This window comes from Jaculus jaculus, chromosome 12, assembly GCF_020740685.1.
Source record: "Jaculus jaculus isolate mJacJac1 chromosome 12, mJacJac1.mat.Y.cur, whole genome shotgun sequence".
In the NCBI taxonomy this organism is placed as follows: domain Eukaryota; kingdom Metazoa; phylum Chordata; class Mammalia; order Rodentia; family Dipodidae; genus Jaculus; species Jaculus jaculus.
Genome location: NC_059113.1, coordinates 18669473 through 18739782, shown reverse-complemented (window position 1 = coordinate 18739782; position 70310 = coordinate 18669473). Strand labels below are relative to the sequence as shown.

At 47.7% G+C, this 70310-nt stretch overlaps 2 protein-coding genes across 5 annotated transcripts in view; one reads left to right on the top strand and one right to left on the bottom strand.

Annotated features, from left to right (window-relative positions):
- The window catches only part of Znf395 (zinc finger protein 395), a 55360-nt gene extending 35982 nt beyond the window's left edge, over positions 1-19378 (top strand). The window contains exons 2-10 of one of the 2 annotated variants that reach the window (XM_045131377.1): positions 74-338; positions 1840-2072; positions 6686-6795; positions 11908-12146; positions 13159-13259; positions 13687-13987; positions 16096-16188; positions 17569-17675; positions 19048-19378. In XM_045131377.1, the coding sequence (XP_044987312.1) occupies positions 87-338; positions 1840-2072; positions 6686-6795; positions 11908-12146; positions 13159-13259; positions 13687-13987; positions 16096-16188; positions 17569-17675; positions 19048-19159 (1548 nt within the window). In that variant the 5' untranslated portion in view covers positions 74-86 and the 3' untranslated portion in view covers positions 19160-19378. Of the gene's footprint in view, positions 1-73; positions 339-1839; positions 2073-6685; positions 6796-11865; positions 12147-13158; positions 13260-13686; positions 13988-16095; positions 16189-17568; positions 17676-19047 lie in introns of both variants that reach the window. The other variant, XM_045131376.1, reaches the window with a different exon arrangement.
- A 10541-nt stretch (positions 19379-29919) lies between these two features.
- Positions 29920-60560, bottom strand: Pnoc (prepronociceptin). 3 transcript variants are annotated; one of them, XM_045131792.1, is made up of 4 exons: positions 60299-60560; positions 42944-43090; positions 34056-34449; positions 29920-30288 (listed from the first exon to the last, which is right to left on the bottom strand). In XM_045131792.1, the coding sequence occupies exons 2-4, from the start codon at positions 43067-43069 to the stop codon at positions 30203-30205; spliced, it is 606 nt and encodes a 201-aa protein (XP_044987727.1). In that variant the 5' UTR covers positions 43070-43090; positions 60299-60560; the 3' UTR covers positions 29920-30202. The 3 variants fall into 3 exon arrangements, with proteins under 3 accessions (XP_044987727.1, XP_044987728.1, XP_044987725.1); XM_045131793.1 differs by lacking the exon at positions 60299-60560 and adding an exon at positions 60040-60125 and having other exon boundaries at positions 34000-34449; XM_045131790.1 differs by lacking the exon at positions 60299-60560 and adding an exon at positions 60040-60125.
- Positions 60561-70310: the final 9750 nt, after the last annotated feature.

The window sequence follows — 70310 nt, the reverse complement described above, 5'->3', positions numbered from 1 at the left end:
TGGGATTCGTAATAAGCTTGTGATTTTTTTCATGTGATGGATAAAGGACTCACTGTCACCTTTGCCTCCCCAGCAAACACAGCAGCATGGCCAGCGTGCTATCCCGTCGCCTAGGCAAGCGGTCCCTCTTGGGAGCCCGAGTGTTGGGACCCAGTGCTTCTGAGGTGCCATCAGGGGCCAGCGTGCCCTTGGAGCCACAGGCCGAATTGCTGGAGGGGGCCACTGCCCAGCCCTTCCTTGCCTTTAAGGACAGTGTGTGCCAGGAGCAGCCCAAGGAAGTCCTTAAGGCTCTGGCCACATCAGGCCTCCCGAAAGTGGCCTTCCAGCCTGGACAGAAGGTAGGTGGGTCCCAACATGGACAGGTGTCCTGTCTCCCAAGGGTTGGGGCTAGCAGACCAGGTATGCCCTGAGTGACAGACTGGAACCTGCCACACCAGGGCACTTAGTTAGAAAACGTGCCCTCATTTCAGACCAGGGCTCCTCTATGACTATCACCAGAAGAGGGTAACTTTGGTTTGAAGCAGGACTTTAAGTCAGGGGCTTTTCATCTGCCTCCATTTACAATCTTTGGCTAAGGAGGGAAGGGACCTCAGGTTGTGAGAATCCAGAAGATGTTTGCAGGAGCTGGTGATGTGGGTACCCTCCCATTCCAATGCAGATTTCTTCTGCTGGTGCTCCTCCCTTGGGGCAGGGCCCATAGTCACCTAAGCCCGGTGTTGTCAGTAGATCTAGATTGTGCCACTGTCTCATTGTCTTCTGGAGAGTCTGTACCTAGAGACTTGGCCTTCTGTCTCCCTGTGAGGGTTGTACCCAGTGCCCTCTGGCTTCTCCAGCCTGCTCTCCTCTCCCAGCACATGCTCGGAGAGACTCAGGATTCTCCAGGGGGAAAGTGCTGGGCAAGAGGTGCCCAAGACCAAACAGGGGGATGGGCAGGGACTTCAGATTCTCAGAAACCCTAGCTGCTGAACTCCGGTTTCTTGATCCCACGCGGCTGGTCTGGGTGCGAAGGGGCCAGCCGGTGCCTGAGGACATCTGCTCTCTCCTAGTCTTTTTATTTTTAAAAATTATTTATTGATTTATTTTGAGAGACAGAAAGACACAGGGAGAGAGAGAGAGAGAGAGAGAATGCACGAGTGAGCACCAGGGCCTTCAGCCACTGCAAATGAACTCCAGATGCATGCGCCATCTTGTGCATCTGGCTTACATGCGTCCTGGGGAATCGAACTGAGGTCCTTTGGCTTTGCAGGCAGGCGCCTTAATCACTAAGCCATCTCTCCAGCCCTATTTTTTTATATTTATTTTTTACTTTTTCAAGGTATGGTCTCACTCAAATCCAGTCTGACCTGGAACTCACTATGTAGTCCCACGCTGGCCTCAAACTCACAACGACCCTCCTACCTCTTCCGAGTGCTGGGATTAAAGGTGTATGCCACCGCACCCAGCTTCCTAGTCTGTTTTTGGCTTTTATAACAGAATACCAGGGACAGGGTAATTTATAAACAATAATTTTCTATGGCTCAAGGTCTGGAAGCTGAGAGACCGAGAAAGAGGGAGGCTAGATAGCAGAGCACTCTGTCACGGTGTACAGTCTGGACTTCACTCTCTCCTGGGATGACGCTACCCTTTCTTGAGGGTTAGCACTCTTTTTCAGCTGCACCTCCCACCGCTGCCTTGCTGATTAAGTGTCTACCATGTGGACTTTGGGCACACACTGAATCGAGCTCGCTCATGAGTGAATAAGGACTGCCATTGGCACATCCTGGCACCAAGAGTTTAGGTCTACCAGGGCTTTGGGTTTGGAATGACGGAGTGCTGACCACTGGCAACTGTCCCCTGCAGGTTTACGTGTGGTACAGGGGTCACGCGTGCATGGGCCTGGTGGAACAGCACGGCTGGGCAGAAGACAAGGTGACAGTCTGGCTGTTGGACCAGAAGTTACAGATATGCTGTAAGGCTGAGGAAGTGTGGCTGGCAGAGCTGCAGGGTGCCATGGCCCGGGTACCACCTCTGGAGCACGGAGCCCAGGTGCCAGCCTACAGACCTGTCTCTAGGAACATTGACGTCCCAAAGAGGTTTGTGAGGGTGGCGAGGGCTGTGGGCGTGGGCTCCCCTGGGGTAGGAGGAATATGGGGCCCTGGGGCCTGGTTGTCGGGAGAGCAGAGAAGCGAGATACTGAAAAGAGGCATCTTTTCAAGGAAACGTGAAGTCATTTTTGTGTATCACATATTGAACACCAGTATTTTGATTCTTTTTTTTTTAAAATGTTTTATTTATTTATTTATTTGAAAGAGAAAGAGAGAGAAAGAGCAACACAGAGAGGCAGAGTGAGAATGGGCGCTCCAGGGCCTCCAGCCACTGCAAACGAACTCCAGATGCACGTGCCCCCTTGTGCATCTGGCTTACGTGGGTCCTGGAGAATTGAACCTGGGTCCTTAGGTTTCGCAGGCAAGTGCCTTAACTGCTAAGCCATCTCTCCAGCCCCAGTATTTTGATTCTTAAATAGCTTAAAATAAAGTGCTGAACACTGGCTTGGATGTGCAGCGAAGAGTAGAGATTTTGCTTCAGAATATTATGATAAGACTTTTTCTCTGGGACTCTGGACCCTAATGACTATGCTGTGTGGTACACATCCATCTTTTTTTGTTTTTTGAGGCAGGGTCTTTAGCCCAGGCTGACCTGGAATTCACTATGGAGTCTCAGGGTGGCCTCGAACTCATGGCGATCCTCCTACCTCTGCCTCCCGAGTGCTGAGATTATAGGCGTGTGCCACCACATCCAATGGACATCCACCTTTTAAGATTTAAAAAGAAGACTGTGGCTAGGCATGGTGGCGCACACCTTTAATCCCAGCACTCAGGAGGCAGAGGTAGGAGGATTGCCGTGAGTTTGAGGCCACCCTGAGACTCCATACTGAATTCCAGGTTAGCCTGGACTAGAATGAGACCCTACCTGGAGAAACCAAAAAAAAAAAAAAAAAAAGAAGACTGTGAGCTGACATGGTTTGACATACAAGATGTGCAGATGGGTACATGCCACCCCCTCCTCTTTCTGTTGGTGTGGTTTCTCTTGGAAGACCCAGTGTTTTGAGGCCAGATTAGAATCACTTGGGATGGTGTACACAGTGGGATGCCACCGAAGATTTTGAGTTTCTGTTCTGTGGAAGGGATGTCTCACAGTTAGAATATTGGTGGTCTTGGTTTAGCTGTTTCAAACTCATTTGTGGGGTTCAGTAGATTTGATTGCAAAGGATGGATCAGTATGTCCTTTGAAATAGATAAGCCACCTGCAAATTTATTTCACTGTGTAACTCTCCTTAATACTTCAGATTACAGATAGTGCTAACTTTACTTCCAAATAATGAAACTGTATAGATGTTTTAAAAATCATATGCTTAGGGCTAGAGAGATGGCTTAGTGGTTAAGGTGCTTGCCTGTGAAGCCTAAGAACTCATGTTCAAATCTCCAGGTCCCATGTAAGCCAGACGCACAGTGACACAAATGTGCAATATTGCACATGGCCACAAGGGGCGCATGCATCACAGCAGGCTGAAGGCTCTGGCACCCTCCTTCTCTTTCTCTCTCTCAAAATAAAAAAATGAAAATAAATCCCAGGCTGGAGGAATGGCTTAGTGGTTAAGGCATTTGCCTACAAAGGCAAAGGATACAGGTTCACTTCCCCAGGACCCATCTTAGCCAGATGTACAAGGAGGCACACGTGGCTGGTGTTTACAGTGGCTGGAGGCCCTTGTGTGCTCATTCTCTCTCTCTTTCTCTCACCCTCTTTCTCTGTCAAATAAACAAATAAAATATTTAAAAAATAAATCCCATGTTTAGTTGGGTGTGGTGGTGCACACCTTTAATCCCAGCACTTAGGAGGCAGAGATAGGAGGATCACTGTGAGTTCCAGGCCAGCCTGAGACTACATAGTGAATTCCAGGTCAGCTTGGGCTAGAATGAGACCCTACCTCGGACCCTGTCACCCCCCAAAAGTTTAACATTTAATTTCATAGAACCATGCTCTGTAAAATCCTTGAGGTCTGCACCAGGAGAGTTATTTCATCTGGTTATTTATTCTGGTTTATTTGCTCACTGGCTTATATAATGGGTTCTGTTGACATAAGCTAACAGAATGTCTTATTTATTTTGGCAGAGAGGAGAGGGGAATTGAGTAGAGTGTTCCTTCTTGAATTTAAATATAAGACAGAGAAAGGAACATTAAGGGCTGGAGAGATGGCTCAGAGGCTAAGGAACTTGCCTGTAAAAACTAATGATCCAGGTTCGATTCCCCAGTGCCAGGTGCACAAGGTGGCACACGCATCTGAAGTTCGGTTGCAGTGGCTAGAGGCCCTGGCATACACATTCTCTCTGTCTCTCTTTCTCTCACTGCCTGCAAATAAATAAATAAAATATTTTAAAAAAGGAAAAAAGCATTTTGATTTCACTGGGCATCTTTTTTTTTTAATGTTTTTTGTTCATTATTTATTTATTTATTTGAGAGTGACAGACACAGACAGAAAGACAGATAGAGGGAGAGAGAGAGAATGGGCACGCCAGGGCTTCCAGCCTCTGCCAACGACCTCCAGACGCGTGCGCCCCCTTGTGCATCTGGCTAACGTGGGACCTGGGGAACCGAGCCTCGAACCGGGGTCCTTAGGCTTCACAGGCAAGCGCTTAACCGCTAAGCCATCTCTCCAGCCCTCACTGGGCATCTTTTATTCCTATGTTCTATTTGACTGTTCTCACTCTTCTCTCTTTCAAGTAAAATGCTCCATTTTTTAAACTTTTTATTTATTTATTTGACAGAGCAAGGGGTGGGGGAGAGAGAGTGGGCGCACCAGGGCCTCCAGCCACTGCAAATGAACTCCAGATGTGTGCGCCCCCTTGTGCATCTGGCTAATGTGGGTCCTGGGGAATCGAACCTGGGTCTCTTGGTTTGCAGGCAAATGCCTTAACTGCTAAGCCATCCTTCCAGCCCAAATGCTGGAAAAAAAAAAAACTTTTTTAATTGACAGCTTCCATAATTATAGACGATAAACCACGATAATTCCTGCCGTATGCCTACTTTCTCCCTCACAAATCTCCTCTCCATTATATCCCCTCCCCCTCTCAGTCAGTCTCTCTTTTATTTTGATGTCATCCTCTTTTCCTCCTGTTGTAAAGGTCTTGTGTAGGTAGTGCCAGGTACTTCAAGGTCATGGATGTTCGGGCCATTTTGTGTCTAGAAGATTGAAAATGCTCCATTTTTAAAAACTTGGTTGACAACCTCCACACATATATACAGTGGACCCTGATCACAATCCCCTTATGTTGTCCTCTCTCCAGTGAACCCCTTCTTTGTAACTAACTGGTGTCCTTCTATTTTGATGTTTGTTTGTTTTTTTTCCTTCGAGGTAGGGTCTCGCTCTAGCCCAGGCTAACCTGGAATTCACTATGTAGTCTCAGGGAGGCCTTGAACTCATGGCAATCCTCCTACCTCTGCCTCCTGAGTGCTGCTGGGATTAATGATATGTGCCACCACGCCCAGCTCCCTGATGTCATCATTTAAAAAAAATATTTTATTTACTTAGAGAGAGAGAGAGAGAGAGAGAGAGAGAGAGAGAGAGAGAGAGAGAGGGAGGGAGGGAGAATGGACACACCAGGGCCTCTAGCCACTGCAAACAAACTCCAGATGCACACACAACATTTTCTGTCTGGCTTTATGTGGGTACTGAGGAATCAAACCTGGGTACTTTGGCTTTGCCGGCAAGCGCCTTAACCACTAAGCCACCTCTCCAGCCCCGTTTTCTTCCCCCTCATATTATGCAGGTCTTGGGTAGGAAGCATCAGCCACTGTGAGGTTTATGAACGCAATGGCCACCTCTTCCACAGTGGTCCCTGAGCCGTGGAGGATGTGATAGAGAAATCTTTCTTAATGCTGAATATCTTGCTGTCACTTCTCAGCACTTTGAGGAGTTTGAGTCTCCCAGTGGTCACCACCACCTGAAAAGAGAAGCTTCTCTAACCAAAAGTGAAAGGAGCATAAACTGCTTCGTTGTTTTGTTTTCAAAGAAGGGTCTCACTGTAGCCCAGGCTGACCTGGAATTCACTATGGAGTCTCAGGGTGGCCTTGAACTCACAGCAGTCCTCCTATCTCTGCCTCCCGAGTGCTGGGATTAAAGGCGTGCACCACCACTCTGGGTGAAACTGCTCCATTTTATTTTTATTTATTTAGTTATTTTTTCCTGCTGCAGTCAATGTATGGGGACTTTATTAGGGCCCCAAGGCTATGGCTGTACTTGACCTTCTTCTTGGGGTGAAGGTTGTTGGTGTGGCCACACAGTACTTACGACAAGTCACAGAAGAGAGCTAGTCCCAAAGAAAAACTGCTCCGTTTTAAACTGCAGAGGCAGCAGGAAAGTCAGCGGAGGATGAGGCGTCGCCCCAGGTCGCTGCTCCCTTTAAGTTCATCAGGGGATCCACCTGCTCGTACTGGTGGACAGCATTCTGCATGAAGAGTGAGGAGAGACCTCCATGCTTTATACGGGCAGGTTGATGGGGACTCTGGGGGACGGTAGAGCAGTGTCAGATGACCCCATGGAAACAACCAGAAGTGGGGGCTCAGTCTCTGGGCCCTGTGTACCGGCTAACCCAGGGCGCAAGCTTACTTACTTACCCCCTCCCCTCCCCCCACCTCCATTTGCATTCAGGAAGTCAGATGCGGTGGAAATGGACGAGATGATGGCTGCAATGGTGCTGACGTCACTGTCCTGCAGCCCCGTCGTGCAGAGTCCCCCGGGGGCCGAAGCCAACTTCTCTGGTAAGCATGAGGGACTGGGCAGATTCTGGGCATGACTGAGGCCCATGACAGGTGCCCTCCGACTAGGGCATCACCAAGCTCAGTTTCCTTCCCTGGGAGAAGCTTCCTGGCGTGTTGTGACAATGACTCACTCAGCCCTGAGCCTGACTGGCCACTCGAGCAGACTCTTCCATGTTTGAATAAAGCATAGAGTCGTATCTAGTTCACAAAGATAGAAATATGTCAAGTCTCCTGTTGGCCCCGGGAGGTTTATGTCCCCTTCCAGCTACCTAATCTGGCTTCGTAAGTTTGTGTGTGTTCAGAGGCTAAGGACCTGAAATCATCGAGCAGAAGTTTCAAAGAAATCGAGTTGTTCAACACAAAACAATATTGGGGCTTGGGAGACAGCCCTGCAGGTAAGAGTGTTTGCTGTGTGACCATGAGGACCCGAATTAGATCCTCAGCACCCATATTAAAAAACCAAAAACAAAGCTGGGTGTGGTGGCGCACGCCTTTAATCCCAGCACTAGGGAGGCAGAGGTAGAAGGATTGCTGTGAGTTCGAGGCCACCCTGAGACTCCTTAGTGAATTCCAGGTCAGCCTGGGCTACACTGAGACCCTACCTCAAAAAACCAACCAACCAACCAACAAACTAACCAACCAACCAACCAGCCAACCAACCAAACAAACAAAAAAACCCAAAAACAGGGCTGGAGAGGTGGCTCAGCAGTAAAGACCCTTGCCTCCAAAGCCTAATAACCAGGGTTTGGTTCCCCGGTACCCACGTAAGCCTGATGCACAAAGTGGCACATGCTTCTGGAGTTTGTTTACAGTGGCTAGAGCCACTGGTGTCCTCATTCTCTTTGTGTGTCTCTGTCTGTATCTCTCCGCTTGCAAATAAATAAATAAAATATTTATAAAAAAACACCAAAACAAGCAAAAAAGGGGGGGGGGAGCTGGAGAGATGCCTCAGTGGTTAAGGTGCTTGCTTGCAATGCTGACATCCCAAGTTCAGTTCCCCAGTACCCACGTAATGCCAAATACACCAAGTGGCCCATGCATCTGGAGTTTGTGGGAATTGGTCATGCTGCGCCCATTCTGTCTCCTTTCTTGTCTTTCTCTGTGTTTGCAAATAAATAAATATTAAAAAAATTCAAACAAATAAAAACCAATAGCATATGGCTTCAAATTTATAGAGCTAAACAAAATTCTTTTTGTTGTAATCTCAGAATATTTAGTACTATGGGGAGGTGGGAAGAAAGATTTCTAGGTGTCAGTCTTTTGGGAAGACTGGCAGTGGACCTGAATTTTTTTTTTTTTTTTTGTAGTAGGGTGTCGCTCTAGCTCAGGCTGACCTGGAATTCACCATGTCATCTCACGGTGGCCTTGAACTCACAGTGATCCTCTTACCTCTGCCTTCTAAGTGCTGGACCTGAATTTTTTAACGGGACTTCCATATCCAGCCTGGCTTTTCTCTCCAGAAAGAGCTTTTTCATCCTTGAAATCTCACTGAGAAGCAAGCTACTGAAAAGCTTATGAGAGAATATGGAGTTAGTTTTAGTTACAGACCCGGACGAAATTAGCCTTTACAAGTACCCCCCATAACTTCGCATCCCTAGACTGGAAGTAAATACAAAGGAGAGAGAAAGCGAATTTAATTACTTCACCCAAAGCCTGCTGGAGGATGTCAATGCCCTGGAGGACCCCTAGTGGTGAACACTGGTAGTGCATGCCTGCTCTATGAGCCCAGCATAACCTAGAGGAGGTATTCCAGTCCTTGTGTACGCCCCCTCTGCCCCCCACCCCCACCCCACCACCCCCCAACCTCCCCCCACCCCCACCCCCTGCCTTAGGGTCTGCTGACCTGGAGTTCACTATGTAGTCTCAGGGTGGCCTCGAACTCATGGTGATCCTCCTATCTCTGCCTCCCGGGTGCTGGCATTAAAGGCGTGTGCCACCACACCAGGCTAAAAACCATTTTGTTTTTTATTTTTTGTTTTTTTGAGGTAGGGTCTCACTCTAGCTCTCAGGCTGACCTGGAATTCACTATGTAGTCTCAGAGAGGCCTTGAACTCATGGTGATCCTCCTACCCCTGCCTCCTGGGTGCTAGGATTAAAGGCGTGTGTCGCCATACCTGGCTGAAAACCAGTTTTTTGTTTTTTTTTTAAATGGGCGCACCAGGGCCTCCAGCCACTGCAAATGAACTTTAGATTCATGCGCCACCTTGTGCATCTGGCTTATGTGGGTCCTGAGGAATTGAGCTTCAAACCAGGGTCCTTTGGCTTCACAAGCAAGTGCTTAACCACGAAGCCATCTCTCCAGCCCTGAAAACCAGTTTATTTATTTATTTGAGAGAGACTGATAATGTGCACACCAGGGCCTCTAGCCACTTCCAACAAAGTCCAGACACATGCACTACCTTGTGCATCTGGTTTATGTGGGTACTGGGGAATCAAACCTGGGTCCTTAGGTTTCGCAGGCAATAAACCTAAACCATGTCTCCAGCCCTTGAATGCTAGTTTTTTTTTTTTTTAATTTCATTCATATTTGAGAGAGAGAGAGAGAAGCAGAAAGAAAGAGAGATAACGGACATGCCAGGGCTTCTAGTCACTGTAAACGAACTCTAAATGCATGCTCTACCTGGTACATCTGGCGTCACATGGGCACGGGGGAATTGAACTTGGGTTGTTAGGCTGTACAGGCAGGCGCCTTCACTGCTGAGCCATCTCTCCAGCCCTGCCCCCTGGAAGCCAGTATTAAAGGTCCTCAGAGGTTGGGTGAGCAGGTCGGGAGAGTGTGCATGTGTTCTTTCTTTTTTTTTTTTTTTAAAATTTATTTATTTGAGAGCAACAGACACAGAGAGAAAGACAGATAGAGGAAGAGAGAGAGAGAATGGGCGCGCCAGGGCTTCCAGCCTCTGCAAACGAACTCCAGACGCGTGCGCCCCCTTGTGCATCTGGCTAACGTGGGACCTGGGGAACCGAGCCTCGAACCGGGGTCCTTAGGCTTCACAGGCAAGCGCTTAACCGCTAAGCCATCTCTCCAGCCCGCATGTGTTCTTTCTTATGTGTGGGGACACGGATGTGCGTACAGGAGGTTGCTCTGTGCTTTACTCTTTGACGCAGGGTCGCTTGCAGAACCCAGGGCTTACTGACTCAGCTAGATTGCTATTCAGTGAGCCTCAGGGGTCCCCGACCCCACCTCCCAGTGCTGTTCTTACAGGCATATGGCTCTCCGCTTGCCTTTTATGTGGGCACTTGGGGTCTGAACTCACGTCCTCATGTTTTCAGAGCAAGCACTTTACCCACTGAGCAAGCTTCCAAGCCAACTTTCTTTTCATTTTGTCTCCCCTCCCCTCCCCTCCCCTCCCCTCCCTCCCTCCTTCCTTCCCTCCTTTGTTTTTTTATTTTTAATTTTTGGTTTTTCAAGGTAGGGTCTCACTCTAGTCCAGGCTGACCTGGAATTTCACTAGGGAGTCTCAGGGTGGCCTCGAACTCACGGTGGGTGATCCTCTTACCTCTGCCTCCGAGTGCTGGGATTAAAGGTGTGTGCCACCGTGCCCAGCTTCTAGCCCAGTTATTATTATTGTGTGGCGTATGTGTGTGTGTGTGTGTGTGTGTGTGTGTAAGAGAGAGAGGGAATTGGCATGCCAGGTCGCTGCAATTGAACTCCAGATGTGTGTGCCATCTTGTACACGTTGCAAGACCTTGCGTGCTTGCATCACCTTGTGTGCTTGGCTTACATGGGATCTAGAGAGTCAAACATGGGTCCTTAGGCTTCGCAGGCAAATGCCTTAACTGCTAAGCCATCTCTGCAGCCCCCAGTTATTTTTTTATTGTTTACTAAACATTTACTGTTTTGTTATTATTTTTAGTTTTATTTATTTATTTGCAAGCAGAGAGAGATAGAGACACAGAGAGAATGAGAATGGGTGCACCAGGGCCTCTAGCTGCTGCAAATGAACTTCAGCTGCACGTTCCACTGTGCATCTGGCTTATATGGGCACTGGGGAATTGAACTTGGGTCATTAGGCTTTGCAGCCAAATAGCTGCTGAGTCATCTCTCCAGCCCTCTTCATTCTTCTAAGAAATATTTTTGTTAGCTGGGTGTGGTGGCGCACGCCTTTAATCCCAGCACTCGGGTGGCAGAGGTAGGAGGATGACCACAAGTTTGAGGTCACCTTGAGACTACATAGTGAATTCCAGGTCAGCCTAGACCAGAGTGAGACCCTACCTTGAAAAACAAAACAAAACAAACAAACAAAAAAACAACTTAAAAATATTTTTATTTATTTGAGAGAGAGGAAGAGACAGCCAGAGAGGGAGAGTGTTGCAGTCCGGTTTGCATTGCTGGTAGAAATCACCCAACAAAGAGCAGCTTCTGGGAAAAAGAGATTTATTTTGGCTTACAGGCTCTAGGGGTAGGAAACTCCACGGTGGCAGGGGAAAATGATGGCATGAGCAGAGGGTGGACATCACCCCCTGGCCAACATAAGGTGGACCACAGCAACAGGAGAGTGTGCCAAACACTGGCAAGGGGAAACTGGCTATAACACCCATAAGCCCGCCCCCAACAATACACTTCCTCCAGGAGGCGTTAATTCCCAAATCTCCATCAGCTGGGAACCTAGCATTCAGAACACCTAAGTTTATGGGGGACACCTGAATCAAACCACCACACGGGGAAGAGAGAGGAAGAGACAGAGAGAGAATGGGCACATCAGGGCCTCCAGCCACTGCAAATGAACTTCAGATGCGTGTGCCACCTTGTGCATCTGGCTTACATGGGACCTGGAGAATCGAGCCTGGGTTCTTAGGCTTCACAGGCAATTGCCTTGACCACTAAGCCATCTCTCCAGCACCCCCCCGCATTTTTTTTATTTATTCATTTGATCAACAGAGAGCACCTCCTGCCACTGTAATGAACTCCAGATATATGTACTACTTTGTGTATCTGGCTTTATATGAGGACCGGGGAATTGAACTCAGGCCATCAAGCGTTGCAAGCAAGCACCTTTAACCACTGAGCCATCTCTCCAGCTCCTCCCTGTTTTTTTTTTTTTTACTTATTTACTTTTTCCTTTTGTGGAGGCGGGGATACACTCCTGAGTTTCCCCCCACCTCTCTGGCCAGCCTCCCGCGCAGCCTGCGGCGACCCGTGGAAGGAGAGCGGCGATGTATCGGACAGCGGCAGCAGCACCACCAGCGGGCACTGGAGCGGGAGCAGTGGCATCTCTACCCCGTCACCGCCCCACCCCCAGGCCAGCCCCAAGTATCTGGGGGACTCCTTTGGCTCTCCCCAAACTGATCATGGCTTCGAGACCGATCCCGACTCTTTCCTGCTGGATGAACCCGCTCCTCGCAAGAGGAAGGTGCGTGATTATGGCGAACGCGCGGGCAGGTGCGTGGGGGTGGCCAGCCGCGCAGGAGCAGGCGCAGGGATCTTCAGTCACCTCCCATATATCATCCTTCCTTTGCTGTGTCTGCTGCTTTGTGATAGTTTTCAGTGTGCTGCTGGTTCCTTTTCCTTTTTAAAATACTCATTTATTTGAGAGAGAGAGAATGGGCGTGCTAGGGCCTCCAGCTACTGCAAATGAACTCCAGATGCGTGCACCCCCTTGTGCATGTGGCTTGCATGAGGCCTAGGGAATCGAACTTGGGTCCTTTGGCTTTGTCGGCTTAACCGCTAAGCCATCTCTCCAGCTCTCCTTTTCCTTGTTAACATCCTCCCCTGTCACTGTCCTCTTCCCTGCACTCTGCAAAGGTGTGGGTACATAAGAGGCTTCAGGTGAGGCCGCAGCCACACCGAGCATTGCTCTATCTAGCCACTGGGGCCGTCTCTTGGGTTCCTTTGTGCACTTTATTTTGCTCTCTGAGAATCCCTTCCCTAGAGCCTTTTTAAAAAATACTTTATTTACCGGGCGTGGTGGCGCACGCCTTTAATCCCAGCACTCGGGAGGCAGAGGTAGGAGGATTGCTATGAGTTCGAGGCCGCCCTGAGACTCCTTAGTGAATTCCAGGTTAGCCTGGGCCAGAGTGAGACCCTACCTCTAAAAAACAACAACAAAAAATTTATTTATTTGAGAGAGAGAGTGAGAGAGAACGAGTCAGACATATATATAGGGAGAATGGGTGCACCAGGGCCTGTAGCCAATGCAAACGAACTCCAGACGCATGTGCCATCTTGTGCATCTGGCATATGTAAGTCCTGGGGAATCGAACTGGGGTCCTTGGGCTTTGCAGGCAAAAATCCCCATCCCCATCCCCAGAGCCTTTTGGTCAGGCTAAGGGTGGCCGTCAGCTGAGGTCCTCACTGGGTGCTGAGGATAAGAGAGGCTGGGAGAGGATTACACCCCGATTACCCAGACTTCTGTTTCCCCCCAGAACTCCGTGAAGGTGATGTACAAGTGCCTATGGCCTAGCTGCGGCAAAGTTCTGCGCTCAATCGTGGGCATCAAACGCCATGTCAAGGCCCTCCATCTGGGGTAGGTTTGAAGCTCGGGGCCCCATTCCTAGGGTGCCATTTAGGTGTGCCTCCGCCCTGTGAACTCCCCCAGGACGCCCAGACCAGAAGGCTTCCGGTGAAGTGGCTTGCCCGCTCCTTGTCGTGATGTCTTTGCTGGGCAGGGTGGTCCCTCCCGTCACGACCACTGTTGACGCTGTTTGATGGGGAGGGAACTCTGCCTGTCTTGTGGATGCGTATCTTCTTGTTTTGCGTAGCAGGGCTGGGTTTGTCCATACTTGTTCAATGAGCACACGAAGCCTTCATGCCAGGAAAAAGAATTCCTGTTGATGGGCAAGCTTTAATCCCCCGTGACACCCCTTGAAAGTAGGCACCGTGGGTGTTCTGTCCGGCACCTTCCCGACTTGGCCACGTGCCCCTCGTGACGACTGTTGGTTTGTTACACGCAGGGATACTGTGGACTCTGACCAGTTCAAGCGGGAGGAGGATTTCTACTACACAGAAGTGCAGATGAAGGAAGACTCTGCTGTGGCTGTGGCTGGCCCCTCTGCCCCCGGGACCCCCACCGCCGAGCCAGCGGCCACCTCCCGAGTGACCAGCCCGCCCCTTGCTGCTCTTTCGCTGCCCCCACCCAAAGTCCAGTCCTCCGGCCCCGAGCATCCTGGCCTGGAACCTTCTCTGCCCTCGGTTGCACTCAGCAAGTCAGCTCCTGGCTCCTTCTGGCACATTCAGGCTGACCACGCCTACCAGGTATGGGGCAGGCGTGTGCCAGGGCCCAGCCTGAGATCTAAGTGGTCACTGGCTAGGCCACTGATTGAAGGCCCTTTGGCTAAATCGTTAATCTTTTACAGAGAAAGGGCTGGGGACGTAGCTCACTTTAATCGACGGCTTGCCTAGTATGTTTGAACACCTGGGTTTGGTCCTCAGTACCACATGCCTTGGGCATGGTGGCTCATGCCTGTAATCCCAGCACCTGAGACGTTGAAGCAGGAGGATGGGAAGTTCTAGGCCATCTCAGCTAGAAAAGGAGTTTATGGCCAGTCCATCTTAGGCTACATGAAACTTGTCTTAAAACAAACAAATAAACAGGGACAGAAGGGGAAGGAAAGGAATTGCATGTCCCACTCAGTAGTTGTAAGCAATCTAGCGCATGCTTGAGTAACCAGGTGCCTAGGTTTGCGGGCGTCACCAAATTGATTAGACGAGGTGGAGTCAGTCCCTGTCCTAGGGCTCCCCAGGGCAAGTCTTTAGTTCCTAGAGGTGTGTTACATTGCACAATCCAGCTGTGAGTCTCTGACAGGTGTTAAACAATGGGCCGGGTAAGCTTTTCAGATAGAATGGGACACAGTACCTGTTCTTGTGGAGTGCGTGGTGGAGCTGGAGAGAGAAACGATCATGCGGTTCTGATTAATTAACATAAACCAGTGAAGAGCCAGGTGTGGTGGCACACGCCTTTAATCCCAGCACTTGGGAGGCAGAGGTAGGAGGATTGCCATGAGTTCGAGGCCACCCTGAGACTACATAGTGAATGAATTCCAGGTCAGCCTGAGCAAGAGTGAAACCCTACCTTGAGAAACCAATCCACCACCACCAACAAAAAAACCAGTGAAAATACCGTTTCCTGGGGTCACCGGAAGGCACCACACTGTACATTGGGATAGCTGGGAGAGTTATCAGAGAGTTACTTAGGCCAACCTTCACTGTGTTTTGGAGATTCGTGCCTAGCTTTCCATGTGCTGATTTTAGCCTTTCGTGTGTTGACAGTATGGCTTTATCAGACTCTAGACCACTTTGTGAGATACTAATTACAAAGTGCTTTCAGGGTTGGGGAGCTGAACGACCCAGGTTCAGTCCCCCAGTACCTATGTAAAAGCAGATGGCACAAGCATCTGGAGTTCGTTTGTAGTGGCTGGAAGCTCTGGCATACCCATATTCTCTCTCTCTTGCTGCTTGTAAAGAAATAAAGGAAGGGAAGGGAAGGAAATGCTTTCAGCCAGGTGTGATAGTACATGCCTGAGATGCCAGGACTTGGGAGGTGGAGGCAGGAGGATTATAAGTTCAAGGCCAGCCTGGGCTATACAGTGAGACTCAGAAAACAAAACAGGGGCCTGGAGAAATGGCTTAGCAGTTAAGGCACTTCCTGCAAAGCCAAAGGACCGCAGTTCAATTCCCCAGGACCCACATAAGCCACATGCACAAGGTGGTACGTGCACCTGGCATTTGCAGTGGCTGGAGGCCCTAGCATGCCCATTCTCTCTCTCAAATAAATAAACAAATAAAATATTTAAAACAAAAAACCCCACACAAACAAGCAAAGAAAAAACAAAAATGTAGTACATTAAATCAGACAGAAAAACTACAAAATGAGCCAGCTCTCCAAGTCCTCATGGAGTTTGTGACCACTCAGTTATTCCATGTTTTGGCCGGTGTCTGGAATTGGCTGTCACTGGGGCCTGGACTCTCACAAATAGATCTAAATCCGACATCCCCGCACACGTCACTAGTTCCGAGCCATCGTCTAGCAGTGAGGTGTAGTATTCTAGCAGCAGTTTGGACCTTTTTTTGGGGGGGCGACTGCCCGAGGCATGTTCTCCGTAGGTGATCTAGCCAAGGAGGACTGAGCCACGAGGCTGCAACGGAACTGGCTCAGAGAGGAGGGTTGCCAAGCCAGACTGGAGCCTCGCACGGGGTCTGTGCTGAAGAGCTGGACTCCCTAAGGAGATCTGCCGGCCATGCCCCAGGATTTTCCGGGGATCTCACTTAGGCAGAGATAGACCTTTCACAAACACTGGGGCTACTAGGACCCTGAGTAGACTTGATGCCTCCTAAACCGTGTCCTCTTACCCTTTTCATCACAGGCTCTGCCATCCTTCCAGATCCCCGTCTCCCCGCACATCTACACTAGCATCAGCTGGGCTGCCGCTCCCGCCACCGCCTCCCCCCTCTCTCCGGTGAGTATGGCCCTTCCCTCTCGGAAGCTCTGACGCAAGCCCGAGGCTCTTGCGCACAACCCCAGGGCTGGAGGCTGGTGCCAACCATAGCTGGTGTGGTGCCTCCTCTTCCTCCAAAGTGCGTGGAGAATGCCCTGTTTCCTTCCCGCTCTCGGGCTTCCCATTTGGTCCCAGTCCCTCTCTGAAGCTGGGAGAAGAAGAGCTCTCTGAGAGGAATAGTGGAGCCGAGCAGATTTCTTTTTTAAAAAATTTATTTCAGTTTTCATTTTTTAAAAATTTTTTTAAAAGTATTTTATTTATTTATTTATCTGAGAGAGAGAGAGAGAGAGAGAGAGAGAGAGAGAGAGAGAGAGAGAACAAGAGAGAGAATTGGTATTCCTGGGCCTTCAGCCATTGCAAATGAACTCCAAATGCATGCACCACCTTGTGCATCTGGCTTTATGTGGGTACTGGGGAATCGAACCTGGGTACTTAGACTTTGTAGGCAAGTGCCTTAACCACTAAACACAAGGCTAGGTAATTTTAACAACAGCAAGTTTCATTGTTCCAGAGGCTGAGAAGTCCCTGGTCAAGGCTTTGGAAGGTTTGCTGTTGCTGAGGATCCAGGCTCTTCTCCCAAGTGTCTGGTTGCTGTACAGAGCTATGTCCTCCCATGACAGAGGGGGCAAAGGGCAGGAAGGGCATAGAAAATTCCATGGGCAGTTAAAGGTGATTGCTGGGCTGGAGAGCTGGCTTAGTAGTTAAGGCATTTGCCTGCAAAGCCAAAGGACCCTGGTTCGATTCCTCAGGACTCACATTAGCCAGATATATAAGGGTCAGTTTTCATTTTATTTGTTTATTAGTGAAAGAGAGAGAGGAGAGAGAGAGAGAGAGAGAATAGGCATACTAGGGCTTCTAGTCACTGAAAACAAACTCCAGACTCAAGTACCACCTTATGCATCTGGCTGACATGGGTTCTGGGGAAGCAAACCTGGGTTTTTAGGCTTCACAGGCAAGCACCTTAATTGTTAAGCCATCTCTCCAGCCTTGAGCAGATTTCTTGCTTAGACGCTTTCCAGGCAGGCTTGGGTCAGTTCCCAGCTCAGCTCTGGGTATTCGTGGGGGCTTGTTGGAGCGCAAATGTCTAGAGGAGAGAATGTGGGGCGGGCGAGAAGCAGAGGGCGAGAAGGAAGACAGGAACAACAGAGGCTTCTTGGGCTGCCCTGGACTCTGTAGCCGGCCCCTCACCTAGCTCGGCCTCCCAGGGCCCCAAGAGCATGGAGAGTCCTTCAGAGATCTGCTATGGGTCCGGTGATGCCTGCACGGGTTTGGGGAGTGTGGCCGGTTGTCCTGAGGGGTCCCTGCATGCTCATGGCCTGTGCTTATGCACCCCACACTCAGGTCCGGAGCCGGTCACTGAGTTTCAGTGAGCAACAGCCGCCACCGCCACCCACAGTGAAGTCTCATCTGATCGTCACCTCTCCACCACGGGCCCAGAGTAGTACCAGGTGACCGTCTGCTTTTTTTAAAAATATATATTTTTATTTATTTGACACAGAGAAAGAGGGAGGGCGGGAGGGAGGGACGGAGAAAGAGAGAGAGAGAGAGAATGGTCACACCAGGGCCTCCAGCCACTGCAAAAGAACTCCAAATGCATGTGCCACCTTGTGCATCTGGCTAAAGTGAGTCCTGAGTCCTTTGTCTTTGCAGGCAAAGACCTTAACCTCTAAGCCATCTCTCCAGCCCTGCTTTTATTTTTTCTTTTTTGAAGTAGAGGACTCGTTCTAGCCCAGGCTGACCTGGAATTCACTATGCAGTCTCAGGGTGGCCTTGAACTCATGGCGCTCCTCCTACCTCTACCTCCCAAGTGCCGGGATTAAAGACGTGCGCCGCCACACCCAGCTTGTTTTTCATTTTTTGTTTTTCGAGGCAAGGTCTCGCTCTAGCTCAGGCTGACCTGGAATTCACTCTGTAGTCTCAGGGTGGCCTCGAACTCATGGCGCTCCTCCTACCTCTGCCTCCCAGGTGCTGGGATTAAAGGCGAGCGCCACCACACCCGGCCCTGTCTGCTGGTTTGCTCTGTCTCCTGGTCTCTGCCCTCATCTACACCAGCTGCGTGGACACTGAGACTCCCCAGCTGTAGTCCCCAGAGTCAGACCCCTGATGACGGCCACACACAGGCACAGCTGGCTTCTGGCTCGAGCCTCTCTGGCTGCGGGTGCCACTGGCCACCGTGAGGGGCCATCCGTGCCCTTCCAGGCCCTGCTTTTTCATCTGTCCTTGTGTGTTTTTTTTTTTTTAATATTTTATTTATTTATTTGAGAACGACAGACACAGAGAGAAAGACAGATAGAGGGAGAGAGAGAGAATGGGCGCGCCAGGGCTTCCAGCCTCTGCAAACGAACTCCAGACACGTGCGCCCCCTTGTGCATCTGGCTAACCTGGGACCTGGGGAACCAAGCCTCGAACCGGGGTCCTTAGGCTTCACAGGCAAGCGCTTAACCGCTAAGCCATCTCTCCAGCCCTGTTTTTTTTTTTTTTTTAAAGAGCCTGTTTTTTAAACAATTTTTTTGTTCATTTTTATTTATTTGAGAGCGACAGAGAGAGAAAGAAAGAGGCAGAGAGAGAGAGAGAGGAAGAGAGAGAGAGAGAATGGACGCGCCAGGTCCTCCAGCCACTGCAAAGGAACTCCAGACGCATGCACCCCCTCTTGCATCTGGCTAATGTGGGTCCTGGGGAATCGAGCCTCGAACCGGGGTCCTTAGGCTTCACAGGCAAGCGCCTAACCGCTAAGCCATCTCTCCAGCCCTGTCCTTGTGTTTGGCTACTGTGTAAGTCTAACCGCTGGTACGTGACTCTGCCCTTATTCCTCTCGGTCAGGAAAGCCCGCGGAGAGGCCAAGAAATGCCGCAAGGTGTACGGCATCGAGCACCGGGACCAGTGGTGCACAGCCTGCCGGTGGAAGAAGGCGTGCCAGCGTTTCCTAGACTGAGCTGCCCGCTGCCCGCTCCTCGCCCCGGCCCGACAGGCCCGAAGGCGGTGCCCCCCGGCCCGCCCCCGAGAGACGCAGAGCGGATGTGGGCAGTGGGGACTCTGTTGGCTAAGCTATAACACTTAAACAAACAAAAAAAAAAACACTTTCTCCCCCTTGTGGGGAGTGTTTTATTTTTAGAAAAAAAAAAAAAAAGAAAGAAATGAAAATATTTTTGTTGCCCCTAAAATAGGAGACAGCCACAATTGACCAAGGGTATTCTGCAGCGAACCAGAGACCAAAGAATTACTCACCCTCCTTCTCCACGCCCCTGGCCTCTAGCGGGCTGGTTCGTACGCACCAAAAGCGGGGTCACGGCTACGCACCCCTTTTATGTGCTGAGTTGATTGATGAATCCTTTGCTTTTTCTTCTTTTCTTTCTGCCTCTTTCAGAATGGACTGTGAGCGAAATGAATTTCTTTTTTTTTTTTTTTTTCCTTTAAAGAACTTTTGGTCAGGTGGAAAACCTAAAGAGAAATAGAGGAATGAGCAGGGATGGGTGTGGGGTGAGAGGAGCAGGTGGGGGGGGGGGTCTTGTCAAGGCGCCACTGTCTGAGCATCTTCCTGGGAAGGAAAAGTAACCCCCTTAGGAATCTGGCTCCCCTCACGTCTCAGTAAGCGTTCCGCAGCTTCTTGTCAAGGCCCAGGATAACAGGGTTTCAAAGGCTGAGCAAGGAAAGGCTTGTGTGGATTCACTTTGTGGATCGTGGCCATGAAATACGAGTGGCAGGGGAAGTCCCGTGCCGCCTGGTCCCCTTGAGCCTGGTGTCCTGGAAGCCTTTGCTGATGAAAGCGTCCTTCCCTGTGGCGATCCCTGGGGGTCTCAGCAGGCTCTTGTGGTCTCGTTGCTTCTCTGGGGGTTTCCTCTGCTTCTATTTCCTGGCAAGATGAGGAAAGTTAAGGAGAATCCCCGATGGAGAGAGATTGAGCGGAGGGTGTCAGGGCAGAAGGCATGTGGTGGATTGGCAGCTCCTGGCCTTTGTGTTTCTGGAGACCACAGGGATTGAGGGGAGAAGGGCAGCACAGAGGACCATATGCAGAGCTTTGCTGTTGTGAAGGGCAGTTTAGAGAGTTTACTGCTATGCCAACTGGGGATGAGTGAAGCGTGGGCAAGCCCAGCCCCAGAGGCAGGGCCCGTTGGTCCAGAGTCTCACTTTCTTGTCTAAGCTTGACGTGGCTGGGGATGCCTTGGGGTCTGTTGAATATGGCTCTCTTAGATTGATGTTCCAGGTGTCACAGGCTCAGGGAGTACCACCAGGCCACCTTGTCCTGGGACTGAGCAGTAACACACACCTTTGGTTGTCATGGAGACCATCCTCTTGGTTCAAGGTGAAGACTCCTGACCGCTGAGCCTCCATTGATGGCTCTATGTGGGAAGCACACACCTGCTTTCTTTATTGTAACACTGAGTGTACCACGTGTGCAAACTTAAGAGGAGGGGTATTGGGTTGGAGAGATGGCTTAGCCGTTAAGGCGCATGCCTGCGGAGCCTAAGGATCCAGGTTCGATTCTCCATGTCCCACATAAGCCAAATGCACAAGGTGGCGCGTGTGTCTAGAGTTAGTTTGCAGTGGCTAGACGCCCTGGCATGCCCATTCTCACACACACTCTCTCTCTCTTTTTTACTCCCTCTTTCTATCTCAGATGTATAAAAATAAATCTTAAAAAAAAAAAAAAGTGAAGGGGTGTGTTTTGAAGAGTGTAGTGGCCTGGGCTGGGGATGGAAGGGACAGACAGACCTGGGTGTACTTACACCCAGCTCTCCTGTCCGTTCAACCTCGTGGAGAATTAAGAGCGAGTAGCAGCCATTGTTGTAACCTCATTTCCTATGATGTCCATTTACTGGACAGGAGAGGGGAGATGGGAAAGGGAGTATTTGGTTATGTGGGGAACCAATCTTATCAGGTCATTCATTCTCCTTTTTATTTTATTTCATTTTTGAGAGGGACAGAGCGAGAAAGAGGGAGAGAGAGAGAGAGAGAGAAAATGGGCACCCTAGAGCTTTGCAGCCACGGTCAGTGAACTCCACACATGTGCGCCCCCTCGTGGGCATGTGTGGCATCGCGTCCTTGCGTCACTGTTGCATCTGGCTATGAGTGGGATCTGGAGGATTCGAACATGAATTCTTAGGTTTCGCAGGCAAGCGCCTTAACTGCTAAGCCATCTCTCCCGCCCCTCCTTCCCCTTCTTAATCCCAGTTTATGCTTAGACTTCAACAGAGTGGTTTAAATCCCTGCCTTGGTTTGGACCCTGAACATGCAACTCATATAATTATTTTTTTTTTCCTCACATGAAGTAGGCTTCTTATGCCAAGCAGAAAAGGGGGAGAGACAGAAGGAGTTGATGGGATGCTTTAGAAACCACATTTTTTTTTTTTGTTGTTGTTTGTTTCCATTCACCCTTCCTCTGTCCCTTGCTATCTTCGTCTTGTTGCCGTGGTGTTGGTTCCTGATAGGCTGCCCGTTCTTGGAGTTGCTTCATTTGTTTATCCCTAGAGGACAGACGGGGGGGGGGGGGGTGGCTTGTGGGCAAACCCAGGTATCAGGCGCTGTCCCTTCCCCTCTGTATCCCCCTGCTTCCCAGCCCCGTGGATGGAATCGGACTGAAAGGAGGTGCCAATTTGCAAAGCAGTTACCTTGGGAAACCATCCAGCAACAGCTCCCCTTAATCAGAGTACTTGTTGGGGTTACTTCACAGGCAGTCTGGGTTGGGCAGAGCCTCCGTGATTTCTGCGCCATGTTCATTCAGTGGATACTGTCCGTGGCCAGTTGAAGTCCTGGGTGCAAAGTCCAAGTGCTCTAAAGTAGCGTAGTATGGAGTTAGTGCTGTGGCTTTAAACACGGCTCTGAAAGCCATCACCATGTCAGTGTTGTGAGCAGCTGGTCCCCTTGTCACAGTCCATAGCTTGACCCCTTAGAGGACACGTTGATTTGGATGGACATTAATGTGGTTGAAAAATATGCTCTATTCTTTTCTGATCACCCCAGGTTCTAACTTTACTGGGGCAAGAAAGAGAGAGAGATACACCCCATCTGTGAATTTTGTCTTACTGGCGCTTTTCCCCCCAGGCTGTCTTCTGAGTATTATTTTTTACTGTTAAATTTTTTTTTAAACAAATGTGAAATGTAATGTTTTTACAGCATCAACATGAAATATATTTTATAAGGAATAAAATGGTACATTGTCTGACTTAATATGTGCCCATGTCTCTTTCCCTTATGCTCCTGACAGGAGTAAGATTCTCCTTGTCCTTGGTGTTAAGCAAATGATAACATATCCTGTTGTAGGCAGAGTGTACACAGCTCACTTGCTTAGAATATTAGTAGGTGGGGTGTGGATATAATTTAGTGGTCAAGCACTTGCCAAGCCCTGGGTTCCATGTCCAAAAATAGAAATCCCAAGTAGATAACATTTACCAGGGAATAGGCCAAGTGCTTACAGTGATCCTATGGGGAGTTGTTGTTCCCATTTCACAGAATAGGAGACTGAAGCACAGAGATTTAAGTAGTTTGTGGAGGCCAGGGACTGAGAAGTGATGGCACCAGGATTGTCATCCAGACAATAATGGTTTTCTGTTGCTTATACTGATTGGCAGAGGGAAGATTTTTTGGTTATATTCCTGTGCCTCATTGGGAATTATAATTGGGAATTGACTTTCTCATTGCTGGGATAAAACACCTGACCCGAAGCACCTTAGGGAAGAATTTATTTTGGCTTAGGCTTTCAGAGGGTAGAGTCCGTCACAGCAGGAGACCAGCACATCATCACATCAGCAGAGATGAAGTAGGGCAATGAATGATGCTGCTCAGCAGCTCTCCCCTTCTACTTCGCCCAGGACCCCAACTCACAGAACGGCACCACCCACAGCTGAGGTGGGTCTTCCCAACTTCATTAACCTAATCAAGATAGTCCCTCACAGACATGCGCAGAAGCTAGCCTAATCCACATAATCCCTCTCACGGGTGATTCTACTCCTGTCAAGTCACGGGAGTAAACTGGGAAATTAGGAGAAAATAAAACACTTTCTGTGTATCAGTCGGCATCTCATTACTATAACAAAATGCCTGAGGCAGGCTAACTTTATAAAGCAAACCATAGCTTTGGAGGTTGGAAGGCCAAACAGTACAATGTAGGCTCTTGGTTATGTCACCTCATAGCCCCAGATGGCAATGTTGGAAATACATGCAAGAGAAGGGGGGGTGGGTGGTGTCACATTAGGAAAATAGGAAGTGCAAGAGGCTGAAGTCCTCAGGTAGCCCACCTCCAATGACCAAGGACCCTAGCAGGCATCATTTCCCTGATACCAAGTCTCCCATACACGCGGCAACACCCAAAGCATCCCAGTGACAGCCACGCGGCTGCAGAATGGTTCTGAGCATGGTCTCTTCTAAAGACATTGTCCTTTCATGTTGTGATGGGGGCATGCTAGCTGAGCTGGCCTTGGTGAGCAAGGGGCTCAGAAAGTGTTCTGCCAGAGGCTGGTTTGTACAACTCATCATTCCAAGAGGAACTTGTCAAATAAGTGTGGCTAGAGGAAGTTGTGGAAATGAGTCCAGTTTTCAAAGTTCATTGCACACCTTTAATCCCAGCACTCAGGAGGCTGAGGTAAGTGAATAACTATGAGTTTAAGTCCAGCCTGAGGGTACATAGTGAATTCCAGGTCAGCCTGGGCTAGAGGGAGAATCTACCTTGAAAAACTTAAAAACAAAACAAAACCCCACACATTTGAGATACAAAGGGGAATCTGTTGCCTTTGTAGGCATTTTTGTTGACCTTGAGATAGGTTTTTTTCTATGCTAGCTTTTTTTCTGTCTTAGAAAGAGTAAGAAAGAGAGACAATTGTTGCACCAGGGCTTCAGCTACTGCAACTGAACTCCAGATGCTTGTGCCACCTAGTGGGCATGCGTAACCTTGTGCTTGCCTCCCCTTTGTGCATCTAGTTTATATAAGATCTGGAGAGTCGAACATGGGTCCTTAGGCTTCACAGGCAAGTGCTTTAACCACTAAGCCATCTCTTTAGCCCCTAGGCTAGTTTTGAACTTGTTAACTTCCTGTCTCTCCCTTCCAAGTGCTGGTATTACAGGTGTGCACCACCATGCTCAGCTTTTGCAAGAATTTGAGGCAATGGTTGGGAATGCATTCGGGAGACTATCTGTGTGTGTGTGTTTGCGTAGGCCAGAGGATAAATAACCTCGGTGTTACTCTTAGGAATGCCATCCACCTCTTATTTATTTATTTAGAGAGAGAGAGAGAGAGAGAGGAGAATGGGTGCACCAGGGCCTCTAGCCACTGCAAACAAATTCCAGACACATGTGCCCTCTTGTGTATCTGGCTTTACATGGCTTCTGGGGAATCCAACCTGGGTTCTTAGGTTTTGCAGGCAAGCACCTTAACTGCTGAGCCATCTCTCCAGCCCCATCTACCTGTTTTTCTTCACCTTTTTCTGAAACAGGGTTTTCCATTGGCTTGAAGCCCAGACTAGGCTAGGCTGGTAAGCCCCAGAGATTCCCTGTCTCTGCTTGCCCAGTGCTGAGATTACATTTTTTATTGGTTTTTCAAGGTAGGGTCTCCAGGTAGGCTGACCTGGAATTCACTATGGAGTCTCAGGGTGGCCTTGAACTAATGATGATCTTCCTACCTCTGCTCCCCGAGAGCTGGAATTAAAGGCGTGCACCACCATGCCTGGCTCTTTTTTTTATTATTGTTAATGCAAGAGAGAGAGAGAGAGAATTGGTGTGCCAAGGTCTCCAGCCACTGCAATCAAACTCCAGATGTGTGCAACTCCTTGTGCACATGTGTGACCTTGTGAGCTTGTGTCACTGTGCATCTGGCTTATGTGGGACCTGGAGAGGTGGACGCGAGTCCCTAGGCTTTGCAGGCAAGTGCCTTAACCACTAAGCCATCTGTTCAGCCCTTATTTCAATTCTCTAAGTAAAGCAGACAAGAGCTCGAGGTGGGGGTTGTGTTTCAACCCCCAAACAAAGTCCTGTCTCAAAGGCACAGGGCATGGAAAGATGTGAAGATGGCATAAGCTGAGAAAGTCTCCATGTCTGTCCAGTACTTGACTTTTATCTTCTTCCTTTTTGCCACAGTTCCTCTAAACTAGTTAAGTACCATACTCCATTTAGAGTTGGGGTTCCTCTACCTTGCCTGTCTGCTGGTGGACTCCCAATTTCTAGTATCTGCTGGGGTCTGGCAGATGGGAAACATCAGGCTGCAGTGGGGTACTGACCCCATGGTTCCCAGTATGCAAATGGCTGCATTTCTTTATTGGAAGTGACAGAGAGCTGCTGTTCTTTGGGATCTAAGAACCCTTGCCTATGAGGGCTTCACAGCACTGTATCTGTGATAGTTTCTGCCAGCTTGCTGGGATTAGTTAGGAATCACCATGGAGGGCTGGAGAGATGGTGTAGCAGTTAAGTGCTTGTCTGTGAAGCCTAAGGACCCCGGTTCGAGGCTCGATTCCCCAGGACTCATGTTAGCCAGATGCACAAGGGGGCGCACACATCTGGAGTTCGTTTGCAGTAGCTGGAGGCCCTGGCGCGCCCATTCTCTCTCTCTGCCTTTCTCTCTGTCGCTCTCAAATAAATAAATAAATGAACAACAAAAAAATTTAAAAAAAAAGAATCACCATGGAAACAGACCTCTGGGTTTATAGATTAGGTTGAGATGGAAAGACTCACTCTAATCGTGGACAGCCCCATTCCAGGATGAGGGTCCTGAACTGTATAAAAAGGAGAAAATGAGCTGAGCACCAATATTCACAGCTCTCTGTTTCCTGACTGTGGATATAATGTGACAAGCTGCCTCAAGCTCCCACTACCATGCCTTCCCCACCAAGGGACTGCAATCTCAAACTGTAAATCAAAATAAACCCTTCCCACTTTAAGTTGCTTTTGTCAGGTATTTTGTTGTAGCAATAAGAAAAGTAATTAATACAGCAGCAGAGTGTCTTGCCTTTCTTTACTAACTACTACAGAAATCCTTTCTATGGTTTGAACTTTCCTTCCAAGGTGGGTATGGTGGTTCATACCTGTAATTCCAGCACTTGGGAAGTTGAGGCAGGAGGAAGATTGATGGTTCCAGGCCAGCTTGGGCTATATAGCAAGACCTTGCCTTCCCTTCTAATGTTCCTCCAAAATTCGTGTTAAAATTTAACTGCAACTGTAGATCGGGCCTGGGAGAGGTGATTCAGTCATGGGGCTCTGCTCTCCTGAGTGGATTAAGGCTGTTATTTGGGAGTGGGTTAGTTACACAGAGTGGGATCCTGATCAAAGTGTAAGTCCAACTCCCATTCTTCCTTTGTCTTGCTTGTCTTTCTAACACATTATGATACAAGAAGAAAGCCATCAGTAGACATAGCCCCTTGATATTGGACTTTCTACCTCCAAGACCATAAGCTGAGTAAATTTACTATTGCTTCTAATTAGTCTTTGGTACCATTCCTTCCATAGTTGTGGGTTCCATAGCTGCAGATTCAATCAATTGCAGATTGAAAATACTAAAAAAAAAGGGGGGGGGGACTGGAGAGATGGTTAAATGGTTAAAGCACTTGCCTGCAAAGCCTGAGGATCCAGGTTCAATTCCCTAGTGCACACAGAAAGCCAGATTCACAAAGTGGTACATGTGTCTGGAGTGTGTTTGCAGTGGCCGGAGGCTCTGGAGCACCCATTCTCTCTCTTCCTGCTTGCAAATAAACAAATAAATAATTAAAAGAGAAAATATTAAAAAGTTGTGGGGGCTGGAGAGATTGCTCAGTGGTTAAAAGTGCTTGTTTGCAAAACCTCCAGCCAAGGTTCAATTCCCCAGCACCCAAGCAAAGCTGGCCTGAAAGAGTGGCACATGTGTCTGGAGTTCAAGAGCCGGGTGCACCCATACACACACATGTGCAAATAGTTCTTTTAAAAAGTACATCTGAGCCAGGTGTGGTGGTACTTGCTTTTAGTTCTAGCACTCAGGAGGCTGAGGTAGGAGGATTCCTATGAATTTGAGGCCAGCTGAGCTAGAGTGAGAACCCCCCCCACCTTGAAAAACAAACACACAAACAAATAAGAACATAAAAATAAATATATCAAACCCGTAATGGACACGTACAGACCTTTCTCATCAGTAGCCCTTAAGCAATACAATATAACTGTTTACATAGTACTACATTGTCTTAGATATTATAAAGCACACAGAAGGCTGTATGTAGGCTATATGCAAAGACACTATTTTGTGCAATGGACTTGCTTTTTTTTTATGAGATCAAGAGTGAGAGAGAAAGAGAGAACTGGTACAACAGGGCCTCCAGCCACTGCAAGTGAACTCCAGACACATGCGCCATCTTGTGTGTATCTGCAAGCTTGTGCACTTGTGTCTTCTTGTGCGTCTGGTTTACATGGGATCTGGAGAGTCATGGGTCCTTAGGCTTCACAGGCAAGCGCCTTAACTGCTAAGCCATCTCTTTAGCCCAGGACTTGCTTTTTTTTTTTTTTTTTAATTTATTTATTTGAGAGCGACAGACACAGAGAGAAAGACAGATAGAGGGAGAGAGAGAGAATGGGCGCGCCAGGGCTTCCAGCCTCTGCAAACGAACTCCAGATGTATGCGCCCCCTTGTGCATCTGGCTAATGTGGGACCTGGGGAACCGAGCCTCGAACCGGGGTCCTTAGGCTTCACAGGCAAGCGCTTAACTGCTAAGCCATCTCTCCAGCCCAGGACTTGCTTTTGATACTCAGAAGGAGTCCTGGAACCAATCATCCTTTGATATGGAAAATTCCATATGTCCGGTTATGGCAGACCGTGAGACTTGTCTACTTTGGTAGACATTTCACTCCTCAGTTACTCTATTTGGGGCTACATCCAAACAGACAGGTACATGCCTTAGCATGTGTAGTGTTGAGTGGAGGTAAAAGCAGTCTGGATAGTTTTATCTTAGCTTCACCCCTTTCCTTCTGCCTCAATGATCCCAAACCAGCAGGAGTTAAATACCTGGAACATGTTGAACATGTGGATTTCCAAGATGGAGAGATGGCTCAGCAATTAAGAGCACTTCCTATGCAAACGCAAGGCCTGTGGAGGCCTGAGAGGCCACTAGAGTTTGACCCCCAGTACCCCCATAAATATCTGGGTGTGGTCAGTCTGATGGGTTGGGGAGCAATGGCTCCACCAGCGTCTACTGGAAAGACTATCCAGTGGTTAAAGGGGAGGTTGGTGGGCTGTGACTTAAAGCGCTGAGAATCGCCAGGGCTTGTGGGGTGTGTGTGTGGGGGTGTTGGGGGAGGATGGTAAGCTCCAGGGAGCAGAAAGAGACTTGCACTTAAGTAGGAATGGGTAGAAGAGTGATGGAGTAGGACAGCTGAAGTTTCCCTCTGGCTACTACGCATGAGTGGACAGGACACCACACAGGCACATGCATGTGTGTGCAACACACACGCACACACGCACGCACGCACACATACACATCAAACGTTTTTCAAGTTTCCGCCTAGTTAGAAACTGAAAGCTTGGTGCTAATGCCCACAAAGGTCTGAACACCACTGCTCCTCACTCCTGCCTGCCCAAGAGCTCACATGCTGCGTTTCTTTGAGTCCCACTATCGAGGCACGTGCATCTGGTGGTCCATTGTCCTGGGAGTAAGTTAGGCCCGAGCATCTTGTTTGGATAGTTTCATAGGACTCCTATCCAGGAGCTTTAGACAGCTTTTTCTCAGGAGAGGAAGGCTATCACAGAATGTTTGCTGAGTCTGTACTTCTCATGCATCACTTAAAAACAGTCAGCAAGGGCTGGAGAGATGGCTTAGCACTTAAGGCACATGCCTGTGAAACCTAAGGGCCCAGGTTCGATTCTCCAGGTCCCACATAAGCCAGATGCACATGGTGGCACATGCATCTGGAGTTTGTTTGCAGTGGCCAGAGGCTCTAGTATGCTCATTCTCACTCACTCTCTCTTTCTCTCCCTCTCAAATAAATAAATAAATAAATAAATAAATAAATACATAAGTAAATAAAATCTTTAAAAAAGTCAGCAAGAGCCAGGCGTGGTGGCACCTGCCTTTAATCCCAGCACTCGGGAGGCAGAGGTAGGAGGATTGCCAAGAGTTCGAGGCCACCCTGAGATTACACAGTAAATTCCAGGTCAGCCTGAGCCAGAGTGAGACTCTACCTCGAAAAACCAAAAAAAAAAAAAAAAAAAAAAGTCAGCAAGAGCTGGAGAGTTGGCTTAGCACTTAAGGCACATACCTGTGAAACCTAAGGACCCAGGTTCAATTCTCTAGGTCCCACATAAGCCAGATGCACATGGTGGCACATGCATCTGGAGTTTGTTTGCATTGGCTAGAGGCCCTAGTATGCCCATTTTCACACACTCTTTCTCTCCCTCTCTCTGTCTCTAATAAATAAATACAAATTTTAAAAAAATCAGTCAACAAGGGCTAGAGAGATGGCTTAGTGGTTAAGGCACTTGCCTGCAAAGCCTGAGGACCCAGGTTCAACTCCCCAGGTCCCACCTAAGCCAGGCACACAAGGTGACACAAGCTCACAAGCTCACAAATGCACACAAGGTGGTACATGGAGTTCAATTCAGTGGCGGGAGGTCGTGGCATGCCAATTCTCTCTCTCTCTTTTGCTCCCTTGCTCTTGCAATCTCGCTCATAAAAAGGTCAGTCTATTGGGCTTGCCTCAAAAAATAATAATAATGATAAAAAAACAGCCAACGAGTTTATGAACCATTTGCTTGGTAGAAGTTTAATGGAGAAATAGTTGTTTCAAACAATCAGTCAAAAAGAACAGCTCATTTACAAACAAGTGTGGCAGTGACATGTCAAAACCCCAGGCTGGATCTCATACTCCTTTTCACCCGGCCCTGGAATAGGGGACGTGGGTGAGAAGGAAAGATGCGGCCATTAAAATATTAGCTGGAGGAATTACAAAAATACACTCTGATGTAGCAAGAGGTTGTGGAGAACATGCCATGGGAAGGGGGCAACAACTGGACAGGGTGGGGGGTGGTTGCTGCAGGTGCTCAGTGCCTTGGGGAAGAAGGAATCCTGACTCTCAGCCGGCAGGTCTGGGGCTGGACACATGCTGTTCGGGGGATCACCTGGACGCCTGGGGAGACAGAAAGAAGTAAAATGGCAAACTGCTGCGCATTCGGTGCCCTTCTAGCCTATGTGCCCACACGACTTCCGAAGGCAGTTTACTTAAGCCAACAAGGGACTCCCTTCACTGCCTCCTCTCGCCTGTTGTCTCGGCCCAAATCTACAGGCAGGACTAATGCGCTGGACACAGGGGAGGCTGGAGGGATGTGACGTTGAAGGGCACAGTGACGAGCCCCCCCCCCATGGAAGTCCTCCTGTCCTCCCCAGTGCTCAGAAACCACGCTAAACTGTGTCCCCATCTGCACAGCTCTCTAAGCTTAGTGTCATGAACAGTGACTGTGGGTCTGCTTCTGCTGTCTGGAAGTCAAGGCCTCGGGGTGGGGGGGCAGAAAAGAGGACCAAAGTATAGGTTAGGACAGGGATGGTCATCCCCAAGACCAGCTATGCCATTCTTTAGGTTCTGTCTAGGGCAGGGCTTACACCGTAGCAGCCTGTCTTTTCAGGACATCATTATACTTTCAGAAAAAGCTCTTTTCCCCACTCCACTGTTGGGTGTCCCCCCAACCCTGTTGGGCTCTGAAAGGCCCAGGTGTGAGGTCTAGTGGAACTTCCTGAGCCTAGCTAAAGTTTGGCGACCTGTCTCTGGCCAGCTAGGACTCAGCAAGATGCCTAATGGCTTCTGGCCTGCCACCTCTGCGTGGCAATTGTAATTACCGTTTCAATAGTTACAGTTTACTATTGGCCCTTACCTCCCCCTCCATCCTAAAATCCCCGCCTTCATCCCCAACATGATATAGGCAACTGCTCATAGCAATAGAGCGAGTTTTTTCTGTGAGTTCCTGCTTTGAAAAGACTCTCGACTCAGTGTGGTTTTTCTCCGGTGGCCAGGAGAGGTTTCTGAGTCATCGTAAGCTTATCTTCCTCCTTAACCCCTTGGGAAGAACCAGCAGGCCTGGTCCTTCCACAACACTATCTACTTGCCCGGGGAGGAGCCCAGCATAACCCCTCGATCTTCTAAGCATAGTTGGTATTGGGCATTTTAGAAGTTAAGGACAATTTTGGCAATGGGAATTGGCCAGGTGGAGGATTTCTTCTTGTGCCCAGGGAAGTTGGGCTGTGTACGTGAATAGACACCAGGTTTCAGCTGCCTATTACAGGTTCGTTAACACACGTCCACTTTGGAACGCAGATGCCATATAGGCAGGAGAGATGGGGGTGGGGGAAGAGAAGAGAGAAAGGAAGATAAGTGAGAAAGAGAGAGGGAGAGAGAGAGAGAGAGAGAGAGGAGAGAGAGAGAGGGAGAGAGAGAGGAGAGCTGGTTGAACAAGGAGACAGGACAGCCATCAATAATACTCAAATGAGCTGGTTAATGTTTCCAGTGTTTCCATTGAGAACTTTGCATGTTGCAAAAAGCAGTTACTCGTTCTGTTCTGGTAACTCTCAGTTGGAAGTATAATAGAAAATCAGAAAAACCAATTGCCTGGTTCAAATAGTTTCCTGCCCCCCAAATAAATGATTCCTGCTAATGGAGCTGATCTTAAACTGTCTTTAGGTAAAGAATATTGTTGTGGTTTAGAATTAGATATGGGCTTTGAGGTCCCTTAAGAGATACTTTAAAGAAGAATGTCTTTAAAATTTAAAAGAATTCAATCCACACACTACTTCCTAAAGATTTATCACTAGGCACTGTGCAGATATGGCTTAGAAAGAAATAGAATGCTTGTGAAGAATGCAAGATGTGACTTGAGACACACCGCAGGCCCACCCAGGAGATGAAACATTTGGCCGACATTAATACCTTCTCCCTACAATTTAGTGCATGTGTCTATATTTGGGGATGGGCTTGCTGTGAAACGAGCTGGCCTGTTCATAAGGGATTATGTAGGCTATCTCCATGATAGAGTGTGGGCACCAAAGATTAATATACCTTGAAGGAGGATTATCACTAATATCTACCTTTGATGTATGAGAAGCAAAAGGAACACATACCTTTTTTTTTTTTTCTTTCTGAGTTAGGGTCTCACTCTAGCCCAGGCTGACCTGGAATTCACTATGTAGTCTCAAAGTGGCCTCAAACTCATGGTGATCCTACTACTTTCTGCCTCCTGAGTGCTGGGATTAATAAACCACCATGCCCGGCTTACATACACTTTTATTTTCTGTCTCTAGGTCAAGGAATAGGCCCAGTTGGTTAAAGCTTTTTGATGATTTTTGTCAAACTTATTAATTCTTTGCATTAAGCTATGTTTCTGGGCTGTTTCAAGAGACGTGTGGGGTTCTGCACATGTCACATTACCAAATGCAGATTAAGGAACCCAAACTTCACAGCTGGGATTTTTCTTAAATGCACTGTGCTAATTAATTCTCAGTGTCATTTAAAGCTGGGTATTGGTGATGGGCTAAGGAGAGTTGAGCTTGGAATGAATGTTCAATAAATTAGGTCTTTGTTAATATGTTTTCTGATGTGTTTTAAGTGACTAGTGTTAAGTACGCCCCTGAGGGAAGAAGGTAGGAGCAAGAGCCAAGAAGGAGATAGGAACAAAGGCAACAAATAAACAAAATGGCACCTGGAAAAGAGGCAAAAAGTGAGGAAAGGAACACATTTATATACACACACACACACACATATACTATATATAAATACCCATAAATATATACATATATAAACATGTATATACATATATATGTGTATATATATATATGTATGTGTGTGTATATATATATATATATATATATATATATATATATATATTTTTTTTTTTTTTTTTTTTTTTTTTTTTTTTTTTTGAGGTAAGATCTCCCTCTAGCCTAGGCTGACCTGGAATTCACTATGTAGTCTCAGGGTGGCCTCGAACTCCTGGCAATCCTGCTGCTGCCTTCTGAGTGCTAGGATTAAAGGCATGCGCCACCACCACCCGGAAGAAATGTGTTTCTTAGTTCATCTTTTAAATCTAGTAGGTCAGTTGGGGTAAATTCTTGAGGCCTGGCTCTCTGATGTTGTCACTGACTAAAAAAATAGAGTATCAGTCTTTCCTTGGGAAGGTGGTGGGATGACCAAATGGCTTGTGGAACAAAGAAAAGCAGAAAGTTTTTTTTTTTTTTTTTTGGTCCTAACAAGCACTTCTTGGCTGGAGGAAATGGGAACTGTTAATGGTTTCCATGGAGTCAGTCACCTTGAGGTGTAGGGGGAAGGGAGAAGTGGACGAGGTGTTTTTGAAGGTGGAGCAGCAATCAGCCTCTTTTGCAAATGGCTAAGAGTAGGTCTGGCTATTGGTCTTTAGCAGATAAAGTCTCTGAGGAAAGGTGAGCTGAATGGTTGCTATGGCAACCGGCTAAGGGAATTGGTCCACTTAACTGTCCCCATAGTAACTAAGCTCCCGGAGAGCTAAAGAGGAATTAGTTATCTTAACGTACTACTATTATCCCCATGGTAACCAGTCTGCCACTGGGGAGTGGTCAGCATCAAGGAGCCAGGGCAGGAAAATCTGCTCCCTAGAGGAAAAGGGTAGGCAGGAGGTAGAGAGGTGAATTTCCCTCCCGAGAGAGGAGAGAGAGAGAGAGAGAGAGAGAGAGAGAGAGAGAGAGAGAGAGGAGAAAAAAGAGGGAAAGAGAATGAACTGGGAGATCTGGGCGCTAACATGCTGCCTGGGCAGAAGCCTAAGACAGTTGGGTGTATACATCAGGTCTTCTCTTGCCCCCTGTTCATTGGTGCCCAACTCACTCATGGGTTGCAGTGGCAGGTGCGGCTGGGAGGGGCTCCTTCCGGCTACACATTACCATTCTGGTGCAGGGTGCGCCGGCGCTGGCTGGACTGCAGGCTCAGGACCAAGTACTGCCGCATAAACTCACTGAACCGCTTCTGGTTGGCCAACTTCCGCGCTGACTTCCGCGCCCCGGTGAAGCCTCCGAACCGTTTCTGCAGCTGTTTCTGCTCCAGCTCTCCGGCTCCGTCCACGCCGGGCTCCGGCTCTTTGTGCGCTTGGAACAGGCTCCTGACCCGGGGCATCCTCTTGAGATGCTGCATCTCCGAGGCTCTGGGCTGGTCAAGAGCTGCTGGCACGTGCTCCGGGGCGGTAGGGACGGGCTGCCAGGAGCTGCGGGCCATGACCTTGGTGCACGGAGTCCAGACTGGGCTGGGCAAGACCTTCTCTTCACACTCGAGGATGCACACCTGTAAAGACGCAGGTGGACGCAAGGGACATCTGTTAATCCAAGGTCAAGTCCTCTGTCATCTGTAGCTGTATTCTGAAGCTAGTTATTTTTTTTTTTTAAATTTTATTTTTTGGTTTTTCGAGGTAGGGTCTCACTCTAGCTCAGGCTGACCTGGAATTCACTATGTAGTCTCAGGGTGGCCTCGAACTCAGGGCGATCCACCTACCTCTGCCTCCTGAGTGCTGGGATTAGAGGCGTGCACTACCATGCCTGTCTGCTAGTTATTACTATTATTATTTTAAGATTGTGATTTATTCATTTGAGAGCGAGAGCAAAAGGACGCACCAGGGTTTCTTGCCACTGCAAATGAACTCCAGATACATGCCTCACTTTTTGTGTCTGGCTTAACTCTGGCACTGGGGACTTGAACCTCCAGGGCCAGTAGGCCTTGCGAGCAAGCCAGCAACTTTAACCACTGAGCAATCTCCCCAGCCCTGAAGGCATTTTTCAGGCACTGTGCAGCAGTTTTATGTATATAGCCTTTTAGGTTCACAGGGCTTGGAAAGAAACAGAACCACCTGTCTTTGCTCCATTCCTCTATGGTAAAAAAAAAAAAAAAAAAAAATCTAGGGTTCAGAGGTGAGGGTAACTAATCCTCAGATGAGCCAGCAAGTTACCACAGAATGAAGGTTACTACCTACCTCTCCGTCCCCCACTACGCTCTGCTATATCCTTGGGGTTCTGTTGCTGAGCTGAAGAAGAAGTCTTATTTCATTCTCTCATCGGGCTCAGGGAAGGTCAGAGTGGGTAAAGGCATCGGGGATGTGAAGGCACGTAGTTAAATCTGCACGTGTGTTTTATGATCACCATGTACCAGTGGGGGCCTCTAGCCTGGTCACATCGTTACCTGGCCCATAGCATTCTAACATCTCACCTATGGTAATAGCTCCAGACTCATGAACAGGCCATTCAAGTGACCAGTACCATGCCCAGCTCCACACTTTATTTCCCATTCTTCCTCTTGCCACCCCTGTCAGGCCTCCCGTCCCCATGTTTCCTCTTCCCTCTATCCTTTGGGACCCGGCCACATTCCTAGGCTGTCTCTCTATGCTACCTTCTTTTTGTTCTCTGGCAAGAATTTCTCTCTCCTGCTTCTATGTTCCCCCCTAAGTCTGTGTTACTCTTGTGGGAATTTTAATGCTTAATATAAATAATGGCAATACTTTCAAAGGCAGAACCCAACAAGTTTGGGGCACATCTTACTCATATTTGAGCCTTGTATAGGTGTCTTCTCCTTTTAGTGAACAGTAGACATTCTATTAAATTCTACTGATTATGAAATTTTCAGAAAAATGGATGGACCTGGAAAGTATTATACCAAGTGAGGTAACCCAGGCCCAGAAAGCCAAGCGCCACATGTTCTCTCTCATATGTGGATCCTTGCTACAGATGATTGGGCTTCTGCGTGAGAATGAAAATACTTAGTAGCAGAGGCCAGTAAGGTAAAAAGGAGACATAAAGGGAAGAGAAAGGAAGGGAGGAGGGTACTTAATAGGTTGATATTGTATATATGTAATTACAATGATTGTAATGGGGAGGTAATATGATGGAGAATGGAATTTCAAATGGGAAAGTGTGGGGTGGGGAGGGAGGGAATTACCATGGGATATATTTTATAATCATGGAAAATGTTAATAAAAATTAAAAAAAAATTCTACTGAGGACTGGACAGTCTAGTACTTGGAGATATTTTGGTCATCATTACATGTGTCTTCTTTTTTATATTTTATTTATTTATTTATTTGTGGAGAAAAAGGGAGAGAGAAATGGGCACGCCAGGGCCTCCAGCCACTTCAAACGAACTCCAGGTGAGTGTGCCCCCTTGTGCATCTGGCTAATGTGGGTCCTGGGGAATCGAACCTGGGTCCTTTGGCTTTGCAGGCAAGTGCCTTGACTGCTAAGCCATCCTTCCAGCTCGTTATGTGTGTCTTCTAATCCTACCCAAAGACTGAGGATTCTAGTAAAAATCCTTTGCTACAAAGAACATATTTCAGCAACAAATAGTTATCTGTCCCCTGATGTCCACAGTGGCAGGTGCGAGGAGACACTGTTGTCCATAGTCAGTGGGAACAGAACTGTGCATAGCACCAAGAAAGCCCATAGAGGTGTAGGACTTGGAACTCGAAATGCACTTTGGCATTTGTGAACTTGTTCCAACTTCAGAGAGAAGGAGTCCCATACGGTTGTTGAGATGTGTTTCACCTTTGGTTTAGAGGTGGGAGAGATGAGTCTAGAGGCCACTTGGTCTTCCCAGAGCTCCTTGGTTACTTTCCAGATGGTAATTAGATTTTGTGTCAATCAGAGGAAATGAATTTTTATGATCAAACCAGATGCCACAGCCTGTATCCAGATTCAACACCAAATCATCACAAGTCTTGATTTAGGAGAAGGTATGGGGTATCTAAATTCCCAACCCGCATTTGCAGCACCAGATGGGCCTGTAAGTTGAATGCCTATAGCTCTCTGGTCTAGGGCATCATTAGCCACTTTCCCAGAGACGGGCTAATGGCTTATTAAGCGAGCTGGACACATTTTCCCAGCCCAAGATGATGGCATTGCTATATTAAGCCAGAGTTTGCATGAGCATCTGGAGTCCCAGACTGGTGCCAAATTGATGTGTGAAGCTGAGCTTGTGAGGAGGCTGAGCAAAGGGCCATTTGGATGTCTGCATCAAAGATTAGGGTGCAACTCCATGACAGAGCACTTGTCTCATGTGAATGATGCCCCCAGTTCTATCCCAGCAGTGAAAAACAAAAATTGGGGCACATGAGCCCTTTGGAGGGAAAAGAGAAAGGTCACTGTGTTGGTTCAGTTCCATTTTAGTGGTGTTTGGAGGCCATTTGCTCAAAGAGCTCAAGCATGGCTGGGAATGTAGCTCAATGGGTTAGTACTTGCCCAGCACCCACAGGTTCAATCCCAAGTACTGCAAAATAAATAACATCAATAGTACAATATTCAGGGCTGGAGAGATGGCTTAGCAGTTAAGGCGTTTGCTTGCAAAGCCAAAAGACCCAGGTTCAATTCCCCAGGACCCACATAAGCCAGATGCACAAAGTGGTACATGCGTCTGGAATTCATTTGCAGAGGCTAAGGCCCTGGTGCACCCATTCTCTCTCTCTCTCTCTGCCTCCCTCTTTCTGTCTCAAATAGATAAATAAATGAAACGACTAAAAAAAAAAAAATACAGTATTCAAAGGCTAACACAACCAGTACATAAAACAAAACCACACCAGGAGTTCCTGTCTCAGAATGCTCATATAATGAAGTAGAGCTGCCAAGAGGCAGTTTCTTCTGCAAGAGACTTAGGCAGCTTCAAACGCATTTCCCCACATTTTTCTTGCGGGTGATTTGTCTTATTCTCTGTCTCTAAAACAAATGAGTGAATCTAGTTTCTGCTACTTGAACTGATGGGATAAATACCACTCCCAATTAGGTGAAGAGGCAGCACGTTGCAATGGGTTTGGGTGTGTGGTGAGTCATTTACAGGCTAAAAGGATTAACAAAAAGCCAGCCACACTCGGGCCATCTAGCAGGAATGGAAATAGAAACGTTCTCGATGAAGCCAAGAGTCCCGAGTCAGGATTCCCCATCCATCATTCAAAACTGGACACAGGCAAGGGTTAACAGATTTGGAAATGAGAGGTGATTGCCTACACTCCTGTCATTTCATTCTCCTTAAAAATAGGTTAAAAGTGAATCCAAACTAGAAATTAAACCAAGCAGGCAGCCAGGCCTTGGGGAGTCAGCAGGCATCATGAAGCATTTATCTCCGACTGGGAAGCTTTTACAGGTCCATTTTCTCACTTGCTTCTAAGAAGTAAAGCTAAGAATGTCTGCACACCGATTCTTCAGTGACTCTGAAAGGTGCCAACGTAAGAGCACTATAGTGGCTACTTCGAATGTGCCCAACGGGAGCCTAAAGTTCTGAGAACCATACAATTTCTGCAGGCTGATTGAGCCCTGCTCTGTGCCACCCACTGTGATGTGTGCTGAGATGGCCAGATGGATTACCAAAAAAGTGAGATAGTTCTGCAGGTACCAAGAACATCAGCACCAGCCAGGAGGAATCTTTTTCATTTTCTCATCAAGCTCAAGGTCAGACTGGTTAAGAAATTGGGGGTATGAAAGCTAAAGTAAAGGGCATTGTGTAAAGAGCAATTGTGTTAGTTTTATATATATATATATGTAATTTATTTATTTGACAGAGAAAGAGGGAGAGAGAGGGCGGGGGGAGAATGGGCACACCAGGGCCTCCAGCCACTGCAAATGAACTTCAGATGCACGCGCCCCCTTGTGCATTGGCTAATACTGGTCCTGGGGAAGTGAACCAGGGTCCTTTGGCTTTACAGGCAATCGCCTTAACTGCTAAGCCATCCCTCCAGCCCTGTGTTAGTTTTTATCACACATGCACTGGCCATCCTTAGATGGGCATCATTTGTAGCAAATGACGGCCAAGAGCCTCCGGGATGCAGGCAGATTAGGCAGGTGGGTGTGGTGGTTTAAATGTGAAACGGTCCCCCCCATAGCATCACATGTGTGTGATAAAGCCTCACACTCACCTCCCCACCCCAGCTGTGGCAGTTTGGGAGGCAGAGCCTTGCTGGAGGAAGTGTGTCACTTGGGGTAGAACTTGGGGTGTTATAGTCAGCTCCCCACTGCTCACTTACGCTTGTTGCTACTTCCCAGCTGCTGTGGCAAACCTGCAATCCACTTTGGGGGGGGGGGGCGTCCTCAGATGAAATCCAGGCAGAACCTAAGGATCTCTCTGTTGCTGCTCTGCCTCCCTGAGTGCCACTGTGAGCTGCCACCGTGGCATCTCTCCAGCCCTTTCTGGCCAACCCTGATCTTGGTTCTACCATTCCTGCCTTCCTGTCTGTGTTTGGGTCTCCAAGAAGTCTTCACCTCTAGCTTAGTTTTCTTTTTCTTTCTTTCTTTCTGTTTTTTTTTGGGGGGGGGGGTTTGAGGTAGGGTCTCACTCTGGTCCAGGCTGACCTGGAATTCATTATGTAGTCTCAGGGTGGCCTCGAACTCACGGCGATCCTCCTACCTCTGCCTCCCGAATGCTGGGATTAAAGATGTGCACCGCCATGGGCCCAGCCTCAGCTTAGTTTTCTATGTGCTCTTTTTGGCCTCATTCCTGATTCTCCTCTGTATTTCCATATGCAAATCCCACTTGAACCTGACCTTGCCTTGATGAGTCAGTAAAGTGCTATTTATATGAGGTGAAGATTCATCCATGCTTGAGATGCAAGTAGCGTTTATTGGACGGGGAAGAGGGAAAGGTAGGGGGTGAGGTAGCTGGGTGGGAACGAGTATTCGGAAGCTATGGAAAGTGACTGGGAATCTGGGCCTGAGTCCAGGAGAGAGGAGGACTGAGTTTAACTTTGGGAACTACCTGAAGCTTGGGGAAGCAAGACCAGGATGTATGGTGGCATCTCAGAGGGATAGGAACAGAAGGGCAAGAAGCAGGGCATCGAGACATTCCTATGGGATGGGCAGAGGAATTGGGACCAAAGTAGGAGGATGGAAAAGAGTAGAGAGGGAAGAGACCTATGAAGCAGACCAGAGAACCAAGAGAGGTTGTGTGAAGGACCAGATAATGGGCAGGTAGGTGCTCAGAGGAAAATGAAAGGGTGGGCTACAGGAACCCAGCCCACTGGGAGGGTCATCTGGGCTGCTCTTCCCGATGGATGGCGATGGCTCACTCGGGTGTTCCTGCTGAGGACACGGGGGGGGGGGGAGGGGGCTGCCACCTGGAAGCGCCTTTGTGCCTGTCTGCTGGGGATGAGCCAACTCGTGTGTCCCCTGGAGCTGGGAGATGGCACGGTGTATTATGCCAGCACGGGCTCTGGGTTTTACACCTGCACATTTGCCCTAAAGAACGGGGGTTACTTTGCTCGATTTAAAATGGCATCTTCAAAGAAGCTTAATTGACTTCAAAGGAAAAAAAATAATTGAATTACACTGGATTTCATGGGAGCAAAATAGCTAGACTGAAATGAAAGGAGTCAAGAAAGCACTTTATTTAATAAAACAATAATTTAACATTGGATTTGCACCTTGTGTTGGAAATTGGAAATTAAGAGAACATTCTGGGTACCTGGATGTTCATTATAAAATTACGTGTAATATCAAAACCGGTGGGCAACATACATGCTTAATATGTATGTTGAACTTAATAAACAGAGGTGAGCTGAGGACCATTACTGATTTCTTTCTGCATCTTCTTCTTCTTCCTTTTTTTTTTTTGGTTTTTCAAGGTAGGGTCTCGCTCTGGCCCAGGCTGACCTGAATTAACTATATAGTCTCAGGGTGGCCTCGAACTCACGGTGATCCTCCTACCTCTGCCTCCCGAGTGCTGGGATTAAAGGCGTGTGCCACCACGCCTGGCTTTTTTTTTTATTTTATTTATTTATTTTTTTATTTGAGAGCAACAGACACAGAGAGAAAGACAGATAGAGGGAGAGAGAGAGAATGGGCGCGCCAGGGCTTCCAGCCTCTGCAAACGAACTCCAGATGCGTGCGCCCACTTGTGCATCTGGCTAACGTGGGACCTGGGGAACCGAGCCTCGAACCGGGGTCCTTAGGCTTCACAGGCAAGCGCTTAACCGCTAAGCCATCTCTCCAGCCCTTTTTTTTTTTTTTTTTTTGAGGTAGGGTCTCACTCAAGCCCAGTCTGACCTGGAATTCTCTGTGTAGTCTCTGGGTGTCCTTGAACTCATGGTGATCCTCCTACCTCTGCCTCCCAAGTGCTGGGATTAAAGGCGTGTGCCACCACGTCCAGCTTCTCTGCTACCTTTTTTTAATGTGTGTGTGTGTGTGTGTGTGTGTGTGTGAGAGAGAGAGAGAGAGAGAGAGAGAGAGAGAGAGAGAGAGAGGATGCAATTGAACTCTAGATGTGTGCGCCCCCTTGTGGGCATGTGTGACCTTGCATGCTTGCATCACTATGTGTCTGGCTTATGCGGGACCTGGAGAGTCAAACATGAGTCCTTAGGCTTTGCAGGGAAGTGCCTTAACTGCTAAACCATCTCTCCAGCTTTCTCTGCTTCTTTTTTAAACATTTTATTTATTTGAGACAGAGAGAGAGAATGAGCATGTTAGAGCCTCTAGCCACTGCAAATGAACTCCAGATGCCTCTGGCTTACATGGGTACTGGGAAATTGAACCTGGGTCATTAGGCTTCACATGCAAGTGCCTTAACTGCTAAGCCACCTCACGAGCCCCTCTCTCCACTCCTTGACTATAGACACAACGTGAGCAGCTGCCTCATGTTCGACTATCATGCCTTTCCTGCCTCGAGGAACTGTACCATCAAACTGTGAGCTAAAACAAACCCTTTCTCCCCTTAAGTTACTTTTGGCAAGTACTTTGTCATAGCAATGAGAAAAGTACCCAATAATGGGGGTAAATGAGATGTTAATTTTCTTTTTAAAATTTTTATATAAAACATATATTGCATGAGAAATACATATATTAAGGTAGGGTCTTGCTCTAGACCAGGCTGAGCTGGAATTAGTTCCAGGTTGGCCTCAAATTCACAGTGATCCTCCTACCTCAGCCTCCTAAGTGCTGGGATTAAAGGCATGTGCCACCACACCTGGTAAGAATGAGTCATTTTAACACTGGAAACCAGGATATTGTGGGCAGATCTTTACTGGAAGATATTAAACTAATAGGATCACAGGGGCCCTGGTGGTGGAGAGAGAGGATCACAGAAATCCTGGTGGGAAATGGGAGAATCATGGGATCCTTGGTAAGGGGGATATAACAGCTGTGTGATGCAGACTAGTCCTGTGACATCTGGGAGAGGCTTGAGTTTCTTTCTTTCTTTCTTTCTTTTTTAAAATTATTTATTTATTTATTTGAGAGCGACAGACACAGAGAGAAAGACAGATAGAGGGAGAGAGAGAGAGAGAGAGAGAATGGGCGCACCAGGGCTTCCAGCCTCTGCAAACGAACTCCAGACGCGTGCGCCCCCTTGTGCATCTGGCTAACGTGGGACCTGGGGAACTGAGCCTCGAACCGGGGTCCTTAGGCTTCACAGGCAAGTGCTTAACCGCTAAGCCATCTCTCCAGCCCTTTTTTTTAAAATATTTTATTTATTTGCAAGGAGGGAGGAGGAGAGAGAGAAAGTGAGTAAGAGAGAGAGAGAGAGAGAATAAATGGGTGTGCCAGGGCCTCTAGCCACTGTAAATATAGATGCATGCATCACTTTGTGCATAAGGCTTTCTGTGGGCACTGGGTACTGGGAAAATGAACCAGGGCCATTAGGCATTGTAGGCAAGCACCTTAACTACTGAGCAATCTCTCCAGCCTGAGGAAGCTTAAGTGTCTGTCTGCTGTTTTTTTTTTTTCTCCTTCCCTTGAGTTTCTTACTCAGGGTCCGCCCTTGCTTTTGAGCAAGAGGGACGAGGCAGCAGGAAAGAGGGGTGTCCTCCACCTCCTGGACCTACCTCCAAGTTGAAGCTGTCCAGGGCTGGGCGGAGCTTCTCCTGGCAGGTGAGGCAGTCCCGGGGACAACTACTGAACACACTGGCCAGCACGCTGAGCAGCAGGAGATCACAGAGCAGGATTTTCATGGTGCAACAAGAAACAAGACGCTGAAATCAGAGGACACAGGGCAATCAGTACTGCCTGGAGGGAAGGCTAGACAGGCCTGGCAGTCCAACCAAGGGGGGGAGTGGCAAGAAAGCCATTCCTTGGTATGGACTATTCCAGGGGTCTCAGATTCACCTTTTAGGAAGGTCCAGTTTGTCACAGGTACTCATGGCATGCACAGGCCAGGGCCTGGTTCCTAGGGAGAGCATCCCTTGATGTCTGCCACTCTGACATGCCTGGAGCAGCTCTGAGTGCAGGGGACAGCTTTCCTGCAAGCCACTGCCATGGCTTTCCAGCTGCTCGATTTGCGCATTCAAGTCAACCTCTTCTCCTCTGTTTCCACTGCCAAGAAAGAGGAGCCATGGTACCTGCCCTGCCCCAGGGCCGTTAGAGAGATGAGGTGATGTCTGTGGAAGCTGGGGTTTCCAGAGTGTGGAGCAAGGGTGAGCTGAGAAAAATCTGAGGTCTGTGAGTGACTCAAGTGCTTCCTCTGGTCCTCCAGGGCGTCCCTGGCCAGGAGCAGCTGGGCCCCTGTTCTCTCTTCCAGGAGGTTTCTGCAGGGCTCCTACCAGATCTGAGCTGCTGTCATGCTCTGAATGTTTGTCTCTCTCCAAAACTCATACGCTGCCATCTATGACAGCCAACCTGATTGGATTAAGAGACCCCTGGGAGATTAAAGTACACCTCTGAATGCTTCTGTGTGGGTGTCTTCAGAGAGAATTCGATTGCACGGGCTCTGAACTAATACGTGGATTAATCCCTGGATGGATTCATAACATTATTATTTGGAGGAGGTGAAAGGTCAGAGGTGGGACCCAGTTGGAAGAGTAGGCTGCTGGGGGCATGTTCCGGGGAGACTATTTCTTGCCCTACATGGGCCCATCTCTCTGCTTCCTGTCTGTCTGAAAAAGGCCCTTCACCACACACTCCCTGCCACGAGGTCCTAACTGACACCTAACGGACTTAGTGACCATAGACTGGACCTGTGAGTAGCCATGAGCCACAGTAAGTAATTCGTTCATGAAGTTTCTGTCATGTCACAGCAATGAGAAGAGTGACTAATCTAGAATCCTAACCTCTCAGACAATGGTATTCAAAGGTGCTGACTGGGTCATCCGGAAGGATCCCATGAGTGGGGTTAGTGGCCTTATTCAAAGAAGTACCAGTTGACTAGCTAGCTCCATCATCGTGCGAGAATATGGCAAGAAGCTGCCATCTGTGAACCAAGGAATGGGCTTTCACTTGGTAATGAGCCTGCTGGCATCTTTGTATTAGAATTCCCAGCTTCTAGAACTGGGAGAAATAATTTTTTGGTATTTATAACCCTTGCGGTCTCTGGTATTTTGGTTTTATAATTTTAAATTAATTTTATTATTACTTAAAAATTTTTAAATTTATTTGAGAGGGAGAGAGAAAGACATAGAAAGAATGAGAGGGGGAAGGCAGATAGAGAGAGAATGGGCACGCCAGGGCCTCCAGCTGTTGCAAACAAACTCCCGATGCATGTGCCACCTTCTGCATCTGGCTTACATGGGTCCTGGGGAATTGAACCTAGGGCCTTTGGCTTTGCAGGCAAATGCTTTAACTGCTAAGCCATTTCTCCAGCCCTATTATTTTATTTTTTTAAAATATTTTACTTATTTATTTGCAAGCAGAGAGTTAGAGAGAGAGAGAGAGAGAGAGAGAGAGGAGTTACAGGTGCACCAGGGCCTCACTGAAAGCAAACTCCAGATACATATACTACTTTGTGCTTCTGGTTTACATGGGTCCTGGGGAAACCAAACTCAAGTTATTAGGCTTTGTAGGTAAATGCCTTACCTGCTGAGCCATCTCTCCAGCCAAATTAGTATTATTATTTTTGTTGTTGTTTTTCGAGGCAGGGTCTCATTCTAGTCCAGGGTGACCTGGAATTCACTATGTAGTCTCAGGGTGGCCTCGAACTCATAGTAATCCTCCTACCTCTGTCTCCTGAGTGCTGGGATTAAAGGCGTGTACCACCACGCCCGGCTTCCTCCAAATATTTTTATTCATTTATTTTTGTTCTTTTTGAGGTAGAGTCTTACTCTAGACCAGGCTGACCTGCGGCTCATTTTGTAGAACAGGCCTGCCTTTAATTTACAGTGATCCTCTAACCTCAGCCTCCTGAGTGCTAGAACTAAAGTTGTGTGTCACCATACCCAGCTGGTATTTTGCTATAGCAACCCAAACAGATGAAGACAAAAATCACTACTTCATCCCAAACCCAGGACCTGGCATGTGGGATCATTTGTGGAAAAAATGAATAATGAGACCTTTCAAAGATGGTAGCTGAAGTGATTTATTAGTTAGACAATATTTTTCATTTAAAAATATTTTGTTTTTCTTTATTTATTTGAGAGAGAGAGAAATAGGCAACGAGAGGGAGAGGGGGTAGGGGAGAGAATGGGTACGCCAGGGCCTCCAGCTGCTGCAAATGAACTCCAGATGCATGCACCCCCTTGTATATCTGGCTTATGTGGGTCCTGGGGAGTTGAACCTGGGTCCTTTGGCTTTGCAGGCAAATGCCTTAAACACTGAGCCATTTCTCCAGCCCTAATTTGCATTTTAAAATACAGGATTGTTTGAAAATGTGCTAGGAGGCTCCCAGACCTTTTAAACTTAATCCTTGTACCAAGTCTTTGGAATTAGAATGTTGCTTCTCTGGGGGTGGTGGAAGACAGGGGACGGAGCTCAGTTGGTAGAACGCTTGCCTAGCATGCGCAAGGCCCTGGGTTTGATCCGTAGCACCGCATAAAACCAGGCATTGTGGGCAGAGCTGTAATCCCAGCACTTGTGAGTTGGAGGCAGGAGGATTCGAAGTTCAGGGTCGTCCTCTGCTCCACAGCAAGTTCGAGGCCGGCCTGGACTGCACGGAGCCTGTCTTTTAAATTGTTTGCTGTGTGTGTGCAAAGGCCCAAGGAGGAGGCTGAATGTTCTCCTCCATCACACTTTCTCTTGATTTCCCTGACACAGAGTCTCTCACTGAACCTGGAGCTCCCTGTTTTTATTTTTTTGTCAGTTAGACTGGCTGACCAGTGAGCCCCAGAGATCATCCTGTCTCTGTCCTTCTCGGTTCTGGATCACAGGTGTGGCATAGCCATACCCAACCTTTTGCACAGCAAACACTCTCACCCACTGAGCTACCTTCCCAGCTCCCCCACCCCCCGGAAAACCATTCCTTTCAACTAGTCATCTTGGGTTCCTGTTGAACCATCTTTATTTGATTAAAAAGAATAGGGAACTTTCTAGAAGTCTTAGGATTATTAGTTGAGGTCATACAGTTGTATACATTTTCTAAAGCCCATTAAATTTCTCTTTAATTAAATAGTTCAGAATAGGGCTGGAGACGTGGCTTAGTGGTTTAAGGCACATGCCTGCGAAGCCTAAGGACCCAGGTTCAATTCCCCAGTACCCACATAAGCCAGATGCACAAGGTGGCGCATGCGTCTGGAATTCATTTGCAGTGGCTAGAGCCCATGGCAGGCCCATTGTTCTCTTCTTCTATCTGCCTCTTTCTCTCTCTCAAATAAATAAATAAATAAAATATTTTAATAAAAAAAGAGTTCAGTATAGAGAGCCAAAACTAATGGTCTTTACTGTGTATTTCATGAGACTATCTTGAGGCATGTAGGTGACCTTGCTTCTCAAATACCACCTGCAATCTCAGGCCCTACCTCACTACCATTCAACCAGTATCTGTGCTGTTAGCAATATTTCTTTCTTTCTTTTTTAATAAATCATTTTTAAAATAGAAATTTAAATTTATTTATTTGAGAGAGTGAGAAAGAGGCAGACAGAGAGAGAAAGAGAGAGAGAGAAAATGGGCATGCCAGGGCCTCCAGCCATTGCATATGAACTCCAGACACATGTGTCACCTTGTATATCTAGCTAAGGGGGTCCTGGAGAATCGAACCAAGGTCCTTTGGCTTTGCAGGCAAGTGCCTTAACTGCTAAGCCATCTCTCCTGCCCTGTTAGCAATATTTCTAGGTAACTTGTGTGGATGACAAAGTCTCAGAAGTGTGTGTATGAGAAGGATGTGAATGGAGCCAGGGAATGGAAAGAGCAAGGGGCCTCTAGCTGATCAACAGCCACAGCTGGAGACCACTGGGTTCTTATTGTACACCATGGAAGCATTTCAAACCAAAGTGATAGTGGACCAGAAGGGTGGTCAGTAGATATTAAAGTCAATGAGTGAACATTTGAGGTGGCTGTTGAACAATGAGCGCTTGCTAACAGGATGTCCTGTAGACCCAGAAAATAGCGTTTTCAAAGGGAGTCAGGATCACAGTCCATGGGGGGTGGTGGTGAACAGGCAACGTGGCTCAGGACATCTGTTCACACTTTCCAAAGTCAACACATGCTGAAGCCGGGAGCGGGGGGCGCAGGGTCCAGATGAGACAGGTCTTGTTCTCCCTCTGTGAGAGATCACACTTATCCTTCAAGTGAGGGGTGTCTCGGGCTAACAATAATGAACCCAGATATCTATATCGATGAGTGGATCTCAGTTGGATTTTTCCTTCCCTAGCCCAATTGTCTTCCTGGAGATTTATTGCCTTACTGTTGTAACAGTCTCCTAATTACTCCACCTAATGAACTGGCTTCCCTCCAAGCCACCTTCCAAATCTCATGACATCATTTCATACTTGAAATAACCCTGGAACACTCCTGGCTGTCAGGAAGCATTGCAAGGACTTGGCTGGGCACTGGCTCCTGCCTCATCTTCGGTCACTTCCCTTGGTACCACTTCCATGCCCAGGGCAAACAGTCCCCACCCACATCAGGCTCCTTATGTCTTCCTAGATTGGCACTGGATGTTTTCTCTGCCCAGATCATCACATCCTCCTCATGAATGGCCCTCTGTGGGAAACCATCTCTAGCCCCTGCCCTGAATTACAGTAGTTTCCTATGCCACTGTGATTATATGTGTGTGTGGAGGCCAGAGGTTAACATCGGGTGTCTTCCTCAATTCCTTTCTACCTTATTATTATTATTATTTTTTTAGAGAGAGAGAGAGAGAGAGAGAGAGAGAAAGAGAGAAAGAGAGAATTTGTGTGCCAGGGCCTCAGCCACTGAAATTGAATTCCAGACATTTGTGCCACCTAGTGGACATGTGCAACCTTGAGCTTGTCTCACCTTTTTAAAAAATATTTTATTTTATATATTTATTTGACAGAGAAAGAGGGAGAGAGAAAGAGAATGGGCACACCAGGGCCTCTAGCCAGTGCAAATGAACTCCACACACATGCGCCCCCGCCCGTATGCTAATGTGGGTCCTGGGGAATCGAACCTGGGTCTTTTGGCTTTGTAAGCAAACACCTTAACCGCTAAGCCATCCCTCCATCCTTTGCCTCACCTTTGTGTGTCTGGTATATGCAGGATCTGGAGAGTTGAACATGGGTCCTTAGACTTTGCAGGCAAGCACTTTAACCACTAAGTCCTCTCTCAAGCCTTTTTTTTTTTTTTGACAGGTTCTCTCCTTGAACCTAGAGCTCACTGACTGGGCTAGACTAGCTATCCAGAAAGCCCTTGGGATCCTTCTATCTCTGCCTCCTTGGTGCTGGAATTACAGGTGAGTCTTGGCTTATTTTTATTTTTACTTATTTATTAGAGTCAGAGAGAGAGAGGGAGAGAAAGAGTGAGAATGGGCACACCAGGGCTTCTAGCCACTGCTAATGAGCTTCAGATGCATGCGTCCCCTTGTGCATCTGGCTAACGTGGGCCCTGGGGAATTAAACCTGGGCCCTTTGGCTTCGCAGGCAAGCACCTTAGCCACTAAGCCATCCCTCCAGCCCAAGTCTTGGCTTTTACATGGGGTCTTGGGATCTAAACTCAGGCCCTTATACTTGCAGGGCAAGCACTTTACCAGCTGAGTCTCTCCCCAGTCCCTGTGTGGAGTCATCTTCAAGTGACACATCACAGGGAGAAGCAAGCAAGCGAGTGGGCCTTGGGCGTCTCATGTGTCCCACGGGCCCACCGGACTGATGTTGCAGAGTTGTGCGATGGGGTTTCCCATGCTCAGCACTGGGGAGTCCTGGGTTTGGATCCTGTTTCTGCAACTTGCCGGCTGTATTCATCCTCTCATTTCCTCATTTATAAACATGGCACAAGCCCGGTAGCTACCTCCTATGAATATCAGTGGGCTTATATTTGTAAGCCATTAGAATTGCACCTACATTAAAAAGTTGAGTATGGGGCTGGAGAGATGGCTTAGCAGTTAAGTGCTTGCTTGTGAAGCCTAAGGACCCCGGTTCGAGGCTCGATTTCTCAGGACCCACGTTAGCCAGATGCACAAGGGGGTACACGCATCTGGAATTCGTCTGTAGTGGCTGGAAGCCCTGGCGCGCCCATTCTCTCTCTCTCTCAACCTCTTTCTCTGTCTGTCGCTTTCAAATACATAAATAAAAATAAACCAAAAAAAAATTTAAAAAAAGTATGCCTGTTGTTTAAAAAAAAAAAGTTGAGTATGGAGCTGGTGGGATAGCTTAGCGGTTAAGGCATTTGCCTGCAAAGCCAAAGGACCCAGGTTCGATTTCCCCAGGACCCACATTAGCCAGATGCCCAAGAGGGCACACATGTCTGGAGTTCGTTTGCAGTGGCTGGAGGTCCTGGTGCGCCCATTCTCCCCCTCTCTCTCCCCATCTTTCTCTGTTAATAAATAAAAATAAAATGTGTTTTAAAAAGTGGGGTATGGCACAGAGACAGGAGGGTCACTAGGGCTCCCTGATCAACCAATGGAAATGACAGCAAACCCTGGGAGCCCCAGGTTCGGTGAAAGACTTTATCCCAAGGAAATAATGTAGAACTGAGGGAAAGCGGAAAGCACTCAGCATCCTCCCCTGGCCTCTGAAGGCATGTGCATATGCTGTTCATGCACACACACCTCAGTGCTACACATCTCCACATATAAAGCACCCAACACATAAATGCTTTATGAAAGAAAGAGCTAGTACATAGCAGTCACCCCTTAATACCACCATTGTCTCTTTCTTGGCACTTAGTATTTGATACTGTGGTTACTTAGTACAGCTTGCTTAGTACTTACTACCACATTTACTTAGTACTTGATTCTGTGTTTACTTAGTACTTAGTACTCAATTTACTTAGTACTTAGTACTGCATTTGCTTAGTACTTGATGTGCATTTACTTAGTGCTTAATGCTGTGTTTACTTAGTACTTGATACTGTAACCTTGTGCTTTTATATGTGTTTCTCCCAGCAGCCCATGACTTCTGGGGAGGCAGAGACTCTGCCCTGTGGTTCTTTGTGTGTCTAAGCACCCAGAACAGGGATGCAGCATTAGGAGGGCCTCAACAAAAGTTTGACAAATGCTAGCTGAGTGTCATACTTCACACCTTTAATCCCAACACTGAGGAGCCTGAGATAGGAGGATTGCCAAAAGTTCCAGGCTAGCCTGTGTTACAGAGTGAGTTCCAGGACTAGGGTGAGACCTTGCCACCGCCTCCCCCCAAAAAGTTTAACAAGTGACAGTGGGGGAGCTCTGGAGACCCCTTCCTTCCTCACAGATGGGAGCTGAGGAATATCTGACAGCAGCTAGCTGCCTCATCGGGGGTCCCATCTGCTCCTGGTCCACATCACCCACAAAGGATCTATTAGGGTATTTGTCTGCTTTGAGCAGGGAGAGGAGGGGGCTAGTTTTGCTCCAGAGCAAGGCAAGGTGTCATCCCAGGATGGCACAAGCAATGCATGTCCGGCTGAGGATGGGTTATGAATGGCCATGAGGCATGGCTGAACGCCAGGTCTGGAAGTGCTAAGGAGGAGTCGGTAGACCAACAATGTATGTTTCTTGGAAGTGTGCTTCGGTTCCAGAGTTCTTACATAACACTTAGCTCCAGGGCTGGAGAGATGGCTCAGCAGTTAAGGCGTTTGCCTGTGAAGCCTGGGGACCCATGTTCAACTCTCTAGATCCCACGTAAGCCAGGCGCACAAGGTGATGCAAGTGTGCAAGGTTGTACGTGTGCAGAAGGTGGCACATGCGTCTGGAGTTTGAGCCCAGTGGCTGGAGGCTCTGGCATGCCAGTTCTCTCTGTCTCTGTCTTTCTCTTTCTCTCTGTTATAAAAAGAATTTTAAAAAGAAAAAATAAAAAACCTGACTCTAGAACATGAGCCCTGTTTTCACTAGGGCCTTCCCTGAGTCTCTTGATAAACTTGAGAATTGCTTTGACAGCTCACTCTCAGCTCCATTTCCACCCTTCACCTAGGAACGTTGGTAGAATTTGTCCCAGAACAGCATAGCTGTGCTCTCTATGGCCGCGTGGTGGCAGTGGCTGTGTGTCACAGAAGAAAGGGATGCAAAGAGGAAAGGGATGTTTCCCTTCTTCCCTTTGACAGAGGCTGCGGGGGGCGAGGGTGCGCGGGGGAGCGCTGATCAGCTGTGGCAGATGTTAATGCAATGCCTCCCGCAGAGGTGACTCGGGAACCTCATTACCCCGGGCGGCCGGGCGGGTGGCTCACACACACGTGGGAAGTGGTGGCATGACTGATGTTTGTTATCTCAGTCTGGGGTAAAATGGGACTTAGGGGTGAGGTCCTGGGACAATTAGTGTGTGATCCATTTGATGGCCTGGCTACATGTAAAACAGGAGGCCCCTCTGGGGGTTGTATTTCAGTGAGAATTTATCAAATCTACTCAAGACAGGCCATCCTATTCCCGTTTCCCTCTCTGTTCCACCCTCACTTCCTCCTCCTTGTCCTTCCTTCTCGTCTCTTCCCTTTCTTCTTTCCCCTTTCTCTTCCTTCTCTACCTCTTTCTCTTCCTCTTTGTTCACGTTCCTCCTCCTCCTTCCTCCTCTCTCCTTCTGTTGCTTTATCCAACAGGATCTCACTATGTAGCGCAGACTGGCCTTGACCTCACGCTCCTCCTGCCTCAGCTTAGGATTCCAGGTGTGTACCACCACACCCCTGCACCCTGATTTTTAACAAGCAGTCCACCTATTATTTATTGGATGCTATTCGTCGTCCTCTGCAATTCAAAGAATTGGTAAGATAAGAAAGACAACGTGGGCCCATCCCACAGGTGGTTTGCCATCTTTAAATAGGATCAAGGTACGTGGAAGCCCCCAAAACACGGAAATATCGTTACAAAGACGTTTTGTCTTCTTTCAAGGTCGGGTCTCGCTCTAGCTCAGGCTGACCCGCCATTCACTATGTAGTCTCAGGGTGGCTTCAAACTCACTGCAATCCTCCGGCCTCTGCCTCCCGAGCGCTGGGATGAAAGGCATGCGCCACCACAGCTGACACCACAGAGGCATTTCTGTGCTTTTGTACTCCTTACAACGCCCAGTCCAGCTGTGTCCATCTACATTTAGAACCTCGACAAAGCCTGGAGGCTGCGGGAGCAGCTCAGTTGGTAGAGTGCTTGCTTAGCTTGCCTGAGTCCTGGTGCCCCATTAAGTGGGCATGGTGGCACCTGCCTATAATCCCAGCACTTGGGAGGTAGAGGTAAGACGATCAGGAGTTCAAGTTCCCCCTTAGCTATAGAGTGAGTTTGAGGCCAGCTTGGGCCACATGAGACTGTTTGAAAACCAACAACAACAACAACAAAAAAAAAAACAAACCCACAAAAACAATGCCTGGATAACATGCTGGTAACACCTGTCATTCCAGTACTTAGGAAGATGATACAGGAAGATTTCTGTGAGTTCAAGACCAGCTTGAGTTGCATAGTTGCAGGCTAGCCTGGGCTACAGTGGCCCTGTCTCATAAAAGCAAAAATCAATCAATCAAGCAAACAAATAAAATACCTAAAAATAACAACCCTTCCCCAAATCTCCAAAGAAGTCAGAAGTCCATTGTGGGCTGTCTGAGGTTCTGTCCGTACACTGGCATCCACTAGAATGAAGCGGAGTAGGTAATTCATGAGCAATATTTGTGTTTAACCCACACACTTTGTAACTGTGTAACTGTGTCACTTTGGGGAAGTTATTTCATTGCTGGAAGTCCTGGTTCTCTCAAGTGCAAGATGGGAACAATGACAGCTTTTTCTTCCCCCTTTGTTACCTAGCCAGAGTGACAGTCATCAGAAAACACAACACACCTGAGGATGTTTTAAGTTTTTCTTGGCTTGTATTTCATCAATGAGCCAGGCTCAATTAACCACTCATTGAGGCAATTCTGTAATCAGGCCTTTTTGTATTGAATAAAGAAAGGTTTAATTACCTTGTATTTAGATAATGACACCTTACACATTTGATTGCGTCTTGCTGTTTACAAAGATAAGATATCATTGTGATTTAGCCTTAGTCCATTTATTTTCATGTACTCTTGCTTCCAGGGGCAGGGTAGTATAATTGGTTTCTGTTGGGAGATTATGAGTGCAATGCTAGCTGAAGCTAGACCCTATGTGAGTTTTATTTCCTGACTTGTGAAAAAGCCTTTGATGTCCAGTATGGTAGCGCACGCCTTTAATCTCAGCACTCGGGAGGCAGAGGTAGGAGGATCATCAGGAGTTGGAGGCCACCCTGAGACTACACAGTCAATTCCAGGTCAGCCTGGGCTACAGTGAAACCATACCTCAAAAAAACCAAAAAGCTGGGGCTGGAGAGATGGCTCAGTGGTTAAGGCACTTGCCTGCAAAGCCACAGGGCCCAGGTTTGACTCCCCAGTCCCCACATAAGCCAGGTGCATAAGGGGGCACACGCACCTGGGATTCGTTAGCAGTGGCTAGAGGCCCTGGCACACTCAAACTCTCTCTTTCTCCCCTGCATATTTCTCTCTCTCAAATAAATAAAGAAAAATTATATATATATACCACAAAGCCTTTGGATCGTGGTGCTTCTGGTGCAGATGGGATAAGGAGCCTCTCTCCTTCCAGAAGCATGCATGGTCCCTTTTTATCAATGAAAAATATTTTTTGTTTTATTTATTTATTTAAGAGCTACAGACAGAGAGAGAAAGAGGGAGAGAGAGAATGGGCACACCAGGGCCTCCAGCCTCTGCAAACGAACTCCAGACATGTGCGTCCCCTTGTGCATCTGGCTAACGTGGGTCCTGGGGAATCGAGCATCAAACGGGGTCCTTAGGCTTCACAGGCAAGTGTTTAACTGCTAAGCCACCTCTCCAGCCCTAGAACATTGTTCTTTACAGATTACAGAAGACTTGTTTATTTTTAACTTTCTTGGGGTATGTGCATGTATGATGTGTGTATACGTGTGAGTTCTTGTGGGTAGAGGTCAGAGGATAACTGGCTGGTCCTCGTCGTTCATCCTATTTGGGGCAGTGTCTCTTATTGTTCACGGTTGTATTTGCCTGGCTAGCTGGTCCTTGGGTCTGCAGGAACTTCTCCTGCCTTCATCTCCTTCCTCCCAGTGGGCATAATGGAATTATAGATACCTGATGAGGTGTCTGGCTTTTACGTGGGTTCTGGGGACTTGAACTCAGTTACTCATGTTTGTGTGGCAAGTAGTTTATCCACTGAGCCATTTCTCTCACCTACCCAGATAATCTTTTTATAATCATCTATAGCCTCATAATCTAGGGTTAATTTCATCTTCCTTTCTGGAACAAAAATAACTTAATTAGGATTAAGCAACTTTCTTAAGACCATCCAGCTAATACATAGCAGAGCCAGGATATCAAATGAGGTGTTTTAACTCCCAACAGCACACTCTGGGCACTTATGGCACCAGATGTGCTTTCTGCAGTGTGGTTTCACGGGGAAAGGATGCATTTATAAGTATTTGGCCACCTCACGGTTAGTAGTTCTTCAGAGCACCAGATGCCAGAAGGTATCAATTGCTTTACAAGGACTCACCCTATAGGCTGAGTGCTACCAAACCCATTTTGCAGTTAAGGAGAATAAGGCTTGGATGGGAGATGCACCCTGAAGTGGCAGAGCTGGGGCTCAAACCCATCTGACCCACAAGCTTGTGCTCAGATGGGTCCTTCTGGGTAATGATCTTTCTTTCTTTTTTATTTTATTTTTTCTTTTTCTTTTTTTTTCTTTCTTTTTAAAAAAAATATCTATTTATTTGAAAGAGAGAGAATGGGCACACCAGGGCCTCCAGCCACTACAAAAGAACTCCAGACACATGTGCCCCCTTGTGCTTCTGGTTTACGTGGCTCCTGGAGAATCAAACTGGATTCTTTGGCTTTGCAGGCAAATGCCTTAATGGTTAAGCCATCTCTTCATCCTTTTTTTTTTTTTTTTTTTTTTTTTATATAGGGTCTTGCTCTAACACAGGCTGACCTAGAATTCACTATTTAGTCACAGGGTGGCCTCCAACTCATCGAAATCCACCTACCTCTACCTCCCGAGTGCTGGGATTAAAGGTGTGCGCCACCATGCTTGGCCTAGTGATCTGTCTGTCTGTAGGTGAGCACATTCTCCCTGGACAAGACACTGGGCTCAAGCCCTGTCAGTACAACCTTTTCTTTGCTCCCAGCTCATGGAGGGACCCAATGCAGACAAGAGCCTGCTATTTAGTAAGTGGGTGGTTTACACAAGTTGCTTAGCTCCTATGGATTTATGTTTATCCCAGAAAGAAAGATAAAATTACATGACCCCCCCCCCCCAGATGACAGGGTTGCAGATGAATATAACTCACCTATAAAGAACAAAATTCTGCTGGGCGTGGTGGCACACGCCTTTAATCCTAGCACTTGGGAGGCAGAGGTAGGAGGATCAGCATGAATTTGAGGCCACCCTGCGACTACACTGTGAATATCAGGTCAGCCTGAGCTAGAGAGAGACCCTACCTTGAACCCCCCAGAAAAAAAAAGAGGAGAAAGAGAACAATATTCTGTACATGCCATCTATAAAAAGGAAGGGACAGGACATACATGGTTCAGGGAGGAGGGAGGCCCCTTGTCCCTTCTCTGTCAAATGCACAAAAAGCCCTGGCTCATAGCTCAGAAAATGAAGTTCAGGGTCTGGCTTCAGCTCATGTTCCCGTATGGACTGTGTTGACTCCCCAGCTCTAAACTGGGAGACTGTTTTCTTTCCCTCTTCTGCTGGATGCCTTGACTCCTGCAAGATTTATTTTCTGCTCAAGATTTCCACTTGGGAAGAGGGCAAGGTCACTCCGATCAGGCCAAGGATACTCAGGCTGGGCCCTGTGTAAGAAGGCAAGGTCCTGAGTTCTATAGCTCATTTTTTTTTTTGGTTTACTATGGGATGTTAGACATGACTATCTGGGTCTCAGTTCTCTTTCTGTAAAAGGAGGCAATTGGATGAGATGGTTAATATTCTTTGATTCTATGAGTGGCCACATAATTGTCCTCTCCCAGTAAGGGAAGTGAGGAAGAAGTGGGAGAGGAAATGAGGGCTCCGTGGGGCTGTGGCTTTGGGCAGAGTGGATGGAAGTCATGACACGGTGCATGGTTTCGGGAAGGACTGCATGGGAGACCAGAGGAACATGCTGCGGTCAGTGCCACAAATAAACGTTCATCTTCATGTTTCTGACAAAAGCGCCCACATAGTATCAAGTGGAGTACGCGCGCGCGCGCGCGCGTGTGTGTGTGTGTGTGTGTGTGTTAAGTGGACTTTTAAAAAGCTTTATTTACTTTTGTAAGAGCACTCCATATTCTTTTCAATGAGATTTAAAAACCTAGATAAGAAAAGAGCAGTGAATCTAGACCACTAATTCAAACATCATTCTCTTTGTAACTCTAGCTAGCAATCTTGAGCCTTTAATTGACATAATTGTACATGCTTAATTGGGTACCGTGTTATCTTTCCATACATGTATGCAATGTGTAATGATCAAATTAGCATAACTGGCTTGTTCATCACCTCAAACATTGATGATTCCTTTGTGCTGGGAACACTCAGGAACCTTCTCTGCTAGCTGTTTTGAAATGAGAATTGCTACCCTACTGTAGCCATCCAGTTTAAATACACAGTACCACTTACTTTTATTTAGTAAGTTACATGCATTGTAAAAATCAAAATTAAGAAAGCTAAGATTAAAAGAACAACAGCAATAACTACCAAGTGTTACCAGAAGCTCAACAGGCAGTCCTGCGGGCAAGCCGCTCTGGAGGTCACTGCTCTGGGCTCGGTCACATTTTATGACATTGACTGTGAGTTGGGAGGAAGCTGGCGACTCAGACGCGCCTGTGACGCCTACCAGTTTACTCCACGCACGTTCTAGGCTGGATGAATGAAAGGATGAATGAAGCACCAGGGCGGGGTGATCACAGATCACAGGACCAGAGTGAGGGGAGGGGAGGTCAGCCGTGAACCACTGCGGGCTGCAGAGCACCCGCTGCGTGGTGGGGGGCAAGGCACACCAGCCACCCAACCCAGCCCCCCCTCCCCCCACCCCCGCTGCTTAGCCTGCTTTTTTTTGCAAGCAGCAACCAGGATTTCGAAAAGTCCCCAGGATCACAGAAAGTTGAGAAGCAAAGTGGGAAATGGGTTATAGCTTATCCAGGTTGGTGTGTGCCCAGAAAACCAGAGAAGGAAAGCTTTCTGTTAGATACTGGAAGCCACGGCAGGCATTGAAATGGAAATGTTTAGAAAAAAATCCAGTTTGCCTCATGAGCTCCCAGCAACTCAGACTGCTATAGTCTGGGGTTATGATGAATCCTGTTTTCTCCAAAGGACCCAGCCTTTTCCTAAGATACCTAATGACTAGATTCCTTGTGCGTTATATGAGCGGGGCAGCTGGGAAAGAGAAAAGGAGAAGTCATCAAACCATGTCGTTGCAAATATAGAATGTCTGGTTGAGCCTCACATCCCCCCCCCCCGACCCCGTGTGTGTGTGTGTGTGTGTGTGTGTGTGTGTGTGTGTGTAGGAAATAAACACGTACACAAGTTCAGGTTCTTGCCTGGCAGGCAGTAGGTTTCAAGAAACGTTAATGCCTTTTTCTTTCTTTTGTGTTTCTGTCCCAGTTGCCTTCAAAACCCCAGTCCATCCAAAAGCTGCCCCTCCCCCTACCTGCCTCTAATTCCCAGAGCCCTGGAGGGAGAGCAGTTTTCCTCGAATTCCTTTCTAGCCACTTGCTCTCTGGACCACGCGGCGTGGGACTAATCACAGCCAGTGCCCCCGCATGATCCTTTAATTACTTCACGTGGATTTGTGCAGGGTCCCTGCTGTCACTTAAACAAGTTCGCCTGACCTCAAGAGGGACATGGGACAGCTATACTAAGTCCTGTCCCTGCCGTGCACCGAACTTGTTTTCAAATCTCCTAACCTCTGAGCTTCAGTTTCCCCAACTGTGACTTAGAGATAATGATTTTGTCTTGCAGGGCTGTTGCTGGGAATAACGGGTGTGAAAGCACGTAAGTAAAGTGCTCTTATTATCACCTCTGTTGAATCTACTGCGCCTCCCCTGCCTGGTGGGGGGTAGCTGATAAATACTGATTGATTGAAGATAGAATAGCTCGGGTGACAGCCCTGTTCTCAGGCTCCATTTAAGCCTAATCCTGCAATTACTCCCTTCACCAGCAATGCAAAACCTCCTGCGTCTTCTACAGTCCTAAGTGCCCCCCAGTGTTCAGCTGACAAGGCAGGGGCTGCTGTGCCTCAGGGAACAGACCTGAACCCTAATAAGATGAAGTCCATTAGCACCATCAAGATAGCACCTGGCTAGGCGGGGCTGCAAGAGTGGGGTTGTCCCTTTCAGGAAGTAGTATAGGGGCAGTGGTCCCCACGCTTGTGAGGAATCTTTTCCACGAGAGGTATATCATTGGCATTGATGGAAGCTTGTCGAGTATTTCCCTGCCATGCTTCATAAATGAGAAAAAGGAGGTGCGTGTAGCAGCCACCTATAGGCAATGAGAAAGTGCAGTATTTTCTTGGGGAGGTTTTGATAAGAAGCCTGGCAGTTACTCCCCCCCCCCCCACCCCGTGATGAGAACTCTGATTTGGGCTTGCTGGCAAAGGCCATGTGAAGCTCATCTTTTGTTACTCTGCCGAACAATGTTATTGGTTATAATTGGGGCAATTATGGGCTCCTCGAGAAAGGCAAACACAGATGTTTAAGCCCAGGATCGGGGTATTCAAGTCCAAAGCAGCTTGCTTTAAATAGTTCCTTTCCAGAATCATCCTGCCTCACTTGAAATTCCCCCAGAACTTGCCCATGTTCAATGGGAGACTGGAAGGAAGAGGATGGGGAGAGGAAGGAGGGGAAGTGAGATAATATAGGGAGGGAGACACACAAAGAGAGGAGGAGGTTGACAGAGAGAAAGAGAGAGAGAGAGAGAGAGAGAACCGAGCAAGCGAGCGAGCAAGCAGTGAGAGTTTAGATGCTGAGACCTGGACAGAGGGAAGAAAGATGCCAAAAAAGAAAAGAGACCTCAAAACCTCTCAGATTCTGGAGGACCAAGGTCACACCCACAGGAATGCCCGTGAACTTCACCCAGGGTGACTGAGTTCAGCGGTGTGTACAGGTGGAGTTTGACCCTCTGGTCTGGTTCTTCCCACAGCATTGGTAGCAGTTTCTATCTGGGGCGTAAGAGAACTCCAACCTGAATAGCACCAAGTTCAGTGATAAGGACGACGGCGTTTGTACTCCACCAGGGAAAGACAGGAAGCCACCGAGAGCAAAACCCTCACAAGGGTGCCAGGGGCTTCCTGGGGGCCCACTTTGAATGGAAGCCGTCTGCCAGTGTTTGCCCCTCACCTGACCTCTCTCCGGCAGTTGCCTCTTTTTATCTATAGCAGCCATCCAGTAGGAGCCACAACTAAGAAAGCAAAACTTTTCCTCATTTCCAAGTTCAGCTTTCTTCTGGATCTCTCTGTGAGATTAAGCAGCCCTCCGCCCTCCTCCCTTTTCCACCATCCATCCGAGCGCTGAAAATAAGATGAATGAAGCCAGAATCTCACCAGAGGCCAGCAGCAGCCTCCCTCCGTGGACAAAAGACAGAGGCGGAGGAGCCGGCCGGCCTGGCTGGCTGTCCTGCCTTCCCGAGGGCCTCCGGGCAGCGAGTGCCAGCTGGCCAGGGCCGGGGCAGCATGCATAGCTTACCTGGTGCTGTCAGTCAGTCACAGAGCTCCCTCGGATGTGAGGCTTGCTCCTCCGTGTCAGCCACACCAGCATATATATCCTCTCCCCACGCACAGCCCTCCCCTTCCCTGCCCACCTCGATGACACATGCCTACGCTGACCCCCTTCAGCAACCAAACAGCACGACTCCAACCTTGCCTGGCTGGCCCCCTCCCCTGCTCTGTGCTCAGACCTGTGACACACCAACCTCCCCATCAATCCAGACCCCAGCCTGCTTCACCTGGACTCGGTTCAGCCAGGAGCCCTCAGCTGCCTCCCGGTTGCCTCCAGAGGCACTGTGAGGATGGCCCTGCCCTGGGGGTAGCTGTGGCAAGTCACTCAGAGGAACACAGTCCTGATGACTGGGACGAAGGAGGCAGACCCCAAATCCTGGAGTCGTCTTCAACAACCTTTTTGTCCAAGGAATGAAGATCAGGCAGCAGGCAGGAGGGAGGGGCAGCTCACGCCCAGCTCCCACCAGCTCAGAGAAGAGCTAAGCTGAGCGCCCCTCCTAATGGCACTAATGTCAGGTCCCAGTGGTCGGAAAAGGTAGGCCCCTCCTGGAGGACACGGTTCAGGAGGCATTTCCACAGGTGCCCACAGCATGGCGCAGTACACGCTGCAGAGCAGAAACTGAGCTGGGAGAGCCTGGGATTCGGGCTATCCCCCTCGAGGCAGGCGGTGCTTCCTCTTGGTAAGTCTCAGGTCCTCCTCTGTAAAATGGGTACACCGCCTCCCGGAGGGCGGGAAGCAGAGCAACGAGGCCCCTGTTTATATCTGCAACACCGAGGCCCTTAATAAATGCTAGAGTTGAGTTCTCCCCACATCTCACTCCCCTCCCCCTTTACATACCAACCGAATCTACAAGTTCCGTGTTTGCATCCAGGGCCACAACCCAGGCCTTCCCAAGCCGCTGCTTGATATTTCGGGTATCAGAGGCAGTGGAAGAGACCTTAGCTCTGGTTGCAGAGCCTCCCTTTTTCTTCTCAGCTCAGCAGGGAGTGGACTGCAGCCAGGCATTCTACAGGCAACCCCATCACCAGAAGTTGGATTCTACAGTATCCTTAGAGACCTCCCCCCCTTTCCTTCTTGCCCCAGGACAATCACGCCGAGACCTTGTCCTTGGTTTTTCTCAAAAAGATCTAAAATATTCCAGAACTCCAGGGGCCGAAACTTTCTCATCCAAGGAATGCAAGCAAGCATCCAGGTGAGGGGGGCCGTGGCTGAGCACCCACCCTGACCCCTGATGGACACAGAGTGTCTTCTTGGTGCGATGGAAGTGCTTCAAAATGGTGAGCTTGGGCTGGAGAGATGGATTAGCGCTTAAGGCACTTCCCTGCAAAGCCAAAGGACCCAGGTTCAATTCCTCAGGACCCATGTAAGCCAGATGTGCAAGGTGGCACATGCAACTGGAGTTTGTTTGCAGGGTTAGAGACCCTGGCATGCCCATTCTCTCTCTCTGTGTCAAATAAAATAAAATAAAATATTTAAAAATTATATAAAATAAAATGGTGAATTTTTAAAACTTTAAAAAAATTGACAGCTTCCATAATTATAGACAATAAACCCTGACAATCTCCTTCCCTCCCCTCCCCCACTTTCCCCTTCACAACTCCACTCTCCATCATCTTCCCTCCCCTTCTTTTATTTTAACGACCTCATCTTTTCATCCTATTATCAGGGTCTTGTGTAGGTAGGACCAGGCACTGTGAGGTCATGGATATCCAGGGCATTTTGAGTCTGAAAGAGTCCATTACAAGCAGTCCTACCCTTCCTTTGGCTCTTACATTCTTTCCGCCACCTCTTTTGTAATGGACCCTGAGCCTTGGAAGGTGTGACAGAGATGTTTCAATGCTGGACACTCTTCTGTCGCTTCTCAGCACTACGGTGCCTTTTGAGTCATCCCAGAGGCCATAAAATGGTGAATTTTTATGTTATGGGGATTACATCTCCCTAAAAGAAACAGGCTGGAAAGATGGCTCTGAGGATAAAATACTTACTTAACAGGCATAAGAATCTGAGTTCCATTCCCAGCACCATATGAAAGCCGGGCATGGTGGTACACTCCTGTGGTCCCAGTGCTGGGTCGGTGAGGATACAAGGGTCCCTGCGGCTCACGGGCAAGTAGTCCAGCTGAATCAGTGAGCTGTAGGTTCAGTTAGAGACCCTGTCTTAAAGAATAAGGCGGGCAGTGGTGGGGGAAGACGCCTACCATCAACCTGTGACCTCCACACATGCATACTTGTGCACATGTGCACACACCTGAACATAGGTGCATGTGCACTGCCCACATGTGTGCCCATGCACAAACACACACACACACACCCTGACCACATGTGTGCCCATGCACAAACACACACACACACACACTGACCACATGTGTGCCCATGCACAAACACACACACACACACCCTGACCACATGTGTGCCCATGCACAAACACACACACACACACCCTGACCACATGTGTGCCCATGCACAAACACACACACACACACACACCCTGACCACATGTGTGCCCATGCACAAACACACACACACACACCCTGACCACATGTGTGCCCATGCACAAACAAACACACACACTGCCCACATGTGTGTCCATGCACAAAAACACACACACACACTGCCCACATGTGTGCCCACGCACACACACACACATACACACAAAAACACTATCCACATGTGTGCCCATGCACACACACACACACACACAAAAACACTAACCACATGTGTACCCATGCACAAACACACACACACACACACACTTTCTCTCTCGCTCTCTCTCTCACACACACACAGAGGAACCTAGTAAGCAAAGATTCACTCGGATGAAGCCGAGAATGAAATCCCACTCATCTGTGTTCACAGTGGAAAGGCCCAGGGGACCAGCGTGCACCTGACGCCTCACTTAGATTTCTGTTGTCCAAAGCTCACACTGCAATATTACAGGTCAGAGCTGTTACTATGAATCCTGGGAAATCAGCATTGTTCTTGCATGCCATGGGGTTGGTTGTACTTCCTGCTGTCTTGTGGGGGTGGGGTTCATGGTCTAGATCCCGATTTCACACCTGTGACAGATACTGCTGACTGCCTACCCCATACCTACCCACCTGCTGCCTCTCCTTACTGAACAATATGTTGGATTTCTTTTCTAAGAGCTCAGCTAAAAGCCTACATTTCCCGGAGTTCTATGCAGCCAAAGGCAGGCAATGAACATCAAGCTACTACATGGGGAAAGTTCTTTTTTTCTGAGGCAGGGTCTCACTCTGGCTCAGGCTGATCCAGAATTCACTATGTAGTCTCAGGGTGGCCTCAAACTAACGGCGATCCTCCTACCTCTCTGCTTCCTGAGTGCTGGGATTAAAGGCGCGCGCCACCACGCCCAGCTTGGGGAAAGTTCTTTTAAGGGTGGGGCAACTCAGCTAGAGAAGGTCTCTTCTTGTCCCCCTTCCTCCTGGAACATATGTGTGATTGCTGGCGTTCTAGCAGCAATCATGGATCGTGAGACAACTTTTAAAACGAAAGCCAGGCTGCAGAGATGGCTTGGCTGTTAAGGTGCTTGCCTACAAAGCCTAATGAACAAGGTTCGATTCTCCAGTATCCATGTAAAGCCAGATGCACAGAGTGGTACATGTGTCTGGAATTCATTTTCAGTGGCTGGAGGTCCTTGCTATGCCTGTTCTCTCTCCCTTCTCTCTCTTTCCTCACAGAAGAGGTGGTGGAAAGAATGTAAGAACCAAAGAAAAGGGAGGAGTGCTTACAATACAGTCTTCCAGACACAAAGTGGCCTTGTTATTCATGACTTCACAGTGGCTGATGCTAAAAACCTGCATAAGAAGTGGGGGGAAAGTGATGACATCAAAATAAAAGGAAAGAAGGGGGTCAATGGAGTGGCGATTTGGGAGAGGGAAAAGGGGAGGTGGGGGAGGGAATTATGATCATGGTGTGTTGTTTATATTTACAGAAGTTGTCAATAAAAAACTTGAAAAAAGCCGGGTGTGGTGTCGCACCCCTTTAATCCCAGCACTCGGGAGGCAGAGGTAGGAGGATCGCCGTGAGTTCGAGGCCACCCTGAGACTACATAGTGAATTCCAGGTCAGCCTGGGCTACAGTGAGACCCTACCTCGACAAAACAAAACAAAACAAAACAAAAGCTGGAAAAAGAACCTGTGTTTCTTACTGCAGAATCGTGGCATCACGAAGCCAATGGTGAGTGGTTGGAGAGCCACCAACTGCTCTTCTCTGTCTGACCAAGTGTGTTATTAAAATAGTTGGTTTTCTGGTTTGAACCTCAAATATCTCCTCAGGTCCAGTCCCTAGTTTGCGGTACTGTGTTAAAGGCTCGTGGAGCCTTTAAGAGGTGGGGCCAGGCTATTGGAAGTCAGTTTCTTGTGTGGGGGGGTGGGCATTTGCAATTGAAACCTTTAGGTTCCTGCCAGAGCTCTCTGCTTCCTGTTTACCAACATCTACTAGGGCTGCCACAGAGCATGCCATGCCCTGTCAACACACTGTATTGCAACCCCCTGAAACTGGGAGCCCAAACAAACCCTCCTGTAAGGCATTTTTTTTCAGGTTCTTTTGGCCACGTGTTGACAAGAAAAGTCACTAATACACTTGGTGAGGAAGGTCGCTACCTTATTTCTTGTGCTTTTGCACAGTCCACAGCAGCTTGTCTTCCTCTTGCAATGGAGGGGTCCAAGCCAAGGGCTGTGTGAATTGGGCCCCCACAGTTCCCACAGGCGCCTCTCGAGGCAGACTGAGCAAGCTCTTACCAGAGACTCTGGAGAGCAAGTGCAAGGGAAGAAGGTGGCGGGAGCCTGGGGGGTCCCATGTGAGTCAGTAGTTTTCCCCTCTTCAAGGCCAAGTGCATTGTCCTCCCTGGTATGTGGCTGCTTCTGATTTACTGATTAACGATGGCACCTATAGCCAGTTTGTCTCCTTACTAACTGTAGTGGCAGGGTCCCGGCTGGACAAGCTGCCTTTTGTTTCCAGAGAGGGCAACCTTGCTTCACATTTAAGACACTTTCAAGTTGGAACATAAAGAGGTCTTTATAAATAGACACATCTCTCCGCAACTTTGTGTCAAAATAAGGACGGGCTTTTGAACTATCGAGGGCAAAGAGAACTTCAGTGATGAGTAACAAACAGGGTCCCCCCCCACCCCGTCTTTTGTTTGAGACAGGGCCTCATGTAGCCCATGCTGGCCTCTATCTCATTTATATAGCTCAGGATGACCTTGAATTTTGATCTTTTTGCCTCCACCTCCTGAGTGCTTGAATTGCAGGCGTTGAACCCAGGCCCTCACGTATGCTAGGCAAATGCTACTAACTGAGACACATCCCCAGTCCCTTTCCTCCAATTTAAAATTTTCTTTTTTTTTTTTCTTTTTTCTTTTTGTCATTGTGAGGATAGAACCCAGAGCCTTATACACGCTTGGCGTGTGCTCTACTACTGAGCTACATTTCCAGCCCAAGATAGGCTTTTAAAATTTATATTTATTTATTCATTTTTAGAGAGAGAGTGAGAGAGACGGAGAGGAGAAATAGAGAATTGACATGCCAAGGCCTCAGCCACTGCAATAGAACTCCAGACGCTTGCACCACCTAGTGGGCATGTGTGATGTTGCACTTGCCTCCCCTTTGTATGTCTGGCTAATGTGGGATCTGGAGAGTAGAACATGGGTCCTTAGCCTTCGCAGGCAAGTGCCTTAACCACTAAGTCATCTCTCCAGCCAGGGTTTTTTTTTAATGCATTAGAAATTTTAATCGTGTTAGGATGACATTTCTTCCTAAATTGATCTATATTCAATACAGTTCTCAAAATCTCAGTCTACTCTTTGACAGTAACTGATACAAAAATCAACCCTAAAATTAATTATGGAAGGTTAAAAGGTCTATGAGAGTAAATATGACTTTAAAGGGGACAAAGATTGAGGACATACAATACTCATTTGAAAGCTTATTTTTTTCAGATATTTTATTTTTATTTATTTATTTCAGAGAGAGATAGAGAGAGAGAGAGAGAGAACACCAGGGCTTCCAGCCACTGCAAACGAACTCCAGATGCATGCGTCCCCTTATGCATCTGGCTAACATGGGTCGTGGGGAATTGAACTTGGGTTCTTTGGCTTTGGAGGCAAATGCCTTAACCACTAAGCCATCCCTCCAATCCTGAGTTTATTTTGAAGTAGCGCTGTCAGCATGTTGAGGTCTTTGTGGTCCCCTCTTCCTGCCTAACTCTATGGTCTGCAATCTCCTCAGAGCAGAAAGAGCCAGTGTAGCTCCCTGGCGTCTTCTTAGAATGGAAAATTTCATTCATTAGGTCTTCATACCCATGACCTAATTACCTCCCAGCACAGGGATTAGGGTTTTAATATAAGTATTTTAGAGGATACACATTTTCATACCTAACATAAATCTCATAATGAAAATTGTACAAACACAAATGAAAGATATTGTACAAAATTAATGGCTTGTCATTTTAAGATTATCATCATGATAGTGAAGATAAGACAAAAGAACTTTCCCAAGCTGAAGGAGATTGAAGAGGTGGGACACATACTGTGTCTCCTGACTTGAATCTTTTAACCAGAAAGAACATTATAGGAAAGCCCAGGCATGGTGGCACACAACTTTAATCCCAGCACTCAGGAGGCAGAGGTAGGAGGATCACCGTGAGTTCGAGGCCACCCTGAAACTACATAGTGAATTCCAGGTCAGCCTGGGATATAGTAAGACCCTACCTCAAAAAAACCAAAAGAAAGAAAAAAAGAAAAAAAAAGGAACATTATGGCAGTAATGGGGAAAATTTTGATGAGGTCTGAAGATTCCATAGTAGCAATGTCTCAGTCTTAATTTTTTTTAACAATCCAATTATCCTAATTTACAAATATAGATACTCAGCACTATTTCTAAAACAAAATCAAATTTCAACTCATACCTACTGAATTATAAAAAAAAATAAAAAAACACAACAAAGGATCTGGAGAGATGGCTTAGTGGTTAAGGTGCTTGCCTGCAAAGCCAAAAGACCCAGGTTCGATTCCCCAGGACCCACAGAAGCCAAATGCACAAGGGGGTACACGTATCTGGAGTTCATTTGCAGTGGCTGGAGGCCCTGGTGTGCCCATTCTCTCTATATATACTTGCCTATTTCTTTTTCTTTCTTTCTTTTTTTATTGACAACTTCCATAATTGTAAACAATATCCCATGGTAATGCCCTCTCTCCCCCCACTTTCTCCTTTGAAAGTCCACTCTCCATCATATCCCCTCACCCTCTCAATCAGTCTCTCTTTTATTTTGATGTCATCATCTTTTCCTCCTACTATGATGGTCTTGTGTAGGTAGTGTCAGGCACTGTGAGGTCATGGATATCCAGGACATTTTGTGTCTGGAGGAGCACGTTGTAAGGAGTCCTACCCTTCCTTTAGCTCTTACATTCTTTCCCCCACCTCTTTCACAATGGACCCTGAGCCTTGGAAGGTGTGATAGAGATATTGCAGTGCTGAGCACTCCTCTGTCACTTCTTCTCAGCCCAATGGTGCCTTCTGAGTCATTCCAAGGTCACTGCCATCTGAGAAGAGAAACTTTTCTAACCAAAAGTGAGAGTAAAATTAATATATGGGTATGAACATTAAGAGAAGTGCTTACTGGGCAGTTTGGTGGGCATAGTATATACATTTAGCCAGACACCAGAAGACATTACACCCCTAAGGCTCATGACTACCCCGTTATAGGTTTTCAGTGTCAGGGATGTATTCCCTCCCATGGAGTGGGCCTCCCGTCAAATTAGAGGGCAGTTGGTTTCCCCCATAACAGATGTGCCACTATTGCACCTGTTGGCTCATTTGGCCTGGCTGGTCAACTATAAGACTTGCAGTGTCCACTGTTGAGTATCTTCACTGGTGATTTCTCTCTTCCATTGAACTGCATGCAGCATGGCTTTTTCCAGCTTTCTGTCAGCTGGTCTACATGGAGGAAGTTTTCAGCTTAGCTCCAGCAGGATTTTTCAGTGGCCTTGCAGCTTAGGTATGTGGAATCTTCAGCAATAGGGTTTTACCATCTATTCCTGGTGGGAAACCAAGGATCTCGGCAATGGCCTGTAATGTTTTGGGGGGCATCAGGGACCTCCCTGGCCAACAACTCACTGGAAGGTATCCCATCCCTGGCGCTGAAAATTTTCTACTAACAATCTATGGCTCTTAAGTGTTCCATTGTCCAAAAAAGTAGGTTTCCATATGACTTATTTATATCCTCCTAGATTTTGATTAACCCTTCCTCCATGTTTCCTTTATTCAGTCTCTTCCCCTGACCTCACTTAGGCCTTTTCACCCACACTAATCTGTTCTTCTACTTACATATACACAATACCAGCCTATTAAGCCCCCCTCCCTTTCTATTCCCTTTATATCTCCTTTCTAGCTTACTGGCCTCTGCTATTGAGTTTTTTCCCTACTCACATACAAGTCCAATCATTTGTAGCTAGGATCCACATATAAGAGAGAACATGTGGCATTTGGCTTTTTGGGCCTGGGTTCTGTTTTTTTTTTAATTGATGCATAAATGCATAACTATTCATAGATATCATGTGATAGAAATTCCCATCTACAGTGTGAAACATTTCAATCAGGGTCATTGACACACCCATCACCTTAAACATTTATTGTTTCTTTGTGTTGTGAACATTGCAAAAATTTCGTCTAGAAATTCAAACAAGAAATTGTTGCTAAGTGTGCTACAGAGCATGAGAAGTTAATCCTAAGTTTACTGTTGCACCTCTTATTATGTGTGTGTATGCATAGATGGATCATGATGATAATGATGATAAAGATGATACGTGTGTGTGTAAGTGTGTGTGTGTGTGTGTGTTTGTGTGTGTGCGTGTGCGCCACGGCACATTTGGGAGGTCAGAGGATAATCTCAAGGTGTTTGTTCTGTCTTTCCATTTTGCTTGCAATGGTGTCTTCCTTTGTGGTTTTTTTTTGTTTGTTTTGTTTGTTTGCTTGTTTTGCCATTTTGTGTGTGCCATCCTGATTCTTGTGGCTCTGCCTCCCATTTCTGTGGATGCATTGGGATGGTAGATGCCTGTGCCAATTTGCATCTGCATTATGTGAGTGTTGGCAAGTTGAACTCAGGCTGGTAGGCTTGCAAGCAAGCACCGTTAGTTGCTAAGTCATCTTGCCAGCCCTTTCTCATATCTCAACCAACACCTCTCTAGTATGTTTCTTCCTCTTTTCCCCCAGCGTCTGGTAACCATGATTCTGGTTTCTACTTCTCAGATCTCAACTTATTCTACTGAGATGGGGCTCTCACTGTGTGACCAAGGTAGGTCTCAATTCCCAGGCTCAAGCGGTCCTCCAGCCTCAGACTTCCCAGCAGCGGGCACCACAGGTGTGCACTTCCGTAGCAGACTGCGTTCAACTTTCAAAGCTTCTTTTTTCTTTTGCCAAAATATTTCAATTTTATTTATTTACTTATTTGACAGAGAGAAAGAGGGAGAGGGGGAAAGAGAGAGAGAGAGGAGAGAATGGGCACGTTGGGGCTTCCAGCAGCTGCGAATGAACTCCAGACGCATGCGCCACCATGTGCATCAGGCTTACATGGGACCTGGAGAATCAAACCTGGGTCCTTTGGCTTTGCAGGCAAGTGCCTTTACCGCTAAGCCATCCCTCCAGCCCCTTTAAAGCTTCTTTATATGAGGGGGATATGCAGTATTCCATGCTCTCCAGTCACGTCCACATTGCTACACAGGACATTTCCTTGTCTTTTGAAGACTGAGTAATATTCCATTACGTATGCATAGCAGTTTCTAAAAGCCACTCATCAGTCTGCCAACATTTACATCCATTCCACACATTAGCCATAATGAGTAGTATGCACAGGTGACATACTGATTCTAGTTTTATTTTATTTTTTTTGTTTTTGTTTTTGTTTCCTGAGGTAGGGTCCCACTCTAGCTCAGGCTGACCTGGAATTCGCTATGTAGTCTCAGGGTGGCCTTGAACTCACGATATCCTCCTCCCTCTGCCTCTTGAGTGCTGGGATTAAAGGTGCGCGCCACCACGCCTGGCTGATTCTAATTTTAGCAGATGCCCAGCTGGTAATGGATAGTTGCATTATTTGGTAGTTCTATTTTTATTCATTTATTTTTTGAGGAGAACCTCAATAGTATTTTCTATAATGGCTACACTAACTTATACTTCCCCAAGCAGTATGTGGACTCTCTTTTTTCTGCATTCGTGGATACCATAG

What these genes read in the sequence shown, in the direction of transcription:
- Pnoc (XM_045131792.1), bottom strand. Translation starts at nt 43,069, where the DNA reads ATGAAAATCCTGCTCTGTGATCTCCTGCTGCTCAGCGTGCTGGCCAGT. An exon ending in TGGACAGCTTCAACTTGGAG is followed by an intron (nt 34,450 to 42,943) that starts GTAGGTCCAGGA and finishes GCGTCTTTACAG; the next exon opens with GTGTGCATCCTCGAGTGTGA. An exon ending in GCGCACCCTGCACCAGAATG is followed by an intron (nt 30,289 to 34,055) that starts GTAATGTGTAGC and finishes CTGTCTCCCCAG; the next exon opens with GCGTCCAGGTGATCCCCCGA.